Source organism: Emys orbicularis, chromosome 8, assembly GCF_028017835.1.
Source record: "Emys orbicularis isolate rEmyOrb1 chromosome 8, rEmyOrb1.hap1, whole genome shotgun sequence".
NCBI classification, from domain to species: domain Eukaryota; kingdom Metazoa; phylum Chordata; order Testudines; family Emydidae; genus Emys; species Emys orbicularis.
In genome coordinates, this window is record NC_088690.1 from 76,085,904 (window position 1) to 76,149,118 (window position 63,215).

The 63,215-nt window shown below is 47.7% G+C and overlaps 2 protein-coding genes across 3 annotated transcripts; one reads left to right on the plus strand and one right to left on the minus strand.

Moving 5' to 3' along the window:
• Positions 1-24,489: 24,489 nt before the first annotated feature.
• Positions 24,490-48,857, minus strand: ZMAT2 (zinc finger matrin-type 2). Its single transcript, XM_065410212.1, has 6 exons — positions 48,818-48,857; positions 37,404-37,497; positions 36,773-36,896; positions 35,518-35,591; positions 27,507-27,652; positions 24,490-25,772 (listed from the first exon to the last, which is right to left on the minus strand). Exons 1-6 carry the CDS (start codon positions 48,833-48,835, stop codon positions 25,629-25,631), a joined length of 600 nt encoding a protein of 199 aa, XP_065266284.1. The 5' UTR covers positions 48,836-48,857; the 3' UTR covers positions 24,490-25,628.
• Positions 48,858-49,466: 609 nt separating this feature from the next.
• On the plus strand, positions 49,467-60,657 carry LOC135883150 (histidine--tRNA ligase, cytoplasmic-like). Of its 2 annotated transcripts, XM_065410214.1 has the most exons (13): positions 49,467-49,577; positions 50,988-51,077; positions 52,039-52,158; positions 52,548-52,643; positions 53,670-53,795; positions 55,169-55,276; positions 55,529-55,627; positions 56,291-56,384; positions 56,734-56,861; positions 56,944-57,186; positions 58,147-58,263; positions 58,937-59,083; positions 59,591-60,657. In XM_065410214.1, exons 1-13 carry the CDS (start codon positions 49,467-49,469, stop codon positions 59,645-59,647), a joined length of 1,536 nt encoding a protein of 511 aa, XP_065266286.1. In that variant the 3' UTR covers positions 59,648-60,657. The 2 variants fall into 2 exon arrangements, with proteins under 2 accessions (XP_065266286.1, XP_065266287.1); XM_065410215.1 differs by lacking the exons at positions 49,467-49,577; positions 50,988-51,077; positions 52,548-52,643; positions 53,670-53,795 and having other exon boundaries at positions 52,051-52,158.
• The last annotated feature ends 2,558 nt before the right edge of the window (positions 60,658-63,215 follow it).

Below are 63,215 nucleotides of genomic sequence, written 5' to 3' on the forward strand. Positions count from 1 at the left end.
GATAGCCCTGTGGAAGCTTGCAACGCCTGACTGCTACCGGTCAGTCGGGAATCAATTAGGAGTGGGCAAATCTACTGAGGGGGCTGCTGTGATCCAAGTAGCCAATGCAATCACTGACATTCTGTTATCAAGGGTAGTGACTCTGGAAAATGTGCAGGTCATAGTGGATGGATTTGCTGCAATGGGATTCCCTAACTGTGGTGGGGCGATAGACGGAACGCATATCCCTATCTTGGCACCGGACCACCTTGCCAACCAGTACATAAACCGCTAGGGGTACTTCTCAGTGGTGCTGCAAGCACTGGTGGATCACAAGGGCCGTTTCACCAACATCAACATGGGATGGTCGGGAAAGGTGCATGACGCTCACATCTTTCGCAATTCCGGGCTGTTCAAAAAGCTGCAAGAAGGGACTTTCTTCCCAGACCAGAAAATTACCGTTGGGGATGTTGAAATGCCAATAGTGATCCTTGGGGACCCAGCCTACCCCTTGCTCCCATGGCTCATGAAGCCGTACACAGGCAGCCTGGACAGCAGTAAGGAGCAGTTCAACTATAGGCTGAGCATGTGGAGAATGGTGGTAGAATGTGCCTTTGGATGTTTAAAAGGGCGCTGCGCTGTTTGGTGAGTAGGTTAGACCTCAGCACAACCAATATCCCCATTGTTATTGCTGCTTGCTGTATGCTCCATAATATCTGTGAGAGTAAGGGAGAGATGTTTATGGCGGGGTGGGAGGTTGAGGCAAATCACCTGGCGGCCAATTTTGAGCAGCCAGACACCAGGGCGATTAGAAGAGCACAGCTAGGCGCACTGTGCATCAGAGAGGCTTTGAAAAACAGTTTCATGACTGACCAAGCTACAGTGTGACAGCTGTGTGTATTTGTACTTGATGCAAAGCAGCCATCTTTGGTGAATGTACTTCCCTGTAAGCCAGTCCCCCTCCCGCCTTTGACCACAGCTGTCAAAGGAAATAAAGTCCCTATTGTTTTGAATCCATTCATTCATTCTTTATTTATTTTAAAAAAAAATTGAGATCACTGACAACGCTGACTAGCAAAAGGTAGCCCGGGTAGGGTGGGGGAGGAGGGAAGGACAAGGCCACATTGCTTATTGTAGCCACCAGGGGCAGCTCCAGGCACCAGCACAGCAAGCGCGTGCCTGGGGCAGCAAGCTGCAGGGGGCGGCCTGCCGGTCGCTGTGAGGGCAGCAGTCAGGCTGCCTTCGGTGGCATGCCTGCGGGAGGTCCACCAGTCCCGTGGCTTCGGCAGTGAGCCCGCCAAAGGCGCGGGACAGGCAGATAACCCGCAGACACACCACTGAATCCGCATGACCAGCAGACCGCCCGCAGGCATGCCGCCAAAGGCCTCCTGACTGCCGTGCTTGGGGCGGCAAAAAACATAGAGCCGCCCCTGGTAATAGCCACACTACAAATCAAAGCTGTTTGAATGACAGCCTTCTGTTGCTTGGGCCAGCCTCTGGAGTGGAGTGGCTGGGTGCCCGGAGCCTCTCGACCCGCATTCTTGGGCATCTGGGTGAGGAGGATATGGAACTTGGCAAGGAGGGTAGGCAGTTACACAATGGATGCAGTGGGGTTCTGAACTCTAGTTGCCTTTCATGCAGCTTCAACAGATGCTTCATCATGTCCGTTTGCTCCCCCATTAGCCTCAGCATCTCCTCCTGCATTTTCTGATCACACTCACTGTACGCTTTCCTGGCCTCTGCCACCAAATGCCACCATGCATTCAGCTGTGCCCTATCAGTGCGGGAGCTCTGCATGAGCTCTGAAAACATGTCATCGCAAGTGCATTTTTTCCGCCTTCTAATCTGCGATAATCTCAGGGACGGAGTTGATGCGGGGAGCATAGAAACATTTGCAGCTGCAGGGGGGGGGAAAGGGAGAGTAGACTTTTAAGAAGATACATTTCTGAGAACAAAAGGGAGACTCTTTCACGGTGAATCAAGCAATTCACATCAGCACAGCACGTGTTTTAGGTACAAGGTCGGAATTTGCCTTTTATATTGAGCACCTGCCAACATGGTGACACATCACACACGGCTGGGCAACAGAATTCGGTTTCCAGGCATCCATGGTAAACCAAAGGGTATGCGGGGTGGGCTTCTTCCACATTCATAACATGTGGGAATGGTTTCAAACTGAAGCACCCTCCTTTCCCATAGCAACCAATGCCGGTTGATTTTGCCATTTAAAAGGAGGGCCTGCAGATGCCATTAAAAAGGAGGGGCTGCAGGTTTCCGGGTGGATGTGCAGCACACCCCTCGCTCCCTACCCCTCCACCCCCAAATATCAGGACTGTCCCTATAAAATCGGGACATCTGGTCACCCTACCCGTGTGTGGCTATTCTCTGGGATGATCCCTTTTAGCCAAGCGCAAACAGCCCAGCATTACCTGGGTCTAATGTGCCGGGGATCACCAAACAGAGGGGATTACTGTTCCCTTACAAAAATTCCCCTATTTCAACCAGGTGACTGTGACGAACTGGGACTGTTCTTAAAGTGGTCTGTGAATGCTGACAGGGGAGTGTGGCTAGGATAGTCTGCAATGGGGGGATGGGAGACTGACCGACGGAGAATACCTGAGCATGTAACATGAGAACCTAGGAAGGAGTGAGAGGCCAGGTGACACCTTTGCCCGGGAAACTGAACAAAGGCTGTGGGAGGGGTCACTGAAGGCAGAGTCTCAGGGGCTGGTTGGTGAGGTGGCTGGGAGGCAGAGAGGGCTCTGACTTCCCAAGGGGGCTGGGGTGTCCGAGGACCCCAAGATGGACCTAACTGAGGGGTATCCTGTTGTCTGTGCCTGCAAGACCTGTCTTGGACTGTGTCACTGTCATCTAAATAAACCTTCTGCTTTACTGGCTGGCTAAGAGTCATGGTGAATCGCAGGAAGCCGGGGGTGCAGGGCCCTGAGTCCCCCATACTCCGTGACAACTGGTGGCAGCGGCGGGATCTACTGCACCCCGTGGACGGCGCTTCCTGCAGTAAGTGACTGGGGAGAAGTAAAACGAAGGGGGATTGACGGGGACCAGGCATGCTGAAGAGTCAGAGAGAGACGGTTATCACCCCTGGGAGTGTGTGACCAGCAAGAAGGAGAATGAGAGACAGAGGCAGCATGAAGAGAGACAGCGTCAGCATGAACGGGAGCTGGCGAGGCTGAGGGGCAGCGAGCCCCCGGCTGCGGTGAGTGAGGGGGGACCCAGGACTGCACGGAGCTTTGATAAGTGCATCCTGGCCCCACGCAAGGAGGGGGAGGACATGGATGACTTCCTGGATGCCTTTGAGATGGCCTGCGAGCTGCACCAGGTTGATCCTGCGGACAGACTCCGGGTTCTCACCCCCTTACTGGACCCCAAAGCCGTGGCATTGTACCGCCAACTGGAAGAGGCGGAGAAAGGGGACTACGTACTATTCAAAAAGGCCCTGCTACGTGAGTTTGGGCTGACTCCTGAGATGTACCGGGAAAGGTTCCAGAGTCAGGATAAAACCCCTGAGGTCTCATATCTGCAACTAGCCGTCCGCATGGAGGGATACGCCAGCAAGTGGGCAGATGGGGCCCAGACGAAGGAGGACCTGGTTAAACTGCTGGTACTGGAGCAACTGTATGAGCGGTGTCCATCCGACCTGAGGCTGTGGTTGAGGGACAAAAAACCAGAGAACCCGCGACATGCAGGCCGGCTGGCCGATGAGTTTGTAAAGAGCCGGTCAGGGGATAACAGGGAGGAGTCCCAAAGGAACAGTCCCACCACAACACAGAGAGAGAGTCACCATGGGACCTCCCCGTGGGAAAATACGGAAAACCCCCATCAAAGGGGAACATCCGGTGTCAGGGCCATCCGACCCACTCGAGGGGACCCATGGGACATGGGCTGCTATCACTGTGGCCAGAGAGGCCACATATGGGCCCAGTGCCCCAGGCTCAGGAACAGACTGAGTAGACCGAACCCACAGAGGGTTGACTGGGTAGAGACCCAGCCAGGCGAGAGGCAGCATTCCCAGGGAAGGGGGGCTGGCAGAGTACCACCTGCTAAGGAGGAAGGAGAGCTCCAGGCCAGCTCCTCTGGGGGGCTGGATGCTCCAGACTCAGGGTTTTGGGTTTATACGGTGGGCGCGGGGCTGTCCCTCCGGAGAGAGTACCTTGTTCCCCTGGAGGTGGATGGGAGGAAGGTCAATGGATACTGGGATACGGGCGCAGAGGTGACGCTGGCCCGGCCCGAGGTGGTGGCCCCAGATCAGGTGGTGCCCAACACCTACCTGACCCTGACGGGGGTGGGCGGGACACCAGTCAAAGTGCCCGTGGCAAGGGTACATCTGAAGTGGGGGGCCAAGGAGGGCCCCAAGGATGTGGGGGTACACCCGTATTTGCCCACTGAGGTGTTGATGTGGGGGGACCTGGAGGACTGGCCAAGCAACCCCCAGAGTGCACTGGTTGTGACCCGCAGTCAGAGCCGGCGAGGGGCACTGCGCCCTGACCTTGGGGAGGGTGCCTTGCCCGAGGCGCAGGACCCTAACCTGGTGGGGAGGGAACACTCAAGGACACGGCTCAGGGAGGCTGCGGCTTCAGACCCAGCCGGCAAGAAAGAGCAGGTGGCCATCCCTGTCCCAGCTGCTGAGTTCCAGGCCGAGGTGCAGAAAGATCCCTCCTTGCGGAAGATAAGGGACCTGGCCGACATCAGTGCGGTACAGACCATGGGGAGAGGTGGCCGGAAAAGGTTCCTGTGGGAGAAGGGGTTCCTGTACCGAGAATGGGCTCCCCCAGGGAAAATGGAGTCAGGGGGGATCAGGAGGCAGCTGGTGGTACCCCAGAAGTATCGCCGCCAGCTCCTGTACCGGGCCCATGACACCCCCCTCTCAGGGCACCAGGGAACCTGGCGTACCCAGCAGAGGCTGCTACGGAGCTTTTACTGGTCTGGGGTCTTTGTTACTGTCCGGCAGTACTGCCGATCCTGTGACCTCTGTCAGAGGGGGAGGAAGACCCGGGACAAGGGGAAAATGGCTTTAGAACCCTTGCCCAGCATAGAGGAACCTTTCCGGAGGGCGGCCAGGGTAAAAAGTGGGGCTCTGAACCAAGAGAGCCCGAAGCACAGACCTCCAGACTGGAGCGCTGGGAGAAGACCACAGCCCAGTTGGAACCCCAGGGGTATTGGGGTGGGAAAAGGGCACAGGCCGCATAAACCTTCCCACATGCGAACTGCGAGTGCCATCGAGCACCCCCGACCTAAGGGGGGGCATGAAACTGGAGGGGCCTGGTGTAATTCTCACCAAGGAATGGGAGGAATGCTGGGGCATCCATGGGAACGGGGGTAGGTTCGAACTTCCCCGGGTCACTGGTTAAAGTGACCCCGCTCAGTTCGGTCTCGAAGGGGGAAGAGATGTGACGAACTGGGACTGTTCTTAAAGTGGTCTCTGAATGCTGACAGGGGAGTGTGGCTAGGATAGTCTGCAATGGGGGGATGGGAGACTGACCGACGGAGAATACCTGAGCATGTAACATGAGAACCCGGGAAGGAGTGAGAGGCCAGGTGACACCTTTGCCCGGGAAACTGAACAAAGGCTGTGGGAGGGGTCACTGAAGGCAGAGTCTCAGGGGCTGGTTGGTGAGGTGGCTGGGAGGCAGAGAGGGCTCTGACCTCCCAAGGGGGCTGGGGTGTCCGAGGACCCCAAGATGGACCTAACTGAGGGGTATCCTGTTGTCTGTGCCTGCAAGACCTGTCTTGGACTGTGTCACTGTCATCTAAATAAACCTTCTGCTTTACTGGCTGGCTAAGAGTCATGGTGAATCGCAGGAAGCCGGGGGTGCAGGGCCCTGAGTCCCCCCACACTCCGTGACAGTGACCATGAACAATATCACTCTACTGAGGCTAACACAGAAAGATACAGATCAAATGTTGCTTGAATGTGACCAAAACCCAGGACCATTCACTGCCATGCTTTGTGATGCAATGATTCCAGAATACTTGCTACTGGCTTGGCATGGTAAAGTGTCCTACCGTGGAGGACAAAATAAGGCAGCCCTCCCCAGAAACCTTCTGCAAAGGCTTTCAGAGTACCTCCAGGAGAGCTTCCTGGAGATGTTCCTGGAGGATTCCCGCTCCATCCCCAGACACGTTAACAGACTTTTCCAGTAGCTGTACTGGCCGCGAATGCATCCCAGTTTTTCAGGGCAAATCAAACATTAAACACAATTGCTTTTAACCCCTGTACTGTAGTTACAAATGTGCACTCACCAGAGGTGCCTTCTCCACCTTCAGAGTCCAGGAAGAATTTGCCCTGGGAGGGTACTGGCTCCAGAGTGATGAAAAGGTCCTGGCTGCCGGGGAGAACGGATTCACTGCTTGCCTGCTACGCATTCTCCTCCTCCTCCTCCTCCTCATCCACAAAATCCTGATCCATGTTGCGTGAGGCTTCCTCCTTGCAGGTGTCCACAGTGGTGAGATAGTGGTAGGGTCCCCACCTAGCATGGCATGCAGCTGATCATAGAAGCGGCATGTCTGGGGCTCTGACCCGGAGCGACCGTTTGCCTCCTCTGTCTTTTGGTAGGCTTGCCTGAGCTCCTTAACTTTCACGCAGCACTGCTGTGTGTCCCTGTTGTAGCCTCTGTCCACCATGCCCTGTGCAATTTTGGCATATATATCAGCATTTCTTCTGCTGGATCAGAGTTCTGCCTGAACAGACTCTTCTGCCCATACAGCAATCAGATCCAGTGTTTCCCGTTCGCTCCATGCTGGAGCTCGTTTGCGATTCTGGGACTGCATGGTCACCTGTCCTGCTGAGCTTGCCACGCTGACCAAACAGGAAATGAAATTCAAAAGTTCCCGGGGCTTTTCCTGTGTACCTGGCTAGTGCATCAGAGTTGAAAGTGCTGTCCAGAACAGTCACATTGGAGCACTCTGGGATAGCTCCTGGAGGCCAATACCATCAAATTGCACAGTGCTGTGTCTGCACTACCCCAATTTCGACCCAGGAAGGTTGATTTTAGCGCTACTCACCTTGTCGGGGAGGAATACAGCAGTCGATTTTAAGAGCCCTTTAGGTCGGTGGAACAGGGTTGGTTGTGTAGCCACATTGCTTATAAAATCGACCTAACGTGGCTAAATTCGACCTAACCTTGTAGTGTAGACCAGACCTAAATTTCTGCCTCTGGGCATGCAAACTGCTGCCTCAGATAGGCGCCTGGATGCCTACCTTGCACCTAAGCCCCAGTGAGGTCCTCAAGCCAGGTGAAGGGAGGCATTGCCCTGCCTGACCCCCTGGGTGGCCTGATCAGAACATGCCTAACTCCACATCAAATGGCCAGGAAGGGCAAGCAAAGGAGGCCCTCCATTTAGCTGAGTGCTTAAGGAACTCTTGCAGGATGTGGCAGGCCCTGGTTCAATTTCCCCCCTCTGCCTGATGAGGACAAGGGTTTCCCACCTCTCAGCTGAGTGCCCTAACCACAGGACTATGGGATATTCTGATCTGGGGCTCACTCAATCTCGCCTCTTGAAGCCACTCCACTTTGTATAAATAATTAAATATGCACCGGGCCAGAAAGCATGTGAGAGTGACTCCGTGGCCCAGTGGTTAGGTCCCTCACTTGAGAATGGGGATACTCATGTCCAACTCCCTTCTCCTCATCAGACAAGGGGGGGAATTGAGCTGGTGTCTCCCACATTCTGGGTAAGTTCCATAACCATAAGGAAATTGTTACCCTTCCCCCAGGCCATTTTGTAAGGAGCTGGGCATGTACCACTGCTGTTCTTATCAAAAAAGTTCAGCACTTGACTCCTGGAAGGGGTTCCTCCTGGCTGTCAATACCAAGCAGATATAAGTGCCTCCCTTAGGCGCCTAACTCCCTGAGAGGAACGAGGTTTAGAGGACACTCTCTCCTCTCATCAGCATCTGCTATTGGCTAGTTTAGGCAGCTCTTCACCTGGTATACTGGCTTTTGTGGATCCCATTCTCTGGTACTTATCTCTTCCTATGCATGGTGTAAGAATCCTAGGCACTTGACCCAGGGTTTGTGGATTCCACCTGGTGGCTAGGCACCTAGAAGTTAGGCATTGCAACACCTAAGTGTCTTTGCAGAACTGGGCTGGGGTTATGGAGTCATAAAGATCAAGGTAACACAGAGAGAAGCAGGGCTGGTCTTAGAATCCAGGTCTCCTTTCAGCTAGACACACATCTTAGCTGCTTGTGATAAGCTCCAAATACATTGTTAAATCATTGTGCCTTCGTTTCCCTAGCTGTAAAATTGGGCTAATGCTTACCCAGCTTCGTAAGGCACTTTGAGAGTGCGAGGTGACAACACATTACATAAGGGCAACCAGTGTCTCCCACTACAGTCAGCCTTTATGGAGTCAGGGTCTAATTCACCAGGGTGTTACTCCAACTGTATACTGGCGTAGCTGCACTGAAATCAATGGAATAACACTGATGTTAAACTAGTGGTACACTGGTGAATCAGGCCCACAGAGCTGAAGTACTCAGCCCAGGAGGCTACGTAGCCTAGAGGAGTAGGCAGCAATTACAATGTCTGCAAAGCTGATTTACCAACCGCACAGGGGAACTGTGAGGATTAATTAGTTAATATTTGTACAGCACTCTAGCACAGCTCATTGTATGACTATGGTGATTAGAGCCCCCCTGCAGCTGGGAGCAGCAGAGAGCCACACCGCATAAGGAGAACAAAATCCCTTAATTTCTCTGCAGCTAAGGTCTTCCACAGGGATGGGGACCGGAGAGTCTCACGGTATGCATGCAAGTATTGTATGTAAATAGGAGTGGCTGAGGGGAGAGAAATGCTTGAAGCGTTTTCTGCATAGAGAGAAGCTGAAAAAGAAAAGAAAAGAAGGTAGAGAGAGCAGCACCAGTACATCATTAGGGCTCCTAGGTGCTCTGGTAATGCAAATAACAAATACATAGTTCATTTTTGATGTTATAATTACCCCATTTCTATGAAGCCACACGTTCAAATCTAGGCAGGATTCACTCTTCATTCTCAAGGCAGATCCACTGAGTCCTGAACATTGTGGTGGATGGATTTTTCAGACAAGACTTTACAGACTGAAACTCTGGTTATGTCTACACTGCAATGTAAGGTCAGGGTTGGAGGGTCTCAAGTCCATGGATCCTGGGTTTGCAAGCCCAGTGCTAGAGCATCCATACACATTGGTGACCCTAGGTTTACAATTTCTGGAACTGGGCATCAAATCCAGGGGTCCAGCATCTACACCCAGAGTATGCAGATCAGAGTGAAATCACCATATCCCAGGCTTCCTAGCATGCACCCCCACTCCTCGGCTGTGGCCACTCTAGTCCCTGGTTCATGGTGCAGTGTGGAAAAACTTAACTGTCCACCCAACTCATTACTGGAAGTTGTCACAGCCTGCCAAGTTCCCAACGCATCCTACCAAGCTGTCTTTTGGGTCTGTATGCTCCTGGCAACCAGAGCCAGCAACATGGAGGAGTCACCATTTGAAGAGTTTCTCTCGCTTGCGCTTTCATTCCTCTTTCAGCAAATGGGCAGAGCATCCATAAGACACTGGGTGGACATTCCAATGTTCAGGACTCCTGAAGGCTCCTGTTGGAGGAGGAGGACAATACAGACATCACAGACTCAAACTGGCTGATGCTGCTCACTACTCTTGGTAGAGCCGCTGCTACCATCTGTAGCAGGGCCACAAGCACAGACTGATGGGATCATATGGTCATGCAGACCTGGGATGACCAGCAGTGGGTCCAGAACTTTTGCATGAAGAAAGCTACATTTCTAGAGCTTTGTGAACAGCTTGACCCACCCCTTCAGCCTCAGGATATATGCATGAGGGGGCCATACCGGTTGAGAAGTTGCTCTAACTATCTGGAAGCTGGCTAGCCCAGACTGCTTCAGGTCCATTGCTAACCAGTTCAGCATTGGAAAGTCAACTGTGGGTAAAGTGGTCACAGAGATTTCAGAGGGAATCAGGTGTGTGATTTACCCAAAGGTGGTGGGCATAAACAATATCCTTGAAGTAATATCTGGCTTTAAGAGAATGGGGCCGTTGATTGGACTCATATGCCCATAGTCTGCCTTCCTGAAGTTGCACACGAATACATAAACCGCAAAGGGTACTACTCCATTTTATGCAAGCTCTTGTGGCCCACAGAGTCTAATTTATGGACACCAACATAGGCTGCACTGGAAAAGTTCACGATGCCAGGGTTTTCTGGTGATCAGAAGTCTGCATTTATGGACAGTCTGGCAAATTAAAAAAAAATTCCAACAACTTACATTGGAATGAACGGAGTTACTGTCCCCAGTGTTATCCTGAGGGACCCCATATACCCCCTTTTGCTTTGGCTTATGAAACCATATCCTAATCTCAGAGGGCCGGGAGGAAGAAGGTTGAATTACACTCTCAGCAGGTGCAGAATGGTGGCTGAATGTGTATTTGACAGATTGAAATCCCACTGGCGCTGTCCACAGATATTTTTGCATTCCTGTGTCATCAATGCTGCCCACATTATTGTGACTCTTTGCAAAGCCAAAAGTAAGCCCTCTGCCCCCTAAATGGAGCTATGACAGTAATGGATTGCTGGACCAGTACATGCAACCAGAAAGTGCATCTGTCAGAACTGGGGCAAGATGGGCCCAGGCAAAACAAATCCAGGATGCTCTGTGCTCCCACGTTATGGGCTTGCATGGCCCAATGGAAGTGAGTCTAGTGCATTTATCAATATGATTGTACAATGTTTACAGTAAATGAGGTACTGCCACATCACGTAATGAAATGGCGGGGGTGGGGGAATGGATTGTCATGCTGTAACCGTGCCTCGGTGGGTCACAATTGAGAAGACCAAATTCAGGACAAACTGCTGAGAAATAGGGCAAACACACCCAAAAACCGGTGATTATTCTCCTATAAGATATACCTGTCATAACTATAAAGGGAAGGGTAACAGCTCTCCTGTGTACAGTACTAAAATCCCTCCTGGCCAGAGACTCCAAAATCCTTTTACCTGTAAAGGGTTAAGAAGCTCGGGTAACCTGGCTGACACCTGACCCAAAGGACCAATAAGGGGACAAGATACTTTCAAATCTTGGGGGGGGGGAAGGCTTTTGTGTGTGATCTTTGTTTTAAGGGGTTGTTCGCTCTTGGGACTGAGAGGGACCAGACATCAATCCAGGTTCTCCCCATCTTTCTAAACAAGTCTCTCTTATTTCAAACTTGTAAGTAAAAAGCCAGGCAAGGCGTCTTAGTTTTAGTTTATTTTCTCAACTTGTAAATGTACCTTTTACTAAAGTGTTTATCTTTGTTTGCTGTACTTTGAACCTAAGACAGAGGGGGGTCCTTTGAGCTCTTTAAGTTTGATTACCCTGTAAAGCTATTTTCCATACTGATTTTACAGAGATGATTTTTACCTTTTTCTTTAATTAAAAGCCTTCTTTTTAGGAACCTGATTGATTTCTCCTTGTTTCAAGATCCAAGGGGGTTTGGATCTGTTTTCACCAGGAGTTGGTGAAAGGAAGGAGGGGGGAAGGGTCAATTTCTCCTTGTTTTAAGATCCAAGGGGGTTTGGATCTGTATTCACCAGGAGTTGGTGAAAAGTTTCTAAAAGCTTCCCAGGGTAGGGAATGGTGGCAGCAGATCAGAACTAAGCTGGTAGTTAAGCTTAGAAGTCCTCATGCAGGCCCCTACATTTGTACCCTAAAGTTCAAAGTGGGGATACAGCCTTGACATGGTGGCACAGCGGTGGAGATCGTTTTAAACCCAAAAGCCAGTAAGAGATTTTTTTTTTTCCTTCTAGCTGCTTGGAAAGCAGAGCTGAAGGTAGATGCATATCTTATCTCTCCTTGCCTGAAGGCAGAGGTGTTAAGTTTTTTTTAACGAGGGCCTTTGTTAAGAGAAGGGTTCAAAGCGAGCAAACTTTGACTGGTAAAGGCAATTTACAAGCTGAATTGTTTTTTTTTTCTTTTTACATCCTCGGGAGTAGCTTGTTAGAAAGTCTCTGTTAACTCAGCAGCAGCCAGAGCTAAGTACATCCCAGTTTCAGTCAGCTGCAGAGGGGTGTGACCCAGCACAAGAAAACAGGAAAATGACTACCAAAGAAGAAAAAGCTAAAGAGGAGGCCCACAAAAGAGCTATGGAGCTGAAAGAAAAAGAGATAGAGCTGAGAGATAGAGAAGAGAAAGCCAAAGAGGGGGCCCACAAGAGAGAGATAGAGCTGAGAGACAGAGAAGAGAAAGCCAAAGAGGAGGCCCACAAGAGAGAGATGGAGCTGAAAAAAAAAGAGATGGAGCTGAAAGAAAAAGAGATGGAGGACAGAGAAAAAGAAAGGAAGCATGAACTGGAAGTAGCAAATGCTAAGCCGGATACAACAGCCCATCCCAACAACCCCTCTCCAGGTACCACTTCCCATCCCAGAAAATTCCCCACCTACAAGGCAGGCGATGATACTGAGGCCTTCTTAGAAAATTTTGAAAGGGCCTGCCTTGGATACAGCATCGCTGCAGACCAGTACATGGTAGAGCTGAGGCCGCAGCTTAGTGGACCCTTAGCAGAGGTGGCGGCTGAAATGCCTAAGGAACACATGAACAGTTATGAACTTTTTAAAAACAAGGCCAGACTCAGAATGGGGCTAACACCCGAGCATGCCCGTCGGCGGTTCAGAGCCCTAAGGTGGAAACCAGATGTGTCATTTACCCGGCATGCCTACCACATTGACAAAAATTGTGATGCCTGGGTATCAGGAGCAAATGTTAAATCTCTGGAAGATCAGCTTTCCCTAGTAAAAATGGAGCAGTTTTTAGAGGGTGTTCCTGAGGAAATAGAAAGGTACATCCTAGATAGGAAGCCCAAAACTGTAACCGAGGCGGGGGAGATTGGAGCCAAATGGGTGGAGGTGACAGAAAAGAAAAAAGCTAGTAGCAGTTGGAGCGAATATCAGAAGGGGCAAGCCAAAACAAAACCTTATCACCGGGAACAACCCAAGGCCCCACCCACATCCCAAGGGAAACCCCAGACGCCTTCTCACCCCACCACACCAGTCTCCATCAACCAACATCGCCCCGGTGATACCTTAGCAGGGCGATGTTTTAAATGTAATGAACTGGGGCATATAAAGGCTCACTGCCCCAAGAACCCCAACCGATTACAGTTCATTACACCCCAATCACACCAAAGATCCCCAGACCCAGATGCCTCTCTCATACCCTCGGAGCGAAGGGAAACCTTGAGAGTGGGCGGAAAGAAGGTTATCGCTTGGAGGGACACTGGGGCACAAGTGTCAACTATCCACCAATCCCTAGTGGACCCCAAACTCATCAACCCGGAGGCTACAGTGACAATTCAACCCTTTGTGTCACAGTCTGTAACCTTGCCTACAGCCAAGTTGCATGTCCAGTACAAGGGCTGGTCAGGAATGTGGACTTTTGCAGTCTATGACAATTATCCCATTCCCATGCTGCTGGGGGAAGACTTGGCCAACCATGTGAAGCTAGCCAAGAGGGTGGGAATAGTCACCCGCAGCTAGGCTAAGCAAGCTTTCACCCCCATCCCTGTTCCTGAGCCGTCCACCAGGGCCCCGTCTGTGTTACCAGAGACCCAAACAAAGGTGGTGGAACCGGATCCCCTGCCAACGACTGCAACAGCCGTAGTGGATCCAATCCCAGAGACCCAGCCAAAGCCAGTCCCAGAACCGGAACTGGCAACGCAACCAGCACCAGAACCATTGCCAGCACTGAGTCCAGCGCTTGCAAACCCGTTTACAACTCCAATGCCAGAGGGCACCAGCGAGTCTGAACTGGTGGAAGCAGCAGATAACCCTACCCAAGAGGCTCAGCCAGAGCCTGAAATACCACATAGTGCACCAGCGGACAGCGGTTCACAGTCAATGGAAACAGCCCCAGCACCTGCATCGCTTCCAGAGGGACCAAGCCCCAGTCCACAGTCCAAGGAGGAACTGATGTCTCCAGCATCAAGGGAACAGTTCCAGGCCGAGCAGGAAGCAGATGACAGCCTTCAGAAAGCTTGGGCGGCGGCACGGAGCACCCCACCGCCTCTCAGCTCTTCTAACCGATCCCGGTTTGTTGTAGAAAAAGGACTTTTATACAATGAGACTCTTTCTGGTGGGCACCAGGAAGACTGGCATCCTCAAAGACAGTTGGTAGTTCCCACTAAGTATCAGGTAAAGCTCTTGAGCTTAGCCCATGATCATCCCAGTGGCCATTCTGGGGTGAACAGAACCAAAGACCGGTTGGGGAAGTCCTTCCACTGGGAGGGAATGGGCAAGGACGTTGCTAATTATGTCCGGTCTTGTGAGGTGTGCCAACGAGTGGAAAAGCCCCAAGACCAGGTTAAAGCCCCTCTCCAGCCACTACCCATAATTGAGGTCCCATTTCAGCGAGTAGCTGTGGATATTCTGGGTCCTTTCCCAAAGAAGACACCCAGAGGAAAGCAGTACGTACTGACTTTCATGAATTTTGCTACCCGATGGCCGGAAGCTGTACCCTTAAGCAACACCAGGGCTAAAAGTGTGTGCCAGGCATTAGCAGACATTTTTGCCAGGGTAGGGTGGCCCTCCGACATCCTTACAGATTCGGGAACTAATTTCCTGGCAGGGAACATGAAAAACCTGTGGGAAGCTCATGGGGTGAATCACTTGGTTGCCACCCCTCATCACCATCAAACCAATGGTCTGGTGGAGAGGTTTAATGGAACTTTGGGGGCCATGATACGTAAATTCGTAAATGAACACTCCAATGATTGGGACCTAGTGTTGCAGCAGTTGCTTTTTGCCTACAGGGCTGTACCACATCCCAGTTTAGGGTTTTCACCATTTGAACTTGTGTATGGCCGCGAGGTTAAGGGGCCATTACAGTTGGTGAAGCAGCAATGGGAGGGGTTTACGCCTTCTCCAGGAACTAACATTCTAGACTTTGTAAGCAACCTACAAAGCACCCTCCGACACTCTTTAGCCCTTGCTAAAGAAAACCTAAAGGATGCTCAGGAAGAGCAAAAGGCCTGGTATGATAAACATTCCAGAGAACGGTCCTTCAAAGTAGGAGACCAAGTCATGGTCTTAAAGGCGCTCCAGGCCCATAAAATGGAAGCGTCGTGGGAAGGACCATTCACGGTCCAGGAGCGCCTAGGAGCTGTTAACTATCTCATAGCCTCCCCCACCTCCAACATAAAGCCTAAGGTATACCATGTTAATTCTCTTAAGCCCTTTTATTCCAGAGAACTAAACGTTTGCCAGTTTACAGCCCAGGAAACAGAAACAGAAACAGCCCTATGAAAGGAGACTCGAGGAGCTCGGTTTGTTTAGCCTAACCAAAAGAAGGCTGAGGGGGGATATGATTGCTCTCTTTAAATATATCAAAGGGATTAATACCAAGGAGGGAGAGGAATTATTTCAGCTCAGTAGTAATGTGGACACGAGAACGAATGGATATAAACTGGCCGTGGGGAAGTTTAGGCTTGAAATTAGAAGAAGGTTTCTAACCGTCAGAGGGGTGAAATTTTGGAACAGCCTTCCGAGGGAAACGGTGGGGGCGAAAGACCTTTCTGGCTTCAAGATTAGGCTTGATAAGTTTATGGAGGGAATGGTTTGAAGGGATAACGTGATTTTAGTCAATTAGGCATTAACGTGCCATCGCGGGTAAAATGAGGGTCCGGCTGTAGAATCTTGCCTGTATGCTCGGGGTTCTGCTGATCGCCATATTTGGGGTCGGGAAGGAATTTTCCTCCAGGGTAGATTGGCAGAGGCCCTGGAGGTTTTTCGCCTTCCTCCGCAGCATAGGGCAGGGGTCGCAGGCTGGAAGATTCTGTTGTGGGTGGGTCAGCTTTTGTGGCCTGCATCATGCGGGAGGTCAGACTAGATGACCATATTGGTCCCTTCTGACCTTAAAGTCTATGAGTCTATGAGATGACGCGGAGTGGCCTGAAGGTGTCTACTACGAAGGAAAAAGGAATGGTGGCGTGGAAGAGGTGAACCTCTCCACGACCCTGGGACGTCTGCAGCGACAGCAGATCAAGAAGCTGTGCACAAACTTTGCACCGATTTTCTCAGCCACTCCAGGACGGACCGAACAGGCATACCACTCCATTGACACAGGTAATGCTCACCCAATTAGAACCCCACCCTACCGGGAGTCACCTCATGCCCAAGCTGCTATACAAAGGGAGATCCAGGACATGCCACAGATGGGTATAATCCACCCCTCTACCAGTGCATGGGCATCTCCAGTGGTTCTAGTTCCCAAACCAGATGGGGAAATACGCTTTTGCGTGGACTACCGTAAGCTAAATGCTGTAACTCGTCCTGACAACTATCCAATGCCACGCACAAATAAGCTATTGGAAAAATTGGGACATGCCCAATTCATCTCTACTTTAGACTTAACCAAAGGGTACTGGCAAGTACCACTAGATAAACCCGCTAAGGAAAGGTCCGCCTTCGTCACCCAGGCAGGGGTGTATGAATTCAATGTACTCCCTTTCGGGTTGCGAAATGCACCCGCCACCTTCCAAAGACTTGTAGATGGTCTCTTAGCGGGATTGGAAGAATCTGCAGTTGCCTACCTCAATGATGTGGCCATTTTTTCTGATTCATGGACAGAACACCTGGAGCACCTGGAAAAAGTCTTCGAGCGCATCCGGCAGGCAGGACTAACTGTTAAGGCTAAAAAGTGTCAAATAGGCCAAAACAGAGTGACGTACCTGGGGCACCAGGTGGGTCAAGGAACTATAAATCCCCTACAGGCCAAAGTGGATGCTATCCAAAAGTGGCCGGTTCCAAGGTCAAAGAAACAGGTCCAATCCTTCTTAGGCTTGGCCGGATATTATAGGCGATTTGTACCACACTACAGCCAAATCGCCGCCCCGCTGACAGACCTAACCAGAAAAAAACAGCCAAATGCAGTTCAGTGGACTGATGAGTGTCAAAAGGCCTTTAACCAGCTTAAGGCAACACTCATGTCTGACCCTGTGCTAAGGGCCCCAGACTTTGACAAACCGTTCCTAGTAACCACAGATGCGTCCGAGCGGGGCGTAGGAGCAGTTTTAATGCAGGAAGGACCGAATCAAGAATTCCATCCTGTCGTGTTTCTCAGCAAGAAACTGTCTAAGAGGGAAAGCCACTGGTCAATCAGCGAAAAGGAATGCTACGCCATTGTGTACACGCTGGAAAAGCTACGCCCATATGTTTGGGGACGGCGTTTCCAACTACAAACAGACCATGCTGCGCTACAGTGGCTTCATACCGCCAAGGGAAATAACAAAAAACTTCTTCGGTGGAGTTTAGCTCTCCAAAATTTTGATTTTGAAATACAACACATTTCGGGAGCTTCTAACAAAGTGGCTGATGCACTCTCCCGGGAAAGTTTCCCAGAGTTAACTGGTTAACAATTGTTCTTGGAATGAAACATATTGTTAGTTTTTATATAATCAGTAGTATGTCTAAAGGTACATGTGTCTTGTTAACTCTGTTTTCTCCTAGAACTCCAGGAAGAAATCACAGCCAGTGTGGAACCGAACGTCCAACACTATCTGTGATTTGGGGGGCGTGTCATAACTATAAAGGGAAGGGTAACAGCTCTCCTGTGTACAGTACTAAAATCCCTCCTGGCCAGAGACTCCAAAATCCTTTTACCTGTAAAGGGTTAAGAAGCTCGGGTAACCTGGCTGACACCTGACCCAAAGGACCAATAAGGGGACAAGATACTTTCAAATCTTGGGGGGGGGAAAGGCTTTTGTGTGTGCTCTTTGTTTTAAGGGGTTGTTCGCTCTTGAGACTGAGAGGGACCAGACATCAATCCAGGTTCTCCCCATCTTTCTAAACAAGTCTCTCTTATTTCAAACTTGTAAGTAAAAAGCCAGGCAAGGCGTCTTAGTTTTACTTTATTTTCTCAACTTGTAAATGTACCTTTTACTAAAGTGTTCATCTTTGTTTGCTGTACTTTGAACCTAAGACAGAGGGGGGTCCTTTGAGCTCTTTAAGTTTGATTACCCTGTAAAGCTATTTTCCATACTGATTTTACAGAGATGATTTTTACCTTTTTCTTTAATTAAAAGCCTTCTTTTTAAGAACCTGATTGATTTCTCCTTGTTTTAAGATCCAAGGGGGTTTGGATCTGTTTTCACCAGGAGTTGGTGAAAGGAAGGAGGGGGGAAGGGTCAATTTCTCCTTGTTTTAAGTTCCAAGGGGGTTTGGATCTGTATTCACCAGGAGTTGGTGAAAGGAAGGAGGGGGGAAGGGTCAATTTCTCCTTGTTTAAGATCCAAGGAGTTTGGATCTGTATTCACCAGGGAATTGGTGAAAAGTTTCTAAAAGCTTCCCAGGGTAGGGAATGGTGGCAGCGGACCAGAACTAAGCTGGTAGTTAAGCTTAGAAGTCCTCATGCAGGCCCCTACATTTGTACCCTAAAGTTCAAAGTGGGGATACAGCCTTGACAATACCAAACCAGCAACAAAAGTAAACTTCTGTCTCACCACACTGGCTAACAAGAAGTCAGGAAAGTAGTTCTCTTAGATATTCCAGTCCTTGTATCACCACCAAAACACTAGACTTACAGATGAGTGGTTCTTTAAAACCAGTCTTATCAAACGAAAGGTTCTTCTGATCCCAAAGGACCAGCCACACACCCAGGTCAATATATAACTCATCTTACCCAATAATCACGCTGTTGCCAATCCTTTAGTTTCTAAAATCTAAAGGTTTATTTATAAGAAAGAAAGAAAGGTAGGTGAGAGTTAAATTTGGTTAAAGGAATCAAATACATACAGTAACCATAAAGTTCTTGGTTCAGGCTTGTAGCAGTGATGGAGTAAACTGCTGGCTTAAGTCAAGTCTCTGGTTGCTTCCAAATCATTGGAAGGTCCTCAGTCCAATGGCTAGAAATGCTCCCATTAGTATAAGTCCATAGTCCAGAGGTTTGAGCTGGAAAGAGGCTTGGGCAGGAAAGAGGCAAAATGGAGGGGTTTCCAGGGCCTTTTATAGCTTTTGCCATGTGGAGGGAAACCCATTGTTTCAAACAAAGCCCTCAGCACAGCTAGTGGAGAATCACAGGTGACAAGATGGTGTTTGGAGTCACATGGGCAAATCACATGTCCATGCATGATTACACTTAGTCATAGTAGAAGTCATTATCTATACCTCAAACAGCACGTTCACCGGAAAGTCCATTCGGGGTAGATGGGAGTCTTCCACTGTGAGTTAAATGTTCTTTTGATGGGCCATTCAATTTGAACAGTCCCTCCAAGATGAGCTGGCTAACTACCTTGTGGGCGCTACCCAGGAGCAAACATTTTGAAATACAGGTATACAGCCAACAGACATAACTTCAAATACAAAAATGATACATGCATACAAATAGCATAATCATATTCAGCAAGTCATACCCTTTCCAGAGACATCTTACTTGACAATCTTTGTACAAGATTTGTTGCAATTATATAACAGTGGTAGCAACAGTGATCTACATGGTCATATTTTATTCAGATAACGTCACAGCTTCTTTGACCAGCTAGCAGCATACTTGGCAAAGGACTTCTTAGTGTCAGTGACCATAGCTAAGGTTCAATCTCCTTGTAGCTCAGCAGCCAGATAAAATGGAAGGATTAAACACTGAGCAGCTCTATGTGAACCAGGGGTGTGGCTTCCATTTCTTGAGAGTCAATTGGCCAGTCTTGGGTTAGAAATAACTAAAGACACTGTCCCATGGGATTGTGGTATAGCTTTAGTGGACTCTCACAACACAAGTCTGGGGGTGCCCAGGCTCGAGCTGTGTTCACACTTCAAAACAATGGAGTGTGGACCTTAGTCCCTGCAGGCCCTGGGCTCAAACCCTCCATTCCTGCTGGCTCCAGGGGGGTAGGCTCGAGTCAGATAGAATTGTGTGTAGACAGAAGGGGAGGTTGGGCTCAAGCCTGAGTCTGAGCCCTGGAGTAGAGACATACCCCTTGTGTGCTGTGTAGACATTAAAGAGTCTATGATGTATTTAGTAAACATACGAATCTGCCCATTGGTCCCTGCCCTACTGTTGCGCAGTGTCTTACCAGATAGTCATCTGCTACCCTTTCCATCCCCCACCCCCAGATGCTGCTGCAATTCCATATTGCTGAATATATGTAACTTCCGAAGTGCTTTAATATGGCAGGTAGACTCTATATGTGACATTAGTGGGACAAAGTAAATCAGGATGGCTGTTTTATCAGGATGTCTCCCATGAAAGCGATTCAGCCTGATAGTGAATAGCTGTTGCTTAATTGGGACAGGATTAGCATATGTTCTAATGGGAAGGAATGTAGCTAGTGCCAAGTAGTTAAACACTGAGTCAGTAGGTGTTAAACACTGTGAAATACTAAAATCTTGTCTTTTAATACCAAAATTGCCAAGTAAAGCTTGAGGTGTATTCGCCTGGGTATTCTGCAGGCTCAAGGGCAGTGGGGGTTTGGCCTAATCAGCAGGGCCGGCTCTAGCTTTTTTGCTGCCCCAGGCAAAAAACAACAACAAAAAAACGGCAGCCGCAGGGAGCACGTGGAGGGCGGTCAAGGCGGCTTGCAGAGGGGTGAAGGGCAGCACCCGCCCGCTCCCTCCGCCCATGGGCAGCCCTCTGGCCTTGGGGTGCCTCTCCCAGCCGGGCAGGCGGAGCCCCCAGGGGCTGCAGGAGGTGCTGGCTCAGCCGCTCCTTTAAAGGCAGCTCGGCTGGGCCAGGCTCAGAGCGGTGCAGGAGGCGGAGGCCGGTGCAGGCGGCGGGGAGTGGCGCGTCCCAGGGAGCCCAGCGGCACGGTGAGCAGCGGGGATCGCTAGTTCGTGCCCCTGCAGGGCTGGGCTGGCCGCCCCAAGATTGCCCAGAATGCCGCCCCTTACAATGTGCCGCCCCAGGCACGTGCTTTCTCGTCTGGTGCCTGGAGCCAGCCCTGCTAATCCGGGCCCTAGATGCACTAGGTGCTGTACACACATATAACACAAAGAAAGGGTTTTGGTGACTTTGATCAAAGGCAAGAGAGGTTAGGAGCCATTGAGCGACACAGGCCCAGATCCACAAAGGGATTTAGGCACCTAACTCCCATGGGAGCTAGGCACCTAACCAAGCCGGCATTAGGTATAAGCAGACGAAGTAATTGTTTAGGGCCCTGAACAGCTCAAGAGGGCCCCCTATTCTCTTCTTTAGTTTGTGTAGAGGGGACCAAAAATATTCCTGCTTAGGATCCCAATGGGCTAGCACCACCTCTGGCACCTAAATACCTTTGCAAAGCTGGGCCATGGTTCCAGCTTATGGAATTCCCTTGCCCAAGAAGTCACAATGACCACAACTCTCACCTCCTGCAGGGCAAAACACATGAATTATGGTTATTATTTGTATTGTAGTAGCACCCACGGGCCTAATCAGGGCCCTATATGCACTAGGTGCTGTACACACACATAACACAAAGAAAGTCCCTGCCCCAAAGAGATTACAGTCTGTCTAGAACATTAGACACACAAGGTGGTTACAACAAAGAGATGTGGAAGCACAAGGTAAGAGCGAGGCTGTTTTGATTAGTGTAATAAGCAGCCAGCACAGCACAGCAGCTGTCTCACCCTTGTCAAGTGTTTCGTAGGGCTTCTCGTCGCCTGAGCTTTCTCACAGCAGCAATATTAATAATGATATCCACTCTGCCCTCTCGTGGGGAGAACTGTGTGGAGAGCATCAGCAGTGATAAGGCCACAGGGCAGATCTATGTAATTCTGTAAGGCACCCAGCTATCGTGGTTATGAGGCCAGAATAAGTACTGGGATAGATGAACTGGAGAGAGAGTGAAAGCTGAGTTTTTTCATAGGCTGACATAAAAGCCTATGCGCTTTTCCAAGTGCTCCTATAAATATTTCATTGCATTAAACAGTAAGAGAATCCCCTACAGCTGGCCACATCTGAAGCCCTGAGTTCTTTCTCGGGCAAAGCTAGCGGTAGCTCTGCCTGAGCAAGGGCTGCAGGACTGAGGCTGGCACAAATCACAATAGATTGAGGGGGTATTTGAAAGGGGGGTAATTGGTCATTGTCCCTGCCTAGCACAGCACCCCTCCCTTCAATGCAGTTCCGCTTTGGCCTGCTCAAGGAAAAATGCATGCAAATTTGGGGTGGGGTGGGGTGCAGTGGAGAGGGCAGGAGATGGGGCTGTGAACCCTGCCCCCCACCCCCATGTCCAAGTCCAAGCTGGTGAGAGTTCCACTGAAAGGCACCCCAAGCCCTGGGAGTAGGGTGGGCAGTGATAGTAGGGGGCCTCCCCCCCCAGCTCCATATCTTCCAGCTTCCTTGGGGGGGAATTAGTGTGGCACAAAGGCTTGGGGAAGAGTGAGGAACAGCCATCGCCCCCAGCATTGCAAGAGGCGAGCAGGCATTGTGCATGGCTATGTGGGGAGGGAGCATGTCCAGTCCTGTGCTAGATCTAAACCCTGGAGACCGCATTTCCTGCCTCGTAGGAAGGCTGTGTCCCACTCCCTCCCCCCCACGGGAGTATCACCCCAACAGGGGCAGGGTTTAATACTCATCAGAGTGGGGGTGGAGAGAGAGGAGCAGAGGGTTAATGCTCAGTGCAGGGGGATTGGAGGGAGGGAAATGAAGGGTTAATGCTCAGTGCCAGGCCGGCAGGAGAGCAGAGGATTAATGCTCAGTGCAGGGGATTATTATCTCTCTCTTTTTTTTTTTTTGCTAAATATTATTTCCTCCCATGAAACTGGCTTTTCATCCTTGGCTGGAGGCAGCTCCTGCTGCTGGGAATCCAGCACGAGCCTGTATCTCTGCCACTGCACACTCCACTGCTCCCAGCAAGTAACCAAGACAAAGAGCCCTCCCCCTGAGAGCATAGCCCCAGCGCTGGGACTGAGGAAGCAGGCAGAGATACTGCCATGTGTAGGCGGAAGCTTAGGCCCAGCAGAAGGAGATAGCCTCAGGCTTAGGTTTAGGTAAAAGGCTTTTAATGCAGAAGGGGGAAGAAATCATGCAAATGAAAAACAGCTCCTCCCCTCCCCCAACTATTCTGCCAAGGGATTTTCCCCCTTCTCCAGGGCAGCTGGGAGACAGAGCTGTACCCATCCCTGCTAGTGAAGTAGGATGCACACACCCAAAGATAGCCAGGTACGGTGACACTGGGGGTCAGTTCTCCCACTGTCTGCTAAAGTAACATCCCTGGTCTGATAATCCTTTACAGGCCACGTCTGCAAGTGCTACCAAACTGAGTCAAGAACTCACCTAGACCTCAGTTGTCTTGTGCTAACCTGAGAGACAAGCTGGGTGACGTAATGTCTTTATTTGGACTAACCGGAGCATGGCCACAACCCTGCCCCAGTGCACTGCCAACTATTCCTTCAGAGATTATGCCACCCTCTTTGCCTGCTCCAATGAGCGAGGGCTGTGTGTCTTGGGGGCAGGGAATCTACAACAATCACTATGCAGACATTAATTAGTTAATCCCCATAGCAGCATGTGCTCATTTTACATAAAGGGAAATAGAGGCACCTACCTGTGAAGTTACTTTTCCTCAAGGTCATGCAGCAAATCAAGAACAGAGCCAGCACCAGGGACATAGGAGGTCTGCCCTGGTGCCCACTTCTATCCATGGTCCACTGGACCATGCTGCTTTTCATCAGCACAAACCAAACTTAATTAGTTCAGTCTGCAGTCATGAGCAGTTTGCAAATGTGTCTGAGCAAAAGATTGAAGGGCCTTAGCTGGCTGCAAAGCCATTACCCAGGGTAAAATGGCTGGTGTAGAAATCTCATCTAAAACATCCTAAACTTTTAACGTGCATGAAACAGCTACATGGCAGCATAATCCCTTCTCCCCCACCCAACAGGCACTGAGGGTACAATCACAAGCTTCCTTTCTCTCACTCATTTAAATGTAGTTTTGTGCTTTGGTTTGAACAGGGACAGGTACGTGGCTGGAATGAAATTCATTTTTCCACTTTGTGCACTGAGGACGTTCCTGAGCCACAGTAAAAGGATTTTTGAGTTTCAAGGGTCAAATCACCAAGGACAGTTGTATCTCAGCTGGCAATGCTACTGGCTGTATATCATTTCAATAGCATCTTCAATGGGGATTATAATCTGAATTGAAGTGGAAATATCTGAGGCAATGAAGCTGTCAGCAGTCTAAAATTAAGGAATTAAAAACAGCAGAAAAGCATTACAGGATTTATTCTGTGTGTATTAGAAAGAGAAGGCTAAATACACTGCAGCCCTTCCTTGAGTCTGAGATTTCACAAAGGTACAGAGAGCGGCAAGAACAATGATCCCATCAATATAAAAAGGATGGCACTATGAAAATCAGCGACATGAGATGTAAATCCTCCTAACTGGAAAAAGCAGATGAGTCACAGAGGGTTGGATTGAAGTAAATAAAAGGAGCAATGAAAAGGATTTGGGGAATAGGAGACCTGAAGTGGCTCAGAAAGCAGGTCCCCAACCAGATGCAAGGTGAGAAAGAAAAAGCCCCAAATAAGATAAGAAATATTTAGGGACATACTACAATGGCCATTAAACACTAGAGTCCATTTATTATAGCTGAGGCAAGAAACTCCAGTCTGGGATTTCCTACCCAACAATTCCTCTCCCGCCCCCCCACACACAAAAGAAAACCCACACACCAAACAAACACACACTTTGAAAGCCATTACCTGTTCTGTTCTCAAGTCCTCACTTAAAAAGAATAAAACAAGATTCCCTACAAAACAATCTGATAGTTTCCAAAATTTTATTTATTTTAGGCAAATTCCACATGTTTCTCTGCTGTTTTCCCTTTAGCTCTATCCTAGGTAAATCCCAGAAAGATATTTCTTACCTACGCTAAAGAAATTCTGATTACACCACTGAACACAAGGAAAACAGTGAAAATAAAATAAAGAGTCCATTGCAGATAAAATACAAAAAGAAGTTTCAGCAAATGCAGTGTCCAAAAAGCCTCAAGCTCTTCTCAACAAAAGAAATAAAAATTCAACCTATACTATCCATATTTAACACTCATTACAGTGTAATTCCTTTAGATACACATCTAAAAAAATGTAAAGAATTCTCTGTATTTTAAGCAAACAAAAAGTGTACCCATTTCTCAGCTGGACAAGCAATTCCTGAACCATACCATCTGTACAGAATTTTATTAGTTTAACACTAAAAGGTACCCAACAGAATGTTTCCCCGCGCGCGCACACATACAAGGCCACAGAACACAGAGTGACAAGCAGCCAGGACTAGTACAAAGGATGAGGTGGCTAAAGGCCAATGGGGTTTCCAGAAGAAACATTCAGCTTGCAGACTCCTCACAAAAGATGAAAAGAATCAGAGACAGAAACCATGAGAACTCCACAGAATTTACTGCAGGATGAGACGGGGGAGTTTGTGGAGAAGAGGCTAATTGAAAGGTCTCTTCATTTGGAATTTAGAGGTTTGCCAGCTAGGCTAAGGTTATGGTATCTCTGCAGGCAGTAGGGCACTAATGACTGGGGACAGAGCTTGTTCTGCAGCACAGGTTGAGCGTGGAATTGCTTCCCAACTCCTCCAGCCAACATCTAGTGGGAGAATTACATACAAATTCTCTGTCAAGTCTTTAAAGAGTTTTCCAGAGTCCTGGGGGTATAAACAATCTTTATCAAGAAAGGGTAAAGTCCAGAGCTGATCAGTGAGTCTTCTTGGTAGAGCCAAAGCCAGAGAAACCCATCACAGCTGCCATTTCATCATCCTCTTCAAATGTCAAGTCTTCCTCTGCCCTTCTCTTCTTCTCTCTCTGTTTTTCCTTCTTATAGGCTTTGGCCTTTTCCTCCTGCAGTACAAGGAAAGAAATGCAGTGTGATTCTAACTTTCTTATACCGCAAGCCCTTTAAGATAGAAGGTCTGGACACTTATCAGTCAGCCTAATTTCTATCACCAACATAGGGAGACAGGATTCTTTTCTGTCTGAAGAACAGACAATGGATGGAAGGAAAATGGTGGACTTGGAGGAGAGTGGCTTCCCACAGGGAAAGGCCATGGTCCAGTGATCCTAACAGGTAAATTACACCTAAGAGGATTATACTGCAATAGTGTTGTGTGATTCTCAGCTTCCCCTGTTAAACAAATGCCAAAGACAATCAGAAATTCAACAAGGCAAAAGGAGAGTTGTTTTTAAAACAGGAGACATTTCTCTTGTACTGATGCCCTGTTCCAACAACTGTGGTGCCGAATGATGGCTACAGACAATGTCACTGTCTGACGGCTTTTGGTGCAGCAGAGTGACAGCTGCTCAGTGGAACATAAGCTGAGTTCTAAGTTGCCTGGGGGGGGGGGGGGGGGAGGGGAAGAGAGTTTGGCTTCAAAGAGTTTTCATTGCTCTAATCAGAATGTTTCATTCTATGAAGATCACAGGCCCTGGAACGGCGCCAGACTTCTGCTGGGGGTATACAGAAGTGTGACTTCAGCTCCCAACTCAGCAGCAGTTCCTGTTGGTGCTGGAGCTCAAGGTCTCTCAGTGTTTCCATCACCACCTGCACGTCTATCGCTTTGTAACTCCAACACAGGGGATTTAGTCTAAGACAGCCACACTTAGCAGCTTATTGGTGTCACATACTATGGTTTATTTTTTAGAATATGTAGATTTCCATCAGTCTTTCATCCCAAGGAGTTTCCTGCACCCCTAATATGTCTCTGCATTTGTATTTCCCTAAACAGATTAATAAAAATTCCTTGGGTTCATCAGCAACAAAACCTGCAGTTGACCAGCTTTGTCCCAACCAAGCCAGTACAGTTGGAGGCCGTGTTTTAGAATTGCATTGGTGGCCCTGTGGATAACAAAGCTCAGAGAATCTGGAAACCAAGGTGGCAGGGGAGCCTTATGTACCAGGAGCATTTTTTTTGTAATGACCATTCATAGGAAATAAAAGCATCAAAGAGCTCAGGGACGTACAAGATGCTTTTCAACTCCCAGAAGAGCTTTCCTGGTTATTTTGAAATGAAATTGGAGGTAAATCTTCATTACAGGGCTTTGCTTTTGCCTTTTAAAAACATTTTCAAGAGGGAGGGAGGGAAGTGACATGGGACATTTGATTTTAACAGAGTTCCTGTGTGCACATATCAAGCTTCCTAAAGCTCTGGCATCCATGGGGGTGGCACAGATGCAGTACAACATAGGAGAAATTCCTCTTCTACCTCAGCACCAGAAACCATGGCAGCACTACAAGGAAATATATGAAAAGTCAGCTTTAATTACCACTTTCTGAGCCCTGAGATCACATTCAGGTTATGGGAGTTGATACACTGAATGTTACATATTCTGATCAGTGTCACTATGCCTGAGAACATGAAGATGACAGTTTTGTCTGAAAACAACTGCTGTCACAATTCAGAGAAAGGACTTTTTGGGGAGACAGAGAAGAAGAGAAGACCTTCATTGAACCCAGCAGAGATCCTGGTGTACTGGGAGCACTTGCTGCCAACATTCTTTGCACATTTTTGTTTGATAGTTAGACACATGGTGGCTTCCTTCAATGAATGAATTGTTGCAATGCTGTCATTGCCTCACCTCCTCTCTGAGCTCCTTCATCCTCTCCTCAAAGTCATAATCCTTTTGTTTCTCCTCCATTTTCTTCTTGTTCACTTCAAAGCGTTTCTTCACTTGATCTAGTGTGGAGCGCTCCACCCTCATGGACATGCCCAGATTCCTCTGATCTGGAGGAGACAGGAATGGACAGGGCTATTAGAGAGCAGCCATGTTACTTCTACTTCAGTGCCCATTAAACATCTGCAGACAGCCTATTCCAGGACCCAAAATTAGAAGTCTCAACACTCAGTGTCATTGTAACCGCCTCCAATTCCCATTCCACCCTCATACATCCCCTTGCACCAATGTTCCCCAACCCACTTCCAGTGCCACCATAGAGCCCAATTCACTGTTGCCCTGTACTTTGTGTAGTCATTTACTCAATTGTAAAGTATATGTAAAATGCTGCCATTCTGATTAGTAGCACTTTATACCCACTTCGCAGTAACAGGGCAACAGTAAATCCAGCTCACAATGTGTTCACTGCCAATGCTTCACAAGTGCAACCTCTGAAAAATCAATTAGGGAAAAATGCCCCAGCAGTGATTTGCAGGTAGAGCTCTGTGCTACCAGACAGCAAATTAGAGCTCCGGTCTCCATCTTAGTCCTTTGTTTCCATATTCTGTGCAGTTTGCAGTGTCTGACAGATGATGGGTTTTAAAGGGATATTTCCACAATCTAAAACAGTGGTTCCCCACATTTTTTTGTCCAAGTCCTGCCCCCCCCCCCTCACCTGGAGCCACAGTCAGGAGCCAGGGCCAGGGGCTGCAGTCAGGAACAGGGCTGGTGCTGCAGCTAGACCTCAGCTGGGAGTGGGGCTGGGTGGCACTTCCTCCCCGACCCCGGGGGGGCTGACCCAGGTTCCGCCATACCCCCCGAACGTTTCTCCACATCCCCCTACAGTGGGCACCCTCCACAGTTTGGGGACCACTGATCTAAAACCTAGTCAAAATTAAAATGTAGATTTAAGATCCACACCTGCTCCTGAGCCCCCAAACCAATGTGTGTGGATTTACAATCACCTGTATCTATTTTTTATTGTTTCTCTCTCTTCCATGTCTGTGTGAAAGACCCACACAAACAACAGGAAGAAAACAACGCCATCACTGATAAAGTTTGCAGATGACAAAAACTGGGGGAGTAGTAAATAAATGAAGAGGACAAGTCATTGACTCAGAGCAATCGGGATTAGTTGGTAAACTGGGCGCAAGCAAACAATATGCATTTTAATACAGCTACATGTAACTGTATACAGTGAGGAACATAGGCCATACTTACAGGACGGAGGACTTTATGCTGGGAAGCAATGAGTCTGAAAGAAATTTGGGGTAATGGTGGATAATCAGCTGAATGTGAGCTCCCAATGACACCGTGGCCAAAAGAGCTAATGTGATCCTGGGATGCATAAAAAAGGAATTCTCAAGTGGGAGAGAGGTTATTTTATCTTTAAAAATAACGAGGAGTCCTTGTGGCACCTTAGAGACTAACAAATTTATATGGGCATAGGCTTTCGTAGGCTATAATCCATTTCATCAGATGCATGGAGTGAAAAATACAGTAAGCAGGTATAAATATACAGCACATGAAAAGATGGGAGTTGCCTTACCAATTTTTATCTCTGTATCTGACACTGGTGCGACTGCTGCTGGAATACTGTGTAAAGTTCTGGTGCCCACAATTCAAGAAGGATGTTGATAAATTGGACAGGGTTCAGAGAAGAGTCATGATAAAGGATTAAAAAAACTGCCCTATACTGATGAATCAAAGAGCTCAATCTATTTAGCTTAACAAAGAGAAAGTTAAGGGGTGATTTGATTACAGCCTATAAGTAACTACAAGGGGAACAAATATTTACTAATGGGCTCTTCAGTATAAGCAGAGAAAGATGTAACACAATCCAATGGTTGGAAGTTGAAGCTAGACAAATTCAGACTGGAAATAAGGTGTAATTAGCCATTGAAACAATTTACCAAAGATTGTGGTAGATTCTCCATCACCATTTTAAAATCAAGATTGGATGTTTTTCTAAAAGCTCTGCTCTAGGAATTATTTTGGGGAAGTTCTCTGGCCTGTGTTATACAGGTGGTCAGACATGATGATCACAATGGTCCCTTCCAGCCTTGGAATCTATGAATGAAACGGGAAACCATATGACTAAACAAGGGAAACTGTGCTTTTGACAGCACTTGGTAAAGAAGCAGTTTCACATGTAAACAAAAAAAGGAGGGTTGGGAGAGAAAGGCACATCTCATTTTTCAGTTACAATAATCTCAGACAGTACTCATAATAATAGTAAACAAAATATTTACACACAAAAGTGTGACAAGTTGACTTGTTCCTTTAAAGGTGCCACGATGGTAGCCCCTACCCCATCCCAGATATTTTGAAATGTCAGGAGTTCTGAATGGAAATCCAACTCTGTCCTGTCCATGGAAGGTGTAAGTGACTGGAGAGCTGCAGAGTGCTGATGTGGGAGACTCTACTTATCAGAATTAAGTCCTGCCATGCAGCAGACCTCTTCAGTGATGACAGGACAAAAAGAAAAAAAAAAATATCAGTGGCATTTTGTAGAAGCTCAGTGTTAAGCAGGGAATTTCTAGTCATTGGTAAAATGCAGGCAGGAAGATTAAAGAGCTGCCCATCCTCCAATGAAACACCAAGATAAATAATTATAAATAACTAATTCATAGAGTGTGAATAGGGAAGATTCAAAGCTCTCTAACAAGTGGAGTTGATTATGAACAAGTTTCCACATGGCAGTGTTTCCAAAGCACTTATGCCTGGCCAATTCACCATGCATTTTTGGCTTCCTGCCACCACACTGCCAGATAGTCTGCTGCCTGTCTGGGACATGCCTTGGGGCAGCAGATTGCTTTGGAACCACCAATGCCAGCAGCAGTTAAGGAGCAGTACAAAGCTCAGGCACAAGAGTGCTACATGTCTGAAACCAGCTTCAGAGTGGTCCAGAGATATTAGGCAGTTTCACTTTGCATCCAGCTTTACGGACTAGATCAATCGTGCTCAAACTTCATTCTGTGAATGAGTTTAAATAAAAGAGATCCCCTTGCGCACAACCTCCCTTCCCAACCAGCATCTCCCAGGATCTTACAAAAAGGATAGAGGTTAATAATACGTGAGGATCATGCACTGAGGAAATAAATGTGTCCCAGGATTTCTACTTCCAAATTCTATTGAAATGTAGATCCATCTCTCACCACCTGACCCCCAATGTGTGCCAAATATAGATCTGTCCTTCTAACAGAGCCACTTTTAAATACATTTCAATAAACTACAGTGGTTTACTCTCAACACTTCGTTAAAAATCCCATTTTTCTTTCTGGTTTTTCTTGTTTCTCACCTCAATAGGCTTATTTTGAAATTTTTTTGCAAGAGAGGAGGAGGCAAGGGTAGTGAGGATCTGATGAGGTAACACATTCTACGAATGTAAGTTAGTGGGTGAATAACGTCAATTTTTCCTTCAAAGACTGTCTTTGAAACCACTCATTGCAGAAGCCTAGAAAGTAGCATCAGAGCCAAAGAGGGGTGTTGAACAAGCCTCTAATTAAACAGAGAATCCCATTCAAACTGTGTAAGATTGGACTGTGTCCAGAATGTAACCCCTTCTGGAGAGTTATCATTCATAATCTTGCTCAGGGAGTTAAGAGTATTCATGGCACCATGACACTCGGCACCATGAGGCAAAATCTGGCTGGTGCACTAGTTGCTCCATAACTAGCTGCACTGTCTTTAACTCTTCAAATGTGTCAAGCAGCAGCAATGCCAGTCCCTTTGAGAAATCCAGAGTTGCTTTGTGAAAGTCAGACTTTGACTAGGCTCCAACAGCACTTTCTCTGCATTTGATCAACCTCTGACACAGGCAGATTGCAAGAGATCTTGAGCCACTTAGGATAATTTTGACTTAGCCAGCCAGTTGGCAAAGTGCAGACAGGCTTGAAAACTTTGTCTTCTTAAGTGAGGAGCCACCACAGATAAATACCCTGGGGCTTTGGAAAATGCAAAATGTCAATACCTTGTATTGGAAATGCTTGTTGCTGAACTGGAACTTTGGAAGTTTCCTGAGTCTTTTTCTTATAGAAATATGAAAATAAACATCTGAGATAGAGCACATTAAACCAGTGCTGTGAAATAATGGAAGGAATATTTGACAGAGAAACTATGTAAAACTTAATTCTTAATGAATTCATTTAGCTTTTTATAATAGAGATAAGACAAAGGCCCTCACTTTCTTTTAAGGACTTTAGAAAAATACTAATAAGGGGAATAGAAGCCTTTGCCTTTGAACTCAACAGACACGGTTTCCATAGTACCAATCTTTAAAAGGGAAGTAATTTTTCCCCCACAGCACCATCTTGTGAGAAAGACCCCCTAAAAAGAGATCGAAAATACAAAACAATTGCCATTTCCCATCATTTCTAGCATCCATTCGTCTGACTGAAATGGAAAAGGAAACATGAAGCAGTCTATCCTCAAAAAGTATTATAAGGGGAACAGATGAGGAAAGAAACTATTTGGGGCTTTTATAGATGCCATGAAACCTGCTCTTTGACAGAGGAACAATGGCTTTGAGGTAGAAAGTGGTCTCTATGAAAGTGGGACATAAGGGACTTATACTGCCACTATCTTCCTTTTCAAATGCATGAGAGATCCACAAGGGAAAAAATAGATAATTGATATTTGGGTCTTTTCAACAGGAAGACTGAAGATCTATCTACATTCTCATATGGCCCCTACCACTATATCATCTAAGTACTCCACAAATATGATTGAATTTGGCCAATTCATTTCCTTTACTATTGCTGGTACTGTGGCCAGATGAGCCCACAACTTCCTAGCTATATCCAAAAGACCCTTAGTATTGGGTCAGCCACCTTTTTGCTCTCTGCACAACCAAGAACATATCGAAAATTCTGAGACTTTTCATTTTGGGCTACAGAGAGGGGAAGGTCCAGAGCCTTGGGCATCTAGATTATGATCTCTAGAAAGGCCTTGGAAACTTCTGGTGATGACACAGAAGAAAGGACCATAGACTCCACAGACGGAGGATTGTTTTCTACACTATTTCCTCCTCTTATTTCTCCTTCCCCAGTTTTTAACCAATTCCTTCTTTCTAGGAGACAGGGATATGAAAGTAATGTAGGAATTAGAAACAGAAACTCTCTCTAAGGACCTTCTCCCTTGAATACTCAGAAGATATTGAACCAGTTACAGCACAGACCATATTTATGATGAATGCAACAGTAGCTGCCTCCAACTGCCACAGTATCCTAAAATGGTGGTGTTTGTTACTCTTGTATGACACTGCACCAGACATAAAATCAGCACATGGGGAAGGACCTACTAGTGAAAGTGGCACTTTTTACTGTCAGTTCCTGGAACAATGCCAAAGTACGTTTCTGTTAACTTGGACTGATCAGATCTTTCTGTGTTCCATAGTAGAGTCAAATTATACTAATCCCTTACAAGCTACAGATCCACATTCCAGCTGCAAAGTCAGATCAACAGATCCTCCACTGAGAGAACAGTAAGGGTTCTCATCCATGTCCTTTAAAATTTCTGCTTTTAGATGGTGTAAAGGCTTAATTAGTGTAGACTGCAAAACTAGATCCAAGTGGTCACCCCCCACAGAAGGATGAGTTGTCAAAAGCTTTAAGAACGGATGAAACCACCACTGGTAACTTCCTCAGAACAGATGGGTTCTCAATGTTGTTAGATGTTCGGCTGCGTGTGTGTGTTCTCCCTGTGTGCTGCCCCAGCTCTGCGCAGACAGCTGACACAGCAGACCTCGAGCGAAGCGCCCAATGTCTACGAGATCCATTAAGGTACAAAAGCACCAGGCCAGGTTTATTGTCAATAAAACACGGTAATAGCACCTGGCAGACTCTACGAGGATACTAAACGTATGCCCGTGACAACGGACGCAGCTCAGCAAATGGAGGGACTTTCCATTTCCCACTCGGCTGGACCAAGACACTCTCTCAGAGATACCTCTTTATACCCTGATACAAACAAGTTACGTACTGCCCCCATGACGTGCTAGTTATCACTCATCTCCTTGTACATGTTGGATCGATCAAAACATCTTTATTCATCATATGGTCATCCTGACCATATCTTTCAGGAGGGGTCAGTGTGTTCCTGTTATCCGTGGGGAATGTTTTTGTACCATCCTTAATATTGGGATATACTGGTACCATTCTTCTGGAATGTGTTTGCGTGAGTACTCTGTGCCTAGCACTTCTTAGGAATGTGTGTTTCTGCAATATCAGCTCTGTCCTTGCCACATTCTGTGAACTTGCAAGCAGGCAGAGCCTGATGTTTGTTCACAGCCTGACTTTTGCTAACTTTGCTTTATATCAGCAAAGGTTGCCCACTACTTTAGCTCAGGCCTCATACCCAGCCTCTGATACAAGGGTTTGTATCTCATGTTCTCTTCCTACTACACTCAGGACTGAGGACTACTTAGATTGAGAACTCTTTGACTGATCACTTTGGACTAGGATGTTGAGATCTCCTTTTCCACCACTTTTTTTCCATATCGACAAATGGAGAAATCAAAGCTTGTTGGTATTGTCTTGCCCTCCTTCTTCACTTCCGACCTGAAGTGAAGGAGCCCAACTCTGTCCCCTGCTTCCTTGGATAAAACGATATCTGTGCCTGCCTTGATGATGATGGCCTCTGATTAATGTCTGGACAATGCTGACCTCAAAGGCAGAGAACACAGACTCCCACCTGAGGACTTAGACACTGATGAATTAATCAGCTTTGAAGAGCAAGGGCATGGAGTCAAATCCTCCTCCATCAGGAAGACCTCCTTCTCCACTCCCATCATGCTTTATGGGGGACAAAGCCACACAGGATGAACACCTGCTGGGACAGTTTTTCTCTCCTAAGCGCTCTACTCACTAACAAGCTGATCTACAGTAGATATTCTGTTCAGCAAGAAGCATACTTTGTGAATCCAGCCTCTCATTCTGGGTCAGCTGCAATTCCAATGGAGTCAAGACCAACAGAATTGCTCAGTCACTACAAATTTATTTTAAAAATTCAATACTACAGCTCTACCTAATTATAAAATAGGAAAGCTAAGCCAATGTTAAATTTAAACTAACCAGAAGATAAAGTTGAGAGAATAGGAGTTCCTACTTCCATGAATGATCACACAAATAGGAAAAGGAAATGACAGTTGGTCCAGAGGATGAGGGATAGTTTTTTATACTTCATGCCATGGAACCTTTTGATCCCACCTAGGCCCAAGAACCTCCTGAATGGTTGTGTTGTTATCAACAGGAGCCCAGCACATGGCTTGCACAGTATGGCTCTACAAGGCAATTCAATAATTCTTTATAAACAAAGTAGTTAATCCCCACAACACCCCTGTGCATTTGATCCATGTTTTAGAGATGAGGAAACAGACTCAGAGGTTGACTACCTTGCTCAGAACCATGGAGGGAGACCAGGTCAGAGTTGGTATCAGAGCTCAGGAATTCATTATGCTCCACTTCCCTCTAAGAAAGGGATCTAGCCATCAGGGGACATATCCCTATTCCTTCCTTAGAAATTTCCTTCTAACATTGACATGCCAATGATATTTATCATCCACTTTTAAAGTTCCCTGAGGAACTGCACAGCTTGTTGACAACGGGGTTCTCTGACAACAGAAATTCTGAAGCATTTTCTCACTCCCAGTCCAATGAAGGGCTTAACTGTTGCAATTTCTCCTGAGCTCATTTCACACCAGTGGCCTCCAGCACCATGGAGAAGTTGTTAGGAGATAACAAGTCAGCATTTCCATGACCCTCACCAGCAAATGCTGAGTAAATCCTAATATCAAAAGCATTTATTTCCATATGTGCCAACACTTGACACTGTAGGCCCTGGCCATACAGAAGGAAGTACATTTGGTAGGGGAAAGGCTTGTAACAGTATTTTAGTGATCACGCAACATGGCACAGAAAAAATATATTTTCCTTACGCTTTTTGCCATTGATATGATCCAAGAAGTTGATGGAGTCTTTCACCACACAGTCACATACATTACAGTAATATCTGGGGAGAAAGAGAGAAGGGATCAGCTCCAAAGTACAAGACAAAATTCATCCTGTAAGAATTTTCCTTTCATGCCAATTAAAGAGAGAAATTCACCTGGGCCTGGTTCAATTCCAGACAGCAGCCCTAGACTCAAAAATACTGCACCGAAAGAAAGCTAGAATGCTAGATAGTATGCTGAGCATTCAGAAATATGGTAAGTATGAGTCCAGCATTACACAGGAGCATTGAACTGTATTGTCTGGATTCTGATAAGCCTGATTCTGGGATAGTACCTCCTCCCGCAGGGCGAAAGGGAAGTTATCTACAACATAGAGAGTCCAAGAAACAATGTGAGCTAGTACAATCAGCACCCACTTCCTATAAAGTCTGAAGTGATTGCTCCCAGGTCCTACTTCCCACGTTTTGGTGAGGTGGGGTGAGAGAAGAGCTGGAAGAGAAACTGGCCCATCTTTGCAGTTGTACGGTGGCTTATTTTTGCTTTCAGTCAGACCCTTTCTAAGAGGAAACCCCTTCTCTCCTATCCATACATTTCTCTTGGTACCTTTTGCTACCTTCCTCTGACAACAGGCCACTGAAATGCTTATTATTACTCTGGGCCATCTTTAAAGCTCCTTGTTCCAGAGACTTGATGGCTCAGAATATTGGGGATGGGTTAAGGAGCCTTTCACTAGCTCAAATGTAACGCCTGTCAATAGTAACCAAGAGTCATTACTACAGCAGAGACCTTTGGGGATTTCTGTGGCGCAAACCAGCCCCATTTCTAGTGGACAAGTATCTAGATCACAAAAGCATCTCAATATGTAACTGGCTTCTTATTGCGAGTCTTAGCCAAGAAGCCAAGGACTGACCAGGCTATAGAGATTGCCTAGAGGAGGTTTCCAGAGAGTGGTTGAGAAACATTGATGTGGGGTGGTAAGGGAGGAAGAAGCTTGCACTGCTGCACTTCTGGCCATAATTCCAGAAAGTTAATTTCCAGATCTAACACGATATAGAAGCTGGTGGAAGTTGCTGTAACTAAAAAGTATTCCTCCTGTGCTCCTGAGGAGGTACAAAAACTGGCACTCTACAAGGCTTCCTTGCTTTGCCATGACCCTAGTTGCACGTAACACTATCCCAAGACTCTTTCTTTGTTAACATCTGAAAGCATGGTAGCCTGGAAAAAAATAAAGGTGCTTTACCCTCCCATCTCTGACTGAGGGGTAGTTTTGGTGATGACAATGGTTTTCCCCAGCTTGGATTCCAGATCCACTTTATAGTCTCGGTGCCGCAGAAGTTCCCTCTTGACAGGCTGAACCGGTTTGCCTAAAAACATAACCAAAAACAGAACTATTTCAGAAAGGTTTGGGAACCTAAAACAATGGATCACAAGTTGCCCACAGTGAAGAAGGTCATTGAGAACCATTGGGCCATCTGGTTCATGCTGGGATTCCATTTTTTAAAGAGTAATTCTTCCCTGCATTGTAGGGAACAGCAGAGTAAGTGATAGTTTATAATTAATAAGATTGCTAAAGAATCCTCAGTCATCCAATTGGGCCACACTTTGAGCTCTTCCCATTTCCAGATGTTGATCATTCCTCCATCTCTATATGGAATAGAACAGGGAAGGAATAAGGTTCCTGGCCTCTTTTTTATAACGAAAAAAACAACCCCCCACTGGATTATATTCTATTGCAAGCAAAGGAAAAGGAACAGAGGACAAACTGGTCCTGAATTCCTGTTATTTGCTTCCAGCTGCTTTCCCTCTCACACTCAAAAGGGGCTGGGTGAGTCACTGTAAGATAGTCTGCCTGGAGTCAGTGCACTACTCACCATCTTTCTTCTCTCTCTCTTCCGTGAGCCGTTTCTCTGCAAGTTTCTCATATTCATCTTTATCCCACTTCCGACGGAAGTCCAGGTTTTTAGTCTGCAAGGGAAACAGACAGTGAGGCTTCACTGCACAACTCCACTAGCAGCAAGAAAAGACTGATCCTGGACAAAGCTGAAATTATGTGGCTTGTTGGGCCATGGCGACAAGCAAGCGCACTAAAAGTGCACTCCAATGACCTCCTCTGTACCCACAGCCAGGAGCAGGAGGGCTGGTGTAGGAAGATAACGCTTTGCAGTTGTACAGCACCTTTTAGCAGAGGATTTCATGGCTCTACACAAACGAAAGCTTAGTGAGCTCTTGAGATGATAATCCCCATTTTCCATTTATGAGACAAATAAGGGGGGGGGTTAAAAATTATGGAAACAAGTATTCATAAACACCAAGTGACAAAACCCAATAATACAGAAAATGTGACATTTCTTTCACCAAAGTCAATAAAATCTGAATCCACAAAAGATCATGCTGACAAACGTAAGATTGAGATACTCTTGAGAGATAAATACATACAAAGATGTGTGGGCACATATGTCTATATCTGTACACAGAGTACATGATGGTGTGGTATAAAGGTTTAATCAACATGATTATAAGATGGATGCCCTATTCACAAGAAACAAAGCCAAAATGACTTATACAGAATATTCCAACTAAGTGTGGCATACACAGAATACAAGTTGTAGAAAAACTAAGCACTTTAAAAAAAAAAAATTAATCAGGCACTGAAATCTTTGTATCCCTTCAATTGCAAAGGCCAGATACCAGAAATACCAGGAGACCAACTGCACATATTTCTGGTAAGCTATGGCCTCTTAAGAATAACCTAGAATAGATCTTCTATGCATAAACATTTCACATTTACAGTTGTATCCCTGGTCCTTCCATGACTAGAACTGACTGTTGGGTTTCAATGGGAAAATAGGGACCTCCCCTTTCCAGTGGGATAAGGCTCTTGATTCCAGCCCTGCAGGGTCATCACTAGGGCACTACCAAATACGTGGCCATGAAAAAAACATGTCATGGACCTTGAAATCTGGTCTTTGTGTGCTTTTACCCTATACTATACAGATTTCACGGGGGGGACCAGCGTTTCTCAAATTGGGGGTCCTGACCCAAGAGGGAGCTGCAGAGGGGTGGCAACGTTATTTTAATGGGGTCATGGTATTGCCACATTTACTTCTGTTCTGCCTTCAGAGCTGGGCGACCAGAGAGCAGCGGCTGTTAGCCAGGCACCCAGCTCTGAAGGCAGCGCCTCACCAGCAGCAGCACAGAAGTAAGGGTGATAATACCATACCATGCCACCCTTACTTCTGCGCTGCTGCCTTCAGAGCTAGGCAGCCAGAGAGTGGCAGCTGCTGACTGAGGGCCCAGCTCTGCAGGCTGCAGTGCAGAAGTAAAGGTGGCAATACCATAACTTGCCATCTTTATTTCGGCACTGCTGCTGCTGGCAGCAGCTCTGCCTTCAGAGATGGCCTCCCAGCCAGCAGCCACCGCTCTCCAGCTCTGAAGACAGTACCACCGCCAGTAGCAGCGCAGAAGTAAGGGTAGCAGTACTGCAACCCCCACTACAATAACCTGTGACCCCCTACACACACCCCACTCCTTTTTGGGTCAGGACCCCTACAATTACAACACTGTGAAATTTCAGATTTAAATTCCTGAAATTTACTATTTTTTAAATCCTATGACCGTGAAATTGACCAAAATGGACCGTGAATTTGGTAGGGCCCTAGTCACCTATCAGACTTTAAAATCATTACTTTTTTTATTTGCAGAAAAGCTGTCTCAGGTCCAAAACTGTAACTCTCCTATTCCTGCGTCTCTGACAAATGGGGGAGAGGAGGGGAACAGGAAGAGAGAAAACATTTCTGGAACGGAATTATTATTTTTTTTTAAATGTCTTTTGCTCAAAAACTAAGAACGCTCAAGTGAGTGCCAGGGGAGATGGGCAGTGACACTGTCAAATGTTCAAGGATACAGGATCAATTATGGAAAATAATTCATCACATGGATATGACCTCTGCATACATGATGTGCAAATTTTATCTAGGCACCAGTGGTGATGCTAAAATTAAGGTTGTGACAAGATATGCACTTGTGATTCAATTCAGTCTTCACATTGGCACAATCATTTTTCAGATAACTGTTCTGCTCAGCCTTTCTGCCAGTCTCTGAGCCTGTCCCCATCTATTCCCTATCCACAATTGTTAAAACACAAAGAAGAGCCCCATTCAGACTGATATGATCAGGTATGTCCCTCTAGCAAACCACAGAAGGTTCACTAAAGGCAGTAGCCAACTGGAGTGGTGCTTTCCCCACACCCAAGGTATCTCAAGTAGCTAGTCTCCCTCTCCTACCATAAAATGATAGAAGCGTAGGACTGGAAAGAACCTTGAGGTCATCTAGTCCAGTCCCCTGCACTCAAGGCAGAACTATGTAATAATTAGACCATTCCTGACAGGTGTTTGTCTAACCTGCTCTTAAAAACCTCCAAAAATGAAGATTCCACCACCTCCTTAGGCAAGTTATTCCTGTGCTTAACCACCCTGACAGTTAACAAGATTTTTCCTAATGTCCAACCTAAACCTCCCTTGCTGCAATTTAAGCCCATTGCTTCTTGCCCTATCCTCAGAGGTTAAAGAGTACAATTTTTCTCCCTCTTCCTTGTAACAACCTTTTATGTACCTGAAAACTGTTATCGTGTTCCCCTCTCTCCCCCCAGTCTTCTCTTCTCCACACTAAACAAACCCAATTTTTTCAATCTTCCCTCATAGGTCATGTTTTCCAGATCTTTAATAATTTTTGTTGTTCTCCTCTGGACTTCCTCCAGTTTGTCCACATCTTTCCTGAAATGTGGCGCCCAGCATTGGACACAATACTCCAGCTGAGGCTTTATCTGCAGGGAGTTGAGCGGAAGAATTACTCTCATGTCTTGCTTACAACACTCCTACTAATACATCCCAGAATGTTTGCTTTTTTTGCAATAGTGTTACACTGTTGACTCATATTTAGCTTATGATCCACTATAACCCCCAGATCCCTTTCCACAGTACCTCTTCCTAGGGAGTCATTTCTCATTTTGTACGTGTGCAAATGATTGTTCCTTCCTAAGTGGAATACGCTGCATCTGTTCTTATTGAATTTCATCCTATTTATAGAGCCTTGCGTGGATACAAATTTATACCTGCAGATATAAGTCGGTATCCATAGGGCTATCCCAGGAAACATGGCGGCGAAAGGAGCAGAACACAGGGCCGCCGCTCCCAAGAGCCAGCGCCGGCTCCGGCAGTTCCTCCAGCGTGGCTGTACCGACCCCAACCCCGCCCACCGGGGCGGGAACCAGGCTCACTGGCAGCTGTCCTTGGTCGCGCTCCTGTGTTCAAGCAGCACGCATGTTCCCAGACAGGAGATGCAGAGAGCTGCGTGGAAGGGACAGGGGCAGGGCTGGGGATGGTACAGCAGTGCAGGAGGAGCTGCCACATGGGGCGCAGGCTCCTGGGAGCAGCGGCCCCATGCTTTGCTCCTTTCGCCGCTGTGGTATCTGGGAGAGCCCTGCAGTTCCACGGATATAAATTTGTATCCATGCAAGGCTCTGCCTATTTACTTCAAACCATTTCTCCAGTTTGTCCAGATCATTTTGAATTTTAATCCTATCCTCCAAAGCACTTGCAACCCCTCCCAGCTTGATATTGTTCGCAAATGTTATCAGTGTACTCTCTATGCCATTATCTAAATCACTGATGAAGATATTGAACAGAACCGGACCCAGAACTGATCCCTGCAGGACCCCACTCGCTATGTCCTTCCAGCTTGATTGTGAACCACTGATAACTACTCTCTGGGAATGGTTTTTCAATCAGTTATGCACCCACCTTAGAATAGCTCCATAGGCTGTATATCCCTAGTTTATTTATGAGAAGGTCATGTGAGACAGTATCAAAAGCCTTACTGAAGTCAAGATATACCACATCTACCACTTCTCCCTATCCACAAGGCTTGTTACCCTGTCAAAGAAAGCTATTAGGTTGGTTTGACACAATTTGTTCTCGACAAATCCATGTTGATTGTTACTTATCACCTTATTATATTCTAGGTGTTTGCAAATTGATTGCTTGATTATTGCTCCATTATCTTTCTGGGTACTAAAGTTAAGATAAGTTAAGTCTGTAATTCTCCGGGTTGTCCTTATTCCCCCTTTTTTTAAGATTGGCACTATATTTGCCCTCTTCCAGTCCTCTGGAATCTCTCCCGTCTTCCATGAGTTTTTGAAGATAGTGGCTAATGGTTCAGACATCTCCTCAGTCAGCTCCTTGAGTATTCTAACAGGAGTTCTCAGGACAAATTTTTTGGTGGCCTCAGAATACGGCCACCAACTCTTGCTGGTGGCCGCACTCACACTTTTTCCATAAAATACTTAATTAGCTTTAGGAAAACCAAATAAATATGCACAAATTACAATAATTTGGATGTGTATATATTTATTGTTAGCTAGTAGGTCTATTGTGAAAAGTGATATTAACAAACATACAAGTATCACTTTTCACAGCAGTCTTACTCAGCCCTGGCAAGTTTGGGGACAAATTAAGCCCTGGGGAGGCAGTGGGGGCCAGGGGAGATAGCGGGAGGCTGGAACTTGAAACCCTGCTGCATGAGCCTGAAGCCTTGCGGCTGGAGGACGGGACCCAGGGATGGAGCCCAAAGCCATATGGCCAGAGCCTGGGGTGGCCTGCCATTGTGCAGCCAGAGCCACCCCAGGGCTGAAGCCCAAAGCCTGAGCCCCACCACCCGTGGGAAGGTGGGGAACTCACTGGCTGCCTGGCCCTCCAGCATTGTGCCCCAGGTGACTCCAGAGGGGGCAGGATCCAATCCCTGCTGGTAGCCCCAGCAACCAACATCAAGGCAGTGCATCCAGGAGCAACAGGGAGGGGGAGCCCCCCACCCACCCATCACAACCTAGGAGGCTGTGGCGGCAAGAAAAGCCCCTGGTTGCCGCATCTGAGAAACGCAGTTCTAGGATGTAGTTCATCAGGCCCTGCCACTTGAAGACATCTAACTTATCTAAGTAATTTTTAACTTGTTCTTTCCCTATTTTGGCCGCAGATCCTACCTCATTTTCACTGGCATTCACTATGTTAGACGTCCAGTCATGACTAACCTTTTTGGTGAAAACAAAAACAAAAAATCATTTAGCACTTCTGCTATTTCCACATTTTCTGTTATTGTCTTTCCCCACCTCATTGAGTAACAGGCCTAACCTGTCCTTGATCTTCCTCTTGCTTCTAATGTATTTGTAGAATGTTTTCTTGTTACCCTTTATGTCTTTAGCTAGTTTAATCTCATTTTGTGCCTTGGCCTTTCTAATTTTGTCCCTACATCAATGTTCCCTCTAATTTTTTCCACCCATGTGTGGAATAAATTTTGTTATGTGCACCAAGGTAATGTGTGGATGTGCGCTACCAGTAGAAACAAAAAACCTAGATATAATATATATTTTTAAAAAGTTACCAATAGGGATAATTACTCCAGCGGGACAAGTTAGGAATTTTAGAACTCACTACTCAAAGAATTAGATTTAAGTATAAGAGAGAAATAAAAATTATGAAATGCATAGACAGTCAAAAAACTAAAACAACACATTTTGAAAGAATAAAATTACAGAGAATATATGTGCATTGCAGGAAGTACCAAGAAGTAACAACAACAACAGAGTTGGGAGATGTGTGGCACAGATTGAGAGAGATACGGCTGCTGGGGAAGTTTCGGAGAGACGCCCGTCTGCTGTCTCTTTAAGGCACTCACTGATCACTCTCCTCCTCCTGAACCATGTTTCCCATCCCCCACTCTGCAGAGATGGGGTACATGTGCAGGGGGGAGGGGGAGAGACAGAGTGTGTGCATGCATGAGAGAGAGAGAGTGCTGGCTGCTGGGGAAGTCTGAGAGACCATGCACTGTCTCTTTAAGGCACTCACTCACCCGAAGGCTTGTTCAGACCTCAGAACTGCTGCGAGTCCTGAGCCCTGTCCCCTCCACCCTGCTCTGTGGAGATGGGGTACAGGGGCTGGGGGACACCGTAACATCAGTACTCTCCTTTCCCCACTCTGCACAGCCAGCAGGAGGGTCCTGGGAGCAGCTGCAGGAGCAATGTGGCTGCAAAGCTGCAGGGGGGAGGGGCACCTAAACACACACTGCTGGCTGGATGTGCATGGCTCTGCTAATCAACTGCATGGCACTTGAATCTCTCCTAGGTAGCTGCCCAACCACACAGTTTACAGGGAGCACAGCACATGTTTGTGTAGTTTGTTTAGATTCATTCTTTGTAATTTGACCTTTTTTTGGTAGGACTCTTTTTTGAGTTTCAGATCATTGAAGATTTCCTGGTCAAGCAAGCATCATCTCTTGCCATACTTCCTATCTTTCCTGTGCAGTGGGATAGTTTGCTCTTATGCCCTTAATGTCGTCTCTAAAAAAACTACCAACTCTCTCAAACTGTTTTTCCCCTTAGACTTGCTTCCCATGGAATCTTATCTACCAGTTTCCTGAGTTTGCTAAAGTCTGTCTTCTTGAAACCCGTGGAAACTTTTTAAAGACACCATAATAGAGGCTCAACTTAAATGTATACCCCAATTTAAAAAACATAGTAAGAGAACCAAAAAAGAGACACCACGGTTAAACAAGTAAAAAACAGTGAGAGGCAAAAAGGCATCCTTTAAAACAGACGTGGGCAAACTACGGCCCGCGGGATCATCCTGCCTGGCCCCTGAGCTCCTGGCCAGGGAGGCTAATCCCCGGCCCTTCCCCCGCTGTCTGCCCTTCCCCACAGCCACGCAGGCCGCACTCTGGCCTGCCGCTCCCGCTGGGCAGCGTGGGGAGCGCAGCTGGCTCTGGCCGGGTGTCGCGGCTGCGAGCTCCTGCTGCTGGTAAGGGGGCAGGGAGTGGGGAGTTATGGGGGGCAGTCAGGGAGGAGTGGGCGGTTGGTTGGGGCAGAGGTTCTGGGGGTGGGGGTGGTCAGGGGATGGGGAACAGGGAGGGTTGGGAGTGGGAGTCCCGGGGAGCCTGTCAGGAGGCGGGGATGTGAATAGGGATACATGACACCTTTCCCTTACTTAGCCAAATGAAGACTCTAATCATGAATAAAAAAAAAATAAAAAAATTAAACATTTGAAATTATAGCAACAGTACAAACATTCAAAATTTCCCCCTCCTGACAATCCTTAAAATGGAATTAACAACCAGTGATAGGAATAAAAATGTCTTGGAAATGGGTAGAAAATTTTTCTCATTTATTCCCAGAGCTTCTTAAGCATTTTAAACGTGTCACAACTAAGATTATTATTAGCCTCCCCATGTAAGAAAAAAGGGAAATTCACAAAGTGCAAAATAATATGTTTTGGGGTATTTTCCAGACTCTAGATTCTCCCACATAAAAGCAGTATTATAACAAATCAAAGTTGGTTGAAGCCTGAAGAGAAGGCAATTTCATTGCTGCTTCACTCTCTTTTTATAATAAAAGGGATGTAGTCTTTTGAAGATATTTTACCAGCGTCCCCAGGCCAGACACAGTGAAATGAATTAGATACAACTTCTGATCTATCTGTAACAAGGGCTTACCTAGTGATTCTAAAGGAACTTTTTCAGATTGATCAAACAGGGGATGGAGGTTGCCGCAAGCCCCTAAATCTTTATATTAACAACTGCTTATAGGTTACAGATGAGATTTCCCCTGTAGATGACATCTGCTAAGGACTGAAAAGTACCCGAGGCCCCATGTTAATTGTAGGGCATAGAGAAGTTGAATGGCTGTGAATGTGACATAGCAAGATAGAGACAAAGCTGAAAACGAAACCCAAGAGTCCTGATTCTAGTCCTGCTCTAACGAATGAACACCACATCCACCTACAACCAGGGGGAATAGAATTCATGGCCCGATTGTCTCCTGCGCTAACCATTAGACCATTCTGCCCCTTGAATATTCCATTTGTCTTGCTCATTTTTCTCTGTGACTCACAGCAATGGAATGCTTTGCCAAGGAAGCAGAAAAAAATATATATATAAGCCCCGGTGGTGCTAATAGCTGACTCTTTGGCATTACCTGTTTGTTAAAACAACAGTCTTGATCTCCAGTTATTAAGTGGTTTTAATTAATGCCCTCAGCCTTATCCATGTGACCCCAATGCTCCTTTCATTCAGTTTCAACATGAAGCCCTGATGGGTTTTTATGCAGTCAGAATGGCCTCCTCACAACTACATAGCATGGATTCAGCAACTTAGGGCTAGTCTACACTGGCAATACTAAAGCGCTGCCACGGCAGTGCTTTAAAGTGGCTCATGTAGTTGCGGCAGAGCTAAAAAAAACTACCTCCATGAGGGGCGTAGCTCCCAGAGCTGGTGCACTGTCTACACTGGCACTTTACAGCACTGAAACTTGCTGCGCTCAGGGGGGTGTTTTTTCACCCACCTGAGCAAGAAAGTTGCAGCACCGTAAATTGCCAGTGTAGACAAGCCTTTAAACTGAGTGTTGGGATAAGTGAACTGGCAGCAGTTTGAGGCACCAGGAAGAATATGGTTTAGGGGAGTGAGGCTTCTCCACTTAGCAGATGGATAATGAACAACAAAGATCTTTACTGTATACACGGTAACACAAAAGCCAATCTGGAAGCTGTCACTTTTTTCACAGATCAGAGGACAGAGGGGCCAAAAGGAAAAAAAAGAGGCCAAAGACAGACAGGGCTGGAATAAGGGAAGACAGCAGCAACACAAGAGATTTGGAAATCCTATCCCCAAGTGCAGAGATAGAGAGACTCGTGTCCCCCAAAAGCTCCTCAAGTAGCTCAGAATCTAAGAGATCTCCCTGAATTTGCAGGGAAAGGTTCCCCAGCACTGAGGGGTTTTTGGAGGGCATGAGTCTCTATCTCTGGGCTTGGGGATAAGATAGTCAAATCTCCAAGCTTCTTTGATTGAAGTTTAGCGAAAATAAAGTCTCTTCTACAGGGGAAAATAAAGATATTTGTCCAAGTGCATTTTTGTGGGGGAACTCCACCTCCTTCTACTTGTGGCTCAGAAGAGCAGGGTTTCAAGGGGGGGCAGAGAACAGTGTCTCTCCTCAGGTCAGGTTTTTGTTTCATTTTGTTTTTGAGAGGAGGGGCAAAAGTGGTGAATTCTTCCTAGGTAGCTTTTTGTAGGTTCAAGTTGGAAGAAGGAATAAGTTACCCCAAATCTGTCCCTCTCCCCCTCAGCACTACCACTTTCTACATAGACAATAACCTGTCAAGTGTCTACTACAGTAATTCTCAAAACCCAGACGCCCACTAAACAACTGATAAAACCTACACTTATGCACATGAATGATCTAAGCATGCCATCATCCACATAGATCTGTCGAAGCATTTACGCCTACTAGAAACATATCTGGTAGTCTAGTGATTAGGATTTGGCGCACTCACTGCCACGGTCAGGGTTCGTTTCCTGGTCAGGGAGAGAAACTTGTTGTTGGTCCTGCTTTAAGCAGAGGGTTGGACTAGATGACCTCCTGAGGTCTCTTCCAACCTTAATCTTCTATGAGCTCAACATATTAACATAAAAGGTCAACATCGATAAAATAAGAGTTATGATCTTTCAGGAAAAGTCACAAAACAAATAAAGGTTTTATAATAAAAAACGGCAATTTAAGACATCTTAAATTAAATATACTTAAGCTGGATCATAAGTGGTTCAGGGGATTTCAAACTAGTTATAAAAGAATTACAGAAACCTCTGCAGGACCTACTATGCCACAAAGAAACCACTAGATAGATACAATCACCTCCCATTCTACTACTGATTAAGGGAGCAAGTCTGTGGCCTAGCTTTGTCAGAAAAGTACACATAATGGCACAAGCTCTAAGGCTATGTCTAGACTAGCACTTCAGTCCATCAGGAGTGTGAAAAAACACACCTAACCGACCGACATAAGTTTCACCAACAAAAACACCAGTGTAGATAGCGCTATGTTAGCAGGAGACACTCTCCCCCACTATTCGTGGGGGATGGCTTAATTAAGCGGACAGAAGAGCTGTCTCCTGTCGGCATAGAGCGGCTACATGATGCGAGACCTTACAGTCTGTGGTGTTGACATAGCCTAAATAGAAACCTTCCACCTACAGTCCTGCAAACAAAATTCTACATGTATAGCAGAATAGGAGTCACAGACTAAAAGTAAGATGAACCCCACCCTCGTTAGCATATAAAAAAAACAACTGCACTTCTGGCTCCATCTCAGCTAAAGCAGCAACAATCCTACTGCAAAGCAGTGAAGGAGCAAAATCTAAATCTGAATAAGCACTTATGAATGGATTAACAGCAGTCCCAGATCTCCCAATATTAACCTCCAACCAACGGAGGAAACATCTCCCAGAATAACTGAAATGAACAGCTATCAGGACACTACATCAAAACCCAGAACACTAATTAATGCAGTGGTTCTCAACCAGGGTACACGTACCCCTGGTGGTACACAAAGATCTTCCAGGGGGTACATCAACTCATCTAGATATTTCCCTAGTTTTACAACAGGCTACATAAAAAGCACTAGCAAATTTAGTACAAACTAAAATTTCATACAGACAATGGCTTGTTTATGCTTCTCTATATACTATATACTGAAATGTAAGAACAAATTTATAATCCAATTGATTCATTTTATAACTATACGGTAAAAATGAGAAAGTCAGCTATTTTTCAGTAACAGTGTGCTATAACACTTTTGTATTTTTATGTCTAATTTTGTAAGCAAGTAGTTTAAGCGAGGTGAAACTTGGGGGTACACGAGATAAATCAGACTCCTAAAAAGTCGTCTGGAAAGGTGGAGAGCCACTGAATTAATGTATCTGGAAAAATTAGATCAAAATCCATACACTACAATGCAACGGCTCCCTGTACAGAACTACCACACTAACCTCCCTGCCACAAAATGGGAAGAGCTAAAGCAGGCTCCCACCAAATACGAATCCTGTCCATAAGCTAGCGGCGGACGCTGGAAGACACAAATCACAGCGCGACCGGAGAGGGGAACAACCCTCCAGCCAGCGAAGAGACTGAGCCAGAGGGAGCGCCCGGCCCGGATCCGAAGCACGGAGGGTGAGAACCTGCCTCAAGTGACCGGCCACGAGCACAGACTGCCCCGAGCCCACGGGGAGGGGAGCGAGCAAGAGCCAGCTGAGACAGAGCCTGTCCCTGAGCCAGGACCCGGGAGGATCCCGGCGAGTGTCTCCGGGTTCGCGGGGGGGGGGTGTCTCTACCCGGGCTGGGGGCACAGCTCCGCACTCGGGGCCCGGGAGGGGGAACAGCCCCGGGCTTCTTCTCGCGCCCCCTTCTTAACACCTACCCCGCTGCCCGACGCCATGTTGAACGTGAAGTGAATAAGGAACCAGAAAATGCCGTACTCCGGCAGCAAAAGTCGTAAAGTGAGCCAGTCCTCCCGGATACCATAGAGCGGCGGCCGCGGTAGCTAGAGAGTAACGTCGTTCTCTGAGATGAGACGGAGAGTGGCGGCCGGAAGAGGATGTTCAGGGTTGCGTAGGCCGGGTGCCTGCGGTTGGAGTATGAGTAACTTTGTGCTTCTCTAGGAAGTCTCCTGAGACTCTATGGTTCCAGATAGTCTTGCCCGGTGGTGACCCGGAACAGCTCTGTCCGGTTGGCTCCGGGACGCTCTAGTTCTGCGGAAACGCACTATAGGTCCTGAGACTCTATGGCTGCAATGAGGCTGAATCCTCCATGCAGGGTGTCAGTGCAGAAGAGTGTCCCTGGCCCCAGCGCTGCTCCTGCCTCCCTCGGGGGCTCCCGGTCAGCTTGTGGCCCTGCGGAGCTCGCTGGGGCCGGGGCGCTGAGGTGCCTGCGCCAGCCCCAGTCCCGCACGCGTGTCTCGCTCCCGGCTGTGTAGTCTCGGGTCTCCCCGCAGCCAGCGCAAGGCCGGGGCGAGTTCCAGCCAGGAGCCTTCGGACAGCGGCCTGCGGGATCCAGCTACCTCCTGAGACATGAACTGGCTGCGCCCCCTCGCTGCGGGGGGCTGCCGGGTGCCCTTCGGGGGCCAGCACCTGGCACCGTCCTGCGCCCGGCGAGCCTTTGCCGCCCACCCCCAAAACCAGGTGAGGACCGCTCCGGGTGGCGGGCCCTGCTCCAGCCCCGAGGGTCCGTCCGCTTCTAGCGGACAAGGCTTTGTCTTTCAGACGGGCTCTGATTCCCAGGAGGAGACGGGGGAGGTCGGAGCCTAAGCCAGGCAGAGCCCACGAAGCTGTGGAGAAGCAGTGAGCTGCATGGGGCTGGCACCTGGATCCTAACTCAAGTTCTGTTTCCATCTTTATTGATGGCGAAAGCATCTCCCGGAGTGTTGTGTGTGAATGAAGTAATTAATGTGTCCAACTGACTTTCAAGGTATTAAGTGCTATGTGAGCATTACCAGGGTGTGCCCTGAGTACAAACGGACAGTCAGCACGGACTAGAGGTTCCAGTGTGTGAGGATCTATTTCAGGGGTCTGCAACCTTTCAGAAATTGTGTGCCGAGTCTTCATTTATTCACTCTAATTTAAGGTTTCGCGTGCCAGTAATACATTTTAACGTTTTTAGAAGGTCCCTTTCTATAAGTCTATAATATATAACTAAACTATTGTTGTATGTAAAGTAAATAAGGTCTTACAAATGTTTAAGAAGCTTCATTTAAAATTAAATTAAAATGCAGAACCCCCCGGAACAGTGGCCAGGACCCGGGCAGTGTGAGCGCCTCTGAAAATCAGCTCGGCATGCGTGCCATAGATTGCATACCCCTGCTCTATCTTGATCCCGACTAAAGGACTGGGATAGATGAAGGCAGCAGATCCCAGGCAAGTTGCCAGTGCAGCCCTCTGATGGGCAAAGTTTGGAGTCCACCTGTTGCAGGCTCCCTGCAGACTGTCCAGTAGTTCTGGCAGGGATTATTCTGGCTGGATAGAAAGTGATGATAATTCAGATTTGGGAGCCTTCTAATTTATCTGAAAAGCCAAAACAAACAACTATATTTTCTACTCTGTAGTCAGTGGGTGTCAATGGTTCCCAGATTCCTGTGCACGCTAATGGGCTGTTAAGAATCCATTGGCTGTCCTGCTAATGTTTAAAATGTCAAATGCAAAAAAAACTAGGAAAAGCAAGGACTTGAATTACAGTGGAGCTGTTATTTGCAGTATTATTGTAGCGGTGTCAGTCCCAGGATATTAGAGAGACAAGGTGGGTGAGATAATTATATCTTTTATTGGACCAACTTCAGTTGTTGGAGGGTACAAGCATTCAAGTTACAGAGAGCTCTTCTTCAGGTCTGGGGAAGGAAATCAGATTGGGAACTGATAAGGGGGAAGAACTTCATTCTCAAAACCCCAAAGGTAACTGCCACCTCCTTATAGTGGAGCTGTTAGTAACTAAGGAAACCTCCTGCAGGCCTTGTAGGTCCACCAGTTGAATTGACATCAGTCAGACACTCAGGGGTCAGTGTCCTACTCCATTTATCAAAGCCTTTTCTCTGTCCCCAGGTGGCAGAGGGTGTGGTAAAGCTCCAGCAGCCAAAGGCACAGCTGGGAACTGATGAGGGGAAAAAGAACTTCATTCTGAAAACCCCCAAGGTAACTCCCCACCTCCTTCAGGCAGCTGGGTCTCTCATGGGTTGCTTCCTCTCTCTACTGACATACGGCTTAGGTGTTCCCACCACTGAAACAAACTGCCCCTTTCCTGCTTGTTATCCTGCTCTTTATGTAGGGTGCACAGTTTTTCCTCAGCTCCAGCCTCTCAAGCATAGGCGCCGACTCCGTGGGTGCTCCAGGGCTGGAGCACCCACGGGGAAAAATTGGTGGGTGCTTAGCTCCCACCAGCAGCTCCCCGCCCCGCCCCCCGTCCCAGCTCACCTCCGCCTTCTCCCCTGGGCGCACCGCATGCCCGCTTTTCCCCCATGGCTCCCAGCGCTTGCGCTGCGAAACAGCTGATTCGCGCAGGAAGCGCTGGGAGGGAGGGGGAACGCAGCACGCTCGGGGAAGAGGCGAGGCCAGGGCCGGGATTTGCGGAAGGTGTCCAATGGGGCAGGGAGGGGCAGAGTTGGGGTGGGGACTTTGGGGAAGGGGTTGGAATGGGGGCAGGGTGGGGGGGAGGCAAAAGCACCGACCGGCGTGGGGGAAAGTTGGCACCTATGCTCTCAAGCCTAAGGCTCTTTCTCCTTTTCCCATTCTATTCCCTCTTCCCAATTGACTCTTATGCCTAAGGGCATATCTAAACGAGGAATTAGTGCATGACAAATGGGGGCATAAATCTACAATGCTCCAGCATGCCACATGCCAGCTGCTCATGTGGACCCTGTGCACTAAAAGTTCCCTAGTGTTTCAAACAGCAGTAGGTCCAATGGATCATCAACTTCCATTATTCTAGGCCTAGCTGACCCTTGTTATAGCACCAAACTTTTGGGCTCAGAGCTTTGAGCAGCCACAGGAGCTGGGAACAGTTTAGATACTGGATGTTTTTACTGTTGCAGGGTGGTGGGTATAATTCTTCACTTTTAAGATTTCTCACGCACTTCCCGTTGGTTTGGGCTCTCAGGGCACCAGGGACTACAGCCCCAAGCAAATGGCCATCCGGGAGAAAGTCTTCAACACCATCATCAGTTGCTTCAAGCGCCATGGGGCTGAGGTCATCGACACCCCTGTGTTTGAGCTGAAGGTGAGGGTAGGGGCTGCGACGTGACATCTGGGAGGGGGAAGTTGTGCTGCTGGAGGCGCTGATCCCTGAGTCAGATGTGATCCATGGGTTTGTGGCTTTATGCCCCTTGAAATTATTGGGTGCATTTTAAGTGGCAGTAGCTGCTTTAATTGTGACCTGAAGGGCAGATGCCCTAAGAACTCAGCTGTGAACAGCTCCTGTGGCAAGTGAGCTTCTGTGGTAAAGCTGGAGGGGATTAGATCATCTGACCGGGGTTAGATCCAACTGATCACCTCTAAAATCAGGCTCAAGGATTCCCCCTGCTTTCTTTCTAGGGGCTTCTTACTCCTGCTTTCTGCTTCTGGAGCTCGTCCTCTCTTGCCTGACACAGTTGTCTTGCTTTTCTGTAGGAAACTCTGATGGGGAAGTACGGGGAGGACTCAAAGCTCATCTATGACCTGAAAGACCAGGGGGGAGAGCTGCTGTCTCTTCGCTACGACCTGACTGTATCCTGCCAGAGTCCCAGACCTTGGGAAGCACCACCTCATCCAGGGGTTGCTAGTGTTTCTTAGGCAAGAGTGCATGGGGTGGAGGTGAGGACATGCTGGAGTCTCTGTCACCTCCTCCTAACTGGGGAGGAACATGCATGCTAATTCCACTTTGTATACATTCATCCCATTCCTCCTCAGTGTTTCCAAGCCTACCTGTAACTGCCTCCATGCCATTGCCCATGGACACCTCTGTCTTGACTCATCCTCATCCAAACTTCCATCCCTCCCACGTAGACTACTGTAGCTCCGGCTCTAGGATCAGCTCAAGTCCCAGCCTTTCCAACTCCAGCACATGGAGAATTACTACTCACCACTAGACACCCAGAATGGTGACTACATCACCCCATCCTCAAAACTAGCTCCCGGGTGACTTCAGGGTCTGTACATAGAAACCGTCCATGGGCTTGCTCCAGTGTACTCCCTGGACATTGAACCTTCTCTCTCTACTCCCTTCCCCATCTGCCTGTGCTCATCTGGGCTAGCCTCCTTTCTGACTCTTCACATAACCTCCCTATTCTCAGTGAAAGAGCCGTTTCCTTTGTTACTGTTGCCAAATGGTCATCCATCCAGGACCTCCGTGCTTTACTGACTGCAGCTCTGTTAAAATTTCACCTGAAAGCATCTTTGGTCCCTTATCTCTGGCCTTTAATCTGGCACTGTATTATATATGTAATCCTAGTTTGTATCATAGCAGCAAAGGACCGCATCTGTTCAAATGACCCACCAATGAGGCTGTTTGTTCTGGCTGTTAACATGTTGTGATTTCTAAGAAGATGCGCTCATAGGGACTGAGATTTTACTGTCCATTAGGACAGGTGGCCACAGTTTGCAGGTGACCTTCAGCATGGGCTTTGCTGTGGGATTGTGTTGTACTGGCCCAGCAGCTGTCTGTAGAGTGATAATTGGGCTGAATGCTGGCCCTGGACTCTCCAGGCCACAGGAGAGTCTTCTTACGTTCCACCCTTAACCCTTTGTGCTCAGGTGCCCTTTGCTCGTTATTTGGCAATGAACAAAATCACCAACATTAAGCGCTACCACATTGCCAAAGTTTACAGACGGGATAATCCGGCCATGACGAGGGGCCGCTACAGGGAGTTCTACCAGTGTGTGAGTACCGGCAGCCTGAGTGCTCTCCGTGCCGCGGGGAGCTGTGTGTCTGGGCCCAGGATTCCCTGTGTGGGGTCTGGGGTTCTGGCTCCCCACAAATCATGGGGAACAGGACAGGGAGGAAGAGGGCTCCATGTGTGTCTGGGGCCTTTTGTGCTGAAAAGGGGGGCGTCTCACAGATAAGATGCAGTGAAACCCTTTTTACTGTTACAACATCAAACAGTTAAGTGTGGTCCAAGGTTTTGTGACTCCCATTGTAACAACCACCATTACCAGTCTTTTTAACCTTTTATTAAAAATACAGGAATAGAAGGAAAAACAGTTAATGCATTTGAAATGCAAAGTATTAAGTCAGGCTTAACAATATCCCTTATTCCCTTTAGCTGTAGAGTCTGAACATGGGAACCCCCTATCTAAAAGTCTGTCAGATGAAAGAAATATGTTACTAACCGTCCTTTTGGGGGAAAAGAGAAAAAGTTAGTTAAGATGGGCTGGAACTGTTGTTGAAGTCCACTCCTGTTTCTTTAAGAGAAAAGAAGACAAACACCCAAGGGGAGAAAACAGAATTGCAAAGGTAGAAAATGCTGCTTCTGTCCTGGGTGCTGATTCTCATTTGCAACCTCACTGCTGGTGAAAATCAGACCCAGCACACTCAGAGTCCTGGCAAACTTGTACCAGCATTGGGCTGTTGAAGGCATTGCTTTTAGCTTGCTTCTCTGGTCACAGGCTCAAAGCAGTGTTGCAAAAGATGGTGTTGTCTTGGCAGGCTAAGTCAGACTCTTTAGACAGAAAAAGGAAAGGGAGAGGAGAGAGAAGAAATAAGGTGAGGAAGGAAAATGACACATGAGGGAGGGTGACAGCATGAATGCAAATCTCACATTCCGGGTGGAGACAGCGATGTCATCAGTTCCCTCTCTCTGGCCCAATCTGATCAGGTCCTGTCTCAGCATCAGGTTTATGAAGGCCCAGTGGTGTCCTGGTGGATCCCAGGAGATGGTGGGGGTGGCAACCATGATGGTAAAGCTCGCACCTTCCAGTCCACATGTCCCGTCCTATCCCCCTCTTTACCAGGAGCTTTACAGTTCCCTTAGCACAGTGGTTTAACTTAAACAGTCCAGTTTATCTTAGTCTGGTTGCCTCCAACTTGTGCTAACTTTCATAAACAATGGCTTTCTGTAACAGGCTGAGTTGGACTTCTATTACCTTGGACAGCTTAGAGTACAGGTCTCTGAACAACAGGCCTGGGCTCCCCTTGGGGTATAGGGAATGGGGTGCAGCATAGGGAGCTGTGTGTCTGGGGACCCTGATTGCTGCCAGGGTGTCCCAGCTGGGTTACACTGCCTGGATTCTCACTGTCTCTTCCTGTACCCCAGGATTTTGACATCGCCGGCCACTTTGACCCTATGATTCCTGATGCTGAGTGTCTGAAGATCGTGCATGAGATCCTGAGCATGTTGCAGCTCGGAGACTTCCTCATTAAGGTAAAACCATAGCCCATTGGTTTAATAAAGTTACAAGTCTGCCCAGGCAAGAATGTGCCTGCCCTCCCACCCATCCCCCACTCTAGTGTGCCCTGCATACGAGAGAGCCTCTGAAGAAAGGCATGGGGGGATTTTGACTACAGCTGCTTCACGGACCTCTGGAGCGATATAGAAACCAAGTGGAAGTGATTCATTCTTACTAGGAGGCTCTGTTGGGATCTGCTTTAGAGTGACTCTGCTTCCCACCCCCAGGTCAACGACCGGCGCATTTTGAATGGAGTGTTTGCGGTATGTGGCATTCCAGACAGCCTGTTCCATAGCACTTGCTCTACCGTGGACAAACTGAACAAGGTAATGCTCTGCGGATTTCCCAGCCCTGGCTGGCAGACACTGACTGCTGTCTAGCACTGCCCTAGCCCTCAGCTGTGTATGCTCTGGTGGGAGGACTGTGGTCCATCTCCAAATGCATAAGATGGAAACACCCACCTGAAGCAGGATTTTCAGAGCTGACATTCTCCATGGCTCTCCCAAGTGCCAAGAAGTTTGGATTCTGTCCTTGGGCAAGTTGCATCCGCTCTCTGTGCCTGTGCTTTCCCATCTGTAAAATGGGGATAAGAATTCCTGCCTCTCCAGGGATTTGGAGGGATTAGGGCTCAGATCCTCAAAAGGTCTGCTAACTTCCAGTGAAATAAGTAGGCCCCTAACTCTCAAATACCTTTTGAGGATCTGGTCCTAACTCATTAATAAAGAGCTTTGAGAGTTTAGAATGAAGGCACCAAATGAGAGTGAAATCTATTGTTAATTCTTCTGGGAAGGTTAGAAATGGGAGATCTCTAACTGGATTAGTCACCAGGCAATGGTCTCCCCTTTCCTGCAGTTTCCTCAGGGTGTGTTCTGAACCCATGGGGTAGCATTGGTGTGGAGGGGGAAGCTGGGGAAGGGGTTTTGCATTCCCAGGAGCAGCAGATTCAGCCAGGGAAGCTGTGATGAATGTTCTCATCTCCTCCACCCCAGGCAACATGGGAGGATGTGAAGAATGAAATGGTTGGAGAGAAAGGTCTCTCGCCAGAGGCTGCAGATCGCATCGGGGAATACGTTCGACTGCATGGTGAGTTCTGTGGAGCTGTGAGACTTGGTTCCCTGTCCAGCCTCACCCAGGCCAGCTGAGAGTCCATGTGGGTCACTTCACCTTCCCAGCAGCTATTCCAACTTCCTTGGTCTCTGCAGGGTGTGTGTGTGTGTGTGTGTGTGTGTTCCCCAGATGTTTAGCTGACTTGCAGCCTGGGTGTCCCAGGTGGGATGCATGGTCAGTATCCCCTGGGAAGGAGATAGAGATGCACAAGACTGAAGGAGTGAGCAGGTAGGTGTGACCCAGGCTGGGTGGAGTGAGTCCATAGGAGCTTGGCCACACCACGTCACCTTCCCTGGTATATTTCAGGTGTGTCTCATTTCAGCAGGTGGGCTGGGTCTGATTGAGCAGCTGGTCCAGGACCCTAAGCTGTCCCAGAACAAGCTGGCCCGGGAGGGGCTGGGAGACATGAAGCTGCTGTTTGAGTACCTGACCCTGTTTGGCATTGCAGATAAGGTGAGTGGTGGAGGGATACTGACCCAGGCCTGGCTGGATCATTTGTTGTGCCTGGTAATGGGATTCCCCTCCTGTCCTGCAGATCTCCTTCGACCTGAGCCTGGCGCGGGGTCTGGATTATTACACTGGGGTGATCTATGAGGCCGTCGTGCTGCAGCCTCAGAACGCCCACAGGGAGGAGCCAGTCAACATGGGCAGCGTGGCTGGAGGCGGCCGTTACGACGAGCTGGTGGGGATGTTCGACCCCAAGGGGCGGAAGGTGCCCTGTGTGGGAGTCAGCATCGGAATCGAGCGGCTCTTCTCCATCATGGAGCAGGAGGTGGAGGTGAGTGCCACTCAGAAGTACACAGAATGGCCCACAGCTGTGGGAACCAACCAGGGGGTGCAGGTAAGGTGGCCACTTTCTGTAGGATACCTGACACATTTGTTGTAGAAATTGGAAGATCTGTAGCAGATGAGGCATGGGACTGCAGTAAAAGAAAGGATGGGCTTGTGGTTGAATGAAATGCAGGAGATCTGAATCCTCTGCTACAGGTTTCCTGGGCATATCACTTGAATTAGAATTTTCACTACGGTAGGGCTGGGACGTAGGAGGTCTTGAGTTCTATTCTGGGCTCTTCCACTCCTTAGCTGAAGCTTGGACCAAGCTGCTTTTCTGTCAATTTCCCTGTCTGTAAATTGGCATCCTCATTTTGGCCTTAATCTCCCTGTGCCTTGGTTTTCCATCTGTAAAATACTTGTCTCCCAGAGCGTCATGAAGATAATTAACTAAATGGTTGTGAGCTTCATACTACTATGATAGATGGTGGAAAAACCCATGAGGAAATTAGTAATTCTCTATTTAGTTTAGGGTTGGGGTGATGTGTGGTAAATAAGACGGAGGCAACTCATTGTCTGGTGAGGCTCAAAAAAATTATTGAACAGCTGCCTTATCCCCAGAGCAAGTCCAGTGTGTGCTCAGAATGAGGCAGGGATCCTGTGGAAAAAATAGTACATAAGGAAATCCAGAGTCATGATGCATGTGCCCAAGGCAGATAAATTAAGGTTGCACAAGCTTGACTTTGCAAAATTACATTCTTTGAACACAGTTTGGTGGGTTTTTGTTGTTGGTGTTGTTTTTCATGTAATCTCCCTATATAGCCTGTGTTAAGAAAATGGTGGCATTCTCCAGTAATAGGTACAAGGGGTGGGTGAGGAGCAACCGTCAGATGCCTTGGAGCATGTGTCTTCACGAGCAATAGGATGTTTCCATATGTTTCATTCACAACTCTGTTCCTGCTCCCAGGCTTCTAAGGAGAAGATCCGGACGACCGAGACGCAGGTGCTGGTGGCAACCCCCCAGAAGAACTTCCTTGATGTGAAACTGAAACTCATCTCTGAGCTGTGGGATTCTGGGATCAAGGTAAGACTGGGCAATTGGACTGGCCTAGTTGTGCTTCTCACAGCCAGCCCTTAGAATGGGGGGAGAGAGAGTCTCCGGGGAGAAGTGGCACAGCAAGACCAGACTCGCCAACCTCTTTGTTGTTTGGCTCTGACGGAGAAAGGCAGCTACTGGTACTGAGCCTGCTGCAACCATCTGTCCCAGGAGACTCTGTGCTAATGTCTAGAGCTGTGAGGAGAATGGTAATTCTGTTTCCTGGAGGCATTTGGAATTTCAAAATTTGGTTTAGTGCCAATTTGGAACAAAACCCCAAAATTTCAAAACCTCCGAAAACAGAACCCCAAAAAAATCACAATTTTGATCATTTCCAGATGAAATTCCACCCAGCAGGTTGAAGGGGAACTGTCAGCTTGCTATGTAGGCTGCAAAAGAATTGGTAGCCCACAAGGCAGGCCAGCTGGTAGGAAAACCTGCCTAGCAGGTCGGTTTCAAAACTTGCCTTGGTTCCGCTGGAGCTTAGTCGAAATCAAACCACCTCCACAAAATGTTTAGATTTCAACTAATCTGCATTCTACACCAGAAAACTATAGGCGAATTTCCAGCCAGTCCTAGCAATGAGTTAGAACTGGGTAGGGTTTGTCACTTCCTATTCTGTGTAAGCTCTTGAACACAACCACATTGCCTCCCCTTCTAGGCAGAGATGCTGTATAAGAAGAACCCCAAGCTGTTGAACCAGCTGCAGTATTGTGAAGACACGGGAATCCCTCTCACAGCCATCATAGGAGAGCAGGAGCTGAAAGATGGAGTCGTCAAACTACGAGTCGTAGCTAGCAGGGAAGAGGTTAGGATGTCCTTGGATATTGGGGATGGGATAGGGGATCCAAAGGCTGCCTCCAAAACCCAATGAAAGGTTCTAGACAACACTCTCCCTGGCTATTAGGGCCTCTTTGGGAGCTCTTGCTTGCATCGCAGATCACTAGAGTTAACCAGGCTCCGGTACAGATTGAATCCTCTTTACAAACTGGTCTAAGTCCACAGCGAACCTTCCTCAGAGTTACAGATTACTAAAGGTCTCTGCTGAGCAGTCAAATCCTGTCCCTCAGGGGTGTGGAACAGGAAGTTCCTAATCATCACTCCTTCCACAAGTCTCTCCTTGGTCAGGGGATGCATTTTTATGGGGTGGTGCTTCCAGCAGGAGTTCATGGAGAGGAGCGTTTGAGGGATGGCAGAAGACCGGTCTGGGTGGCTGCAAGGGGTAAGTGGGCATCTTGATATCATTGGGTGCTTGGGGCACTTCCCATGAGACAGTTCTATTGCTGTGACCAGTTCCTTCTTGTTCGCTGTGCAGGTCAATATCCCTAGGGAGAAGCTTGCTGAGGAAATCAGGAGAAGGTTGGAGTCCTAGAGCCTTTCTGTGCACAGCAGCTTGACTCACTGGACCTATTTCCTGCCGTGTTGATTGTTTCCAGCCCTGCGATGCACTGGAGTTCCTAGGCCAGTAACATGGCACTGCCAGGCCATGATTCCATGAGGATTTGGGCAGTGCTGATCGGGCTGAAGGCTGGCCACCTCCTGCTGCACTGAGATTAACCTTGCCCCATCAATCTTATGACTTGGTACAACATCTCACTGTGTAGGGAGCGGACACATTTTAAAGGCATAGGGCAGATTACCATTGGTTAGACCTCTCAGGTTAAGTAGCATGAGGAGTGGGTCTGTTTTAATGTGTTTGTATTACGGTAGCAAGCTCATTGGTCAAAGCGGAGCTCCTACATTTGCAATAAGGCAGATTCCCTTGCAATGACCTAGGCCTTAGCAAATTAACTCTGCACTATCTTGAAGGAATTCACACCTGCCAGGTCCTGTACAATGCCCAGATGCCTTTGCAAGTTGACTCAGCAATTTGCTATGTTCAGACTTGCTGCGGGTGGCCTTGTGAGCATCCTCATGTATCCAGAACCTCCATGGAAACTTGTCCTTAGAATCTATCTGCCCTTCACCTGTGCGAGGCAGCTCTGAATCACTGGAAGGTCAGTCCCCATCTGTGGGGCTCCCTTTCCCCACCCCCAGTCATGGAGCTGAACTAGAAAATTTCTCTTTCCCTGCTCAGCGGGATGGGAGTACCACTACTGTCCAGGATACACATGAACTATGCTTCAAGGATGCTCTTCAGTATCCCTACATGTCATTGGGAGATTGGACATGATATTCCCATTTTGTGCCTGGGCTGGGCTGTTGGCCTAGTGCTGCACAGTAGCTACATCCCTCCTCCCAGGAAATGACCCCATTTTAGTGATCTAGTCTCTTCTCCAATGGTTCTGTTTAAAGTGAATGAGGCTGTGGATGAGCCGAGACTTTGGTTTCCATGCAAACATGGATAAATGATGTAAATAAAATACTGTGGGTTGCTGAGGATGTTTGACGGCTGTTTACAGGTCTAGCTGAAGTCAGCAATGTGCTATGCCTAAGTTTTATAGCTACTTTTGTGAGTTCCCAACTGGGATTTTCTTTTTGTTGGTTATAAAGGGTAGCTTCCCCAGCTTGCTAGAGCAGAATAGCTTTTTTTTGAAAGGCAAGACTATTTTCAAATGTGTGAAACAGTGAACAGTAGAGCACAGCAGTCACTGGAATAATGGGCTGTTCCAAGTTCTGATGTTTGTACGGCCCTTACCTAAGAATCGCCCTACAGGGTCAGACCAGTGGTCTATCTAGCCCAGTATCCCATCTTGTGACAGTGGCTGGTGCCAGATGCTTCCGAGGGAGTGAGCAGAACAGGACAATTTTTTTCAGTGACCCATCCCATCTTCTAGCAGTCAGAGGTCTCCAAGCACTTGTGGAGGAGAGAAAAGCCCATTTAGCACTTTCACCCTGAGGAGCTTGTCTACCTGGGAAAGTCTTAGCAGCTATACAAGTAAAATTTCCATCTCACCCACCCCTTGTGGACATTATTATTCCACTGTAAGAGTGACTTTATCTTATAACACTTCCCAGGAGATATAAGGGTACTCTACTGAGAAAAGAGTGCCTAGATCAGTTTTATACTGGTATAACTGTGTAAAATTTTGAACTCTAGATCATAGAAACAAAAAGTTATTCTGTAGACAAGGCCTGTTATGGCTCAGGGCTCCCTGAGGCTCTGTCCCACCTCTGATCTCTGAGGACACCCCTTCTCAAGTCTCAGGGTTTGTGCCCGCATCTCTCTTAAGGTGGAATCATGTGACTCTCCCACTCTCAAACTGGGTATGGGGCACTAGCAGTTCTTACACTGCATGTCCAACTGGGTTTGGATACCTGCAGTTCTTCCTGCTGAGAGCTTACAACCAGGAGCTCATTCAGTGACCCAAAACAGCCTTCTTAAAGCCAAAAGTATTGTTTATTTAGCCCTGGGAACAAAGCATTCAGTGAAAAGGATTAAAGCAACTAAAAAGTCTACACACCCATTTCATACCTCTTGTCTAACCATCTTTGTGATGAGGACCCTGAGAGGTCTAGTTTTCCACACACACAGCAGTCTCCAGGGGTGTCCTCCTGTCCTTGCATTCTGCTCAGTGTTTTGATCTGTGAGAGCAAGGCCTGGTAACCCCAGTGGAGGTGGGGGGTGGAATCAACCCAAATAAAGGCCTTGTCTACACTACACGATTAAATTGACCAATGTTAGGTCGACTTACAGCCACCGCAGTAATTACTGCAGTTTTTCATGTCCCCACTACTCTCCTTCAGCTAGTGGTGTGTGTCCTTAAGTCAGGGGGGCAGCATGGAGTGCTGACAGCCCAAGCTGGCTACCCAATGCTGAAAACCGAGGCTGTCAGCTCCGGGCAGAGTGAGAGTCCAGCTCCAGGCAGCCCGGCTCTCAGCACCAAAGTTATGCACACAAATATTTGTCTCCTACATATGTAATATCTAAAATGGTCATGGGGGCAACATCCAAAACCCATCACTAGAGACAAGTGGGGGAGGGGTGGAATGAGAATATACCTCTGCTCCATTGAAATTCATTAAATGAGAGGTTTTCTTACAGAAAATGGCAAAAATATCAGAAAAAGAAGGCAATGGGCTTTTCTAAGCCAAGTACAGAAAACCAAATAATGACAGACAAGGCTTTGCTAATCCATGACTAATGTAAGCTGCTTAGTTGTGTGTTAATTTTTAGCTTTTATGTAGAAAAGATATATAAAAACTAAGTTTAAAGCACATTTCTACTCTGAAAGCAAAGTGTAAAAATACCATAGTAGGTTTCCTATGGACTCTGATACTACACTGGCAGGGAGAGAGAGGAGCATAGGGCACATATAAGTACTTAGATAAACTTGCTCCACTTACAAATAAGTAAGGCTAAGATTTTGTCATGGATATTTTTAGTAAAAGTCACGGAAAGGTCACAGGCAAAAAAGAAAAATTCACAGGAAGCCATGACCTGTCCCTGACTTTTACTAAAAATATACCGGAGAAAATGGGGATCTGTGGATCCCCACACTGCCTGAAGTGGGGCAGCTACACAGGGGCTAGGAGCCACCAGCAGCAGCTGGGGGCTGCGGGGTACCCCTGCCACCTGCAACTGCCCCCGCTGCCCATGGGGGCCAGGAGCTGCGGGGTGCCCTTGCCTCCCACGGTGGCTGGGAGCAGTGGGGTTCCCCTGCCATAGCCGGGAGCTGCAGGGCTCCCCGCCACCACTGGCAGCTGGGGGTCCTCTGCTGCCCACAGTGGCCGGAGCTTGGGGATTCCCCCACCACCTGTGGGAGCTGGGGTTCCCCACTGCTCGCAGCAGCTGCAGGGTACCCTGCCCCCTGCAGTGGCTTGGAGCTCCGGGGGCCGCCAGAGGCAACGGTGGGACCCTGCAGCTCCCTGCCCACGCTGGCGGAGGAGGGCCCTGCAGCTCCAGATCTCCTTAGGCTGACATCACGGAGGTCACTGGAAGTCACGGATTCTGTGACTTCTGCGACCTTTGTGACTAAATTGTAGCCTTACAACTAAGC

Excerpts from the sequence above, each read along its gene's own strand:
- ZMAT2 (XM_065410212.1), bottom strand. Across the intron at positions 36,897-37,403 it reads AGAGAGAGAGAAGAAAGATG|GCAAACCGGTTCAGCCTGTC; the intron begins GTGAGTAGTGCA and ends TTATGTTTTTAG. Across the intron at positions 27,653-35,517 it reads TCATATCAATGGCAAAAAGC|ATCAGAGGAATCTGGGCATG; the intron begins GTAAGGAAAATA and ends TGTCTCCTCCAG.
- LOC135883150 (XM_065410214.1), top strand. The coding sequence starts at position 49,467 with ATGAACTGGCTGCGCCCCCTCGCTGCGGGGGGCTGCCGGGTGCCCTTC. Across the intron at positions 52,644-53,669 it reads CTCTTCGCTACGACCTGACT|GTGCCCTTTGCTCGTTATTT; the intron begins GTATCCTGCCAG and ends CTTTGTGCTCAG. Across the intron at positions 55,628-56,290 it reads CCGTGGACAAACTGAACAAG|GCAACATGGGAGGATGTGAA; the intron begins GTAATGCTCTGC and ends CCTCCACCCCAG.